We start from the raw sequence: 72,089 nt of genomic DNA, 5'->3' as shown, positions 1-72,089 counted from the left end.
TGCTGAAGGTTAGGAAGAGGATAGGGTAGTACTCTATTTTTGGATTTTATTTTCTACCTCACCTTTTGCACATTCTATGCTTTGTCCTTGCCCTCAGAACAAACAGGTAATTCCCATTGCACRTATTTTTGGTTGCTGGGCTCTTCCCAGCACTGTGTCCCATATGCTTGTCCCTTCCTGATAGTAAAGAAAAAGTCACCATCTCAGGGAAACTCAGGCCCTCACCACTGAGTAGGTCTTGAATCCAAGGATGGAGTTCCCTCAATTTAGTCATAATATTTCATCCTGGAATTCAAAATGATACATATATGGTGGCCAGTGAAACCACTGTGGCTTTTTTATCATTTTGTTAGACAGGGATAAAGGGCCACAACTGCTGCTTATCTTAACTACCCAGCACATGGTTGATCTCTCACAACCACCACATCTAAGACAGATACAGTAGCTGAAGCTGCCATTTTAACTTTTGCTATAGGCAGGCAATTTTGGTTTTGTGAGAAGGTTTTTTTTTTATCAAATCTTGTGTGGGATTTGGCTTTTTAAAAAAATGTGGAAAGAAAAAGAAAGAGAGAAGCTAAAGCTAGTGAGCACTGTTTATCTCTAGAATTTCCTTTGGCTTTGGAAAGGTTTCTGTTCTGAYAGGACACCCACCTCTTATTCCTTCTGCTGCAGAAGCCTCAGGCTTCCTCTGGGCAAATTGAGAGTGTAACTCAATCCTCRATCTGATAGCCCAAGTTGCTATTTTGCAGACAGAGAGCTGAGGCACACTGATTTCCATGGGACCCTCACTCCAAGAAACCCTTTTGAAGCTAGGCCCGAGGAATTTCTCTTCCAAGTCACGCAGTCTGTGACAGAGGTGGCAACTCTATCTCGACCTCCTGAATCCCAGTGTAGCTTTAACGAGGGTGTTCAGCCATCAGCATACTAATAAGATCCTCACCCCTGAGTAATCAAGCACCCCTCTGATCTTGAATGCATTTAAACTCTTACTGCTCCCCCTGGGTGAAGGCAATGCAGTCCTTGTTTGTTTGCTGATGGAGCACTGAGGCTGACTGAGAGCACAAAGTTCAAGGTCACCCAGGAAACTTGGAGGAGAGGAGGGAATTGAATCCAGGCCTACAGAGTGCCAGGTTAGCACCACTGCCACTATAAGTGAAATATTTCCCACCATCTGCTCTGCCTTCCTAGAAACAGGGAAGTAACTCTTGGCCCCTCTCAGTCTGCCAGGCAATRGTATTTTTTCTCTTCTCATTTCTCATGGAGTCAATACAGAAAAAGTCTGCTCTGAGCCCTTCCTGGACTGGGAGACCTCAGAATAATTCTAGAAAGGGTCTSTATTTGTTCATTTCTGCCTCTGTGGAGGCTCTGTGGCTCTGAGGAAAGACCAGAGCCTCTCTCCGCAGGTGGAACTCCTGGTCTGGTCCTGGTCATCATTCCTCTAGGACAAGGCTGCCCCATGCCTCAGTGACGAGACCCAACTCAAGCAATTCTGCTTCTTTCCCTGACATGAGGCTTCCCCTTCAAAAGGCCTTATCATCTGCTGTAGCATCATGCAATGTCAGCACAAACTAACAAATAAAAAAGCTGTGCTGATGYCTGCCCAGGAGACTGGCACACTCCAGACCCCAGAGCCAGTGCTTGTCCTGCCAGGCCCCTACCTGTGTGCTCTGGCCACAGACAGACGGCTGGGCCATCAGGAATCACATCTCTGTAGCTACTACAGACCCACAGCATCTTAGCTGCACACCTCTCAGGAGAGGTTTAGGCCAGGATAGTCTGCATCTGGATGCACTATCTGGATGCATCTAAACTCCAAACCTGAGATYTCTGCCCTAGAGTTCAGTAAAGTTGCTCAAAATGCCTCCTTTTAGGAAATAGGAGAGAGAAAGAACCAGAAAGAAAGAATATCCCCCTTGTTTACTTCATTCTTCTGCAGGTAACCTTGTGATTCTGTGCTATTTTGGTGTTGACATTCTTGGGAGCTTACCGTAATGAGAAGCAAACACCACAAACCAAAATAACAGCATGAACCTAAGTGCAATTCCTGGATTCCCACCTAGAGATTGACTCATCTCTGAGCTGGGTTTGTAATTCAATGCGACCTGTGTGGAATTAGAGAGGTGCTTGCAAAGAAGGACAAGTGGGAAGAATAGTCCAAAAGACTGATTCCTCCACACCATTTCCTCTGGCTTTGTTCCTCTTAGCCTGATGCTAAGTCAGTTACAAAACAAGGCTCAGTGCTCCTTCCAAAATTATGAGCATTCTTCGCAGTTTTTAAATCTTTCATACTCCACTGCCTTGTGCATTGTTTTGTCTTTAATCACACGCTATAGCATTCACTTCAGTTACATGGTCGGTATCATGTAGTGGCAGGGTATGAACATACTGACTGTTTTGCAGATACCAAGCAAGCATGCAGAAGATCAACAGGCAAGTGAGCATGTGATACAGGTATAATCCACTGACAGACCCAGAAGACTTTGTGTTCCACCTGATTTAAAGAACAGTTGTCATTTGGCCACCCCCACCTTCCCCAGGCTCCCCCTGGTGTGTGCTTATACTTTGCTGTGCATTCAGTTCCATAGAGTAAGGCGCCTCAGCAGGCTCGGCGAGTTGGATTGCTAAACTAGCACAAAAKCCTGATGAAAACCTGTTTGCCGTCTCTTAGACTGAATTGCACTAATATCTATACATTGCTTTGGAAGACAGCAGTCACCACACAAGGATCTTCTGTTATAAAAATAGCCCATTTAATTTTTCAAAGCTCTTTCACAGTTTTATGGAAAGGAAGAAGTATTTTCCCCTTRCGAAACTTCGTGACATTGGACTGAGTACAAAACAGAGGCAGACTTTTTCTCTAATGGCCATCCTGGAAAATGCTGTATAGCATTCAGCCTATCTCCCTGAAGACAGTCCTGCGATCCAGTTATATAATGCAACCTGAGCTGCGAAAGGACTCTGTCTGAATTCACCTGATTAAATTATTAGCCTCATGTCCTGGCAAACATTTCACAAGGCTGCCTTGCAGGCTAGATAAATCTAATGCAAGGTTTCAGGTGTCAGAGCAACAGGAAAGAGTATCCCAGTTTGGAGAGTTTGCTTCAAAACCGGAAGTGTTCTAAGCCCATGAGAGTGTTAAAGCTACAAGTTGCTATTGACTGTTGGGCAAAGACACCCCAGCGAACTTGACGTAATGTCACCTGGCACCCTGGCACTGCTAGGCCCTCATTTCCTGAAAAAGGAGCTCTGGCATATTAAAGACATAGGGAGCAAGGCTGAGCTGCTGTGAAGGAGCTGGTGACTGGGAAGCTGTCACAGAGGTGTGCAGAGGGCTCCCAAGCACACAGTGCCTCCTTGCCAAGCAGATCCATGCATACCCTTGGCAGATGTGTGCTGCTGGCTGCAGCCTGCTCCACAGTCCGCTGTGCTCTGGACGGGCTGCTTCCTCACTGGTGCTGCACTCCCAGCAAGGACTATGGTCAACACATATGGTCAAGCACAACAGCCTTTTTCTCTCTCTCAGACACCCTAGTAGGGCCACAGGGGTACAGGGCTGTGTGGCGGGAGGATTGTGCATTCAGATCATGCTTTCTGCTYGGGCTGCATTCCCCAGAGTGCATGGGACTTCAGAAAATCTCTCAAATTAGAAACTGGCCTCGCAGATGTGCAGAGCCTCTGCTAAGCYCTGTCCTATGCCTGCTTACTCTTTGGGAAGAGCAGCTGCTTTTGAYATGCTGTCCTGGCACCCTCTGGCTTTCCTCACGCACCAACACAAAGTTAACCTGGGGAACTTCTTGCCRTGAGATACAGAACCACTTCCCCATTGACCTCAGTCTCCAGCTCCCTGCAGACACAGCCCTAGGTGTCACCACTGTGGCTTTGGATACCTCACAAGTGCTTTGCAGAAGCTCCAATGGGAATGCACAGGAGGGGAGCACTCTTGTTAGCCTTCATGCCAGGGAAAGGATTGGCAGTGACTGGAGTGTCCCAAGGAAATGAGTTCCTCTTCTCAAGGGCTCTCTCTGGAGGGCAGTCCTGGAAACTGGCCAAAAGGAACCAAGCAGGCCCAGTGCTGTTGCTCCTGCTACTCCGCTCCATCACCTGGCAGTGCTGGTGGTCACACTAGAGTCGGAAGTAGCCGTAACCCAGCAAATCAGAATTGCTAGAAATCAGGGGAAAATCAGGACTAGACAAACTTTGCAAGGATCACAGCAATTTTTGTGTACCAATGTGGATGGATCCATGTCTACAAGGTTCATCTAATGCAAAATAACCTGCAGAAAGAAGYAGTATAACCTAATACAATTTACGTTGATCTCCCACTGGTGTGAAAGAGCTGCAGTGTCAATTGATACATCCTAAAGGTAGGAAATACATTTTCTAACTAAGAGATACTTGGAAGTTGGCTTATGTGTTCATTCAGTATTGTATTCATTTCACTTGCTGTAGATATACTCAACTGGGTCAGACTGGCAGTTTTGTAAAAGGTTTTCCAACCCAAAATAACCCAAAGACTGAGTATTCAAGATAATCAATGTTACAAGCACTGCTTATGTTACACCCTGGTGCACTGCCAGGATCCCACACAGATCAAGCTGACCCAGCTGGAGAAATCATTGAGAAATAAGAGAGAGAGAGGGAGAGAAGGGGAGAGCAAGAGAGAGGGAGAGAGAGAGAAAAGAAATCCCCAAATCCCCAGAAACACAATGTTAAACCCTCCCACCTGATCTGTAAAGCAAAAGCAAGCCCAGACCAAATATAAACCAAAGCTGCACAGCCAAAACAATCAGACTGCAGAAGGTCAGACAATCTGCAATGTGCATATCACAGCAGGGCAGACGTGCCTGCAGCCAGCTCACGGCAGGGAGGAGGAGTGATGTCTCCCTGCACAGACACATCGGAGGTCTTCTTGGAAATCACAGAGACTGCTAGCCTGGAAGAAGCCAGTTGTCTATCTAGCCTATGCTGGCATCTCCATGCCTGACTGTAGCCATCCCAGAGGTGCCAGTAGCTTGGTTCCTCCTCTGCCCGCGCTTGGATGTCACTGCCATTTGCAGGACCAGTGACAGCAGTAAGGGAAGGGCTTTCTGGACCACAGAAGCCTTATGTCTGAAGCAGKAGGACTAAAGTGCTAGAGAACTTTAAAGTTTATGTTCGGTTCTTACTCACATAACATGTCTGATCCCTTTTAATCTTACTAAGCTAATAGTAAATCCTGCTGTAGCAAATGCCCCAGCAACACCAAAAGATTTTTTTCTCCTACTCTTGCTAAAGGTATTGTCGTTTACTAGATTTTTCTCACAACCATTAGTGCAAAGGTGACCCTTTACCACATTGGTAGGAGGAAAAGCAAACATACTTGTCATGCATGAAGCAGTTGTTTAGTTCTCTCAGGGTTGCTGGACTTGCAACATGTTGTTACTCTGTTAAAATGGGATCATTTGTTGTGATGTTGGTTGGGCTTGAAGATGTTAACACCTTATGAAGTGGTTACCTGGGGTAGTAGTCTGGAGAGCTCGGCAGTCACTACAAATCTCAGGTTTAGTTCAGTCTCTGGCAGGGATGTCTTCTCAATGGTGTGGCCCCAAACCACTACTCAATAAATAGACACCACCATCACCCTAAGTCTCCCTGGGAATCCCATGATGATACTCATATGGCAAATGCTGTGGGATATAGTTATTTCAGACTACTTGGTGACACTCTCTTTCAAATGTTCTTCAAGGTATAAGGAGTATCCCTTTCCATGGTTCCACTCCAAGACAAAACATCTTGATCTGTGGATGTTAATGGCACCTCAAGGCTATTGCAGAGTGGCCAGGCTACTGATACCACAGAATCACAGAATGGGTAAGGTTGGAAGGGACCTCTGGAGATCATCTAGTTAAACAACCCTGCTCAAACAGGGTCACCTAGAGCATGTTAGACAGGGKTGCATCCAGGCGGGCCTTGAAGATCTCCAGAGAAGGAGACTCCACAACTTCTCTGGGCAACCTGGTCCAGTGCTCCATCACTCTCACAGTGAAGAAATTCCTCCTCATATTCTGGTGGAACTTCCTGTGTTTCATTTTGTGCCCATTGCCTCTTGTCCTGTTGCATGGGGCAACTGAAAAGAGTCTGACTCTATCCCCTTGACAYCCTCCCTTCAAATCCTTATACAGATTGATAAGGTCCCCCCTCAGTCTTCTCTTCCCCAAGCTAAACAGGCCCAGCTCTCGCAGCCRTTCCTCATAGGGCAGGTGCTCCAGCTCTCTGATCATCTTTGTAGCCCTATGCTGGACTCTCTCCAGTAGCTCCATGTCTCTCTTGTAGTGGGGAGCCCAGAACTGGACACAGTACTCGAGATGAGGCCTCYCCAGGGCTGAGTAGAGGGGCAGGATCACCTCCCTGSACCTGCTGGCAACACAGCAGGTGGCAATACAATACTACCACCCTCTCGTGTTCCATCCATGGAGAATGGTCCAGATTACAGACCTGTCACAGTTCTGCCCAAGTCTGTATCGAGGATGGAGCTTCACGAGCATTGTAGCAGTCAGGAATTACTTCCTCTTTAGGCACAATTTTATTTTTTTTTATGTTTTCAGATTCCACTATCATCCTGAAAGACTTCAGCTGTTCGTTCAAAAGGGAGGATTAAAGCTGAAGTTCACAATTTGAACTCCATTCTTTGCCAGCCCAGCTGAATCTCTCTCAGCTGTTCTTTACCTGATAACACACAGCACTTTTAATTCAGAGCAGAGAAGTTTAGCCTATGGTGTTTACAGTAGTATGTTATCCTTACCATGACAACACAGAAGGGAACATTCCTCATATAATGATAACCCTGAAGTTTTCCACCTTGTGTTCCTGGATAAATTCCTGCCTAGCACTTGTGGACTTGCTCTGTACCACAGTAAAAACATGAGTGACCATAGAAGCACAGCCAATTTCAAAAAATCATCCCTCAAGTCCAGGACACATAGTTCATACGCTTCTTGTCTTTGCAGGAATCTGATGGCTGCCCCAAAACAAGCAGGCAATTAGGCAGTTCATTAAGGAGTTTTGTAGCTTCTCAGAGGGSATATTACCCAGTTATAACACAGGATCCTGATACAGAAGCATCTTGCCTCCCACCTTCACAAATCTCTTTCTTTCCTGCATTCACATAGGTCTTGATACAAGATGGATTTTTGCCTTCTCACACCTTGGCTTCAAAATTCCTATTGCAGATGCTTGTGAGGGAGTTTATGATGGGTCTGTACCCACTAGATGCTTGAATCCATCCATCACTGTATAGACCATATAGCTCTTAAACCTAYTGAGAAAGTTTCTGCTGACATGTTGCTATGTGCAGATCCTGACTTTGGATGTGTGACYTTGGAGTCTGTGTTGACATGGGATAGATGATTCAGATATGTCTTGGGATGTCAGTGTGATGAATCCCAGAAARCACACTGAGAAACCTGATGTCTGATGTTTGGATGATCAGCTTATAATTAAGTATTGCTAACTTCCACAAATTTCATATTTTACTAGCTGCTGTGGGAGCTGAAACCAGGCACATGTTCAAGAATCATCTCCCTATTTAAAGGCAGAGGGAGGTGAAATGGAGAAGGCTGTTCTAGCTCAAATGGGAGCCAATGAATTCTGAAATCACAAGACAAATATTCCTTCTGGGTTGGGGGGGGGGAGGTTTATATATTCTTATTTAAAAGACAAGTTTGCTATATATAAAGCAAGCATTCAAAAATCACACCATTGATGTTTCTGAGCAGCTGACAATCAGTGAATCGGAATAGTTTAAGTCAGAGTGGAAATGAAACATGACCTCAGACATAGCCTAGGTGATAATCCAAGGGGAAGTGAACAGAAGTAAAAGTACAAGAGTTGATTAAAAGTGAGTTTAGTCACATTTGTTCAATGTGTAGCAAGTAAGGCCATCTAGTTACCACAGTAAAAATAACAAGAAACAAGAAAAAATAGGTGTGCCATGATGTAGAAAAAGGATGTAAGTAGTTGCACTTGAAGAGCAACAGCACGTACGCCAACAGGAACTTTTCCAGAGGGATGGCTTAAGTCCATGTCGTTATTTTATGCTTTGCAAATATTTGCCTTTAAAAATGACAGAATTTGTAGATACTTGCAATTTGCTGTGACAGCTGCAACCAGTAGCTTTCCATAGCAAAACAAAATGGGGAAATGCAATTTCCTGAGGAAATTTCCATGGAAATATTGCAGGTAAAATCTAAATTGTTTATTATATAGTGTTACCTTTTGCACCATTAAAAATCTTTTGCTTCAGTGAAACTACTTTTCCTCCTAGGCATACTAACTTCCTTTTTTCATGCTAAATTATGGCAAGAAAAAAAAGAAGAAAAAAAAACACAAAMGGTTCTGCCTTATGGAAATCCTGCCTAAAATGCAGGTATCCTCATTCATTCCCCTTGGAGGACAGGAATGAGAATGAGTTGGCTTCCCYGCATCAACCACACAGACTTTGGGAGTTGAAGGGGCAAACCCATTAGGAAAAGAGAATTGTGATATGTATATTTTCCTTTATTTGACAGCATGAACAGGAAACTCRGATGCAGTTAGTTTTTGCCAATTGTAAACTGCCAGGAACTTTTCAGGAGTTTTGCAACTGGCAACTCTGAAATTTCAAAATGACATTTGGAGATCATTAGAGTAACAGCAAGAAGAAAGACTGTAATGAATGATGATCTAAGTAATGGGATTCATGTACTGAATAAATAAAAGAACAAATAGGCCCAGAACAAAACCTTGTGTGTCTCTCACATACTGCAACTGAAAAAGTTGATTCAGTACTAATCCTAGTGATCACGCTAAGGTCAGGAAGAAATCTGAAGCCTTTTGCAAGGTATTAAGCTGACAGATTTGAAGAGGGTCGGTGGGCAGACAGRGCTGGGTTGCAAATCTACGTGCCTCTTGGCCTCACAAAGGCATTGTCCTAGGTTTTCTGGCTTTACCTTATATTTCCTTTCATTAGAGGATGTACTTTCTGAAGGAAACTGTGAGAGATTCACTCCTGAACAGAGGCTGCTTTGCCTTTTCTAAAGCCCTAAATCCCCCCACTCCTAATTCTCTCTATTTGAAAATACATCCAGCATGTGTCTCTGCCCTCCCTCTTAGCATGACACAAAGCCTGTGATGATAGGGAAAATGGAGGTAAAAATGAACTCCTGCTTGCTCYTATTCAGCATTGAGGTCAAACCAGAAGCTGCAGGTTTGGGAYGATCTTGTCAACTCCAACTTCTTTCTTTTTTTATAGCTCTGGTCTAAGGGATGATAGACCAGGGCATAATGATAGGCCATGTCAGTGTTGATAACAATGGTAGTGCTGCCTTTCTGTCAATAGGATTGCTCTRTCTTGTAGCTCTCACCTGATTGCCGTGTTCCCCCCACCATGGAGCTCTGCAAAGTCACAGGATCACAGAGTCACAAAATAGTTGTGGTTGGCAGGGACATCTGGAGATCATCTAGTCGAACCTCACTGTTCAAGCAGRGTCACCTAGAGCAGGTTACCCAGGACCCACCTCCAAGGGTGGAGATTCCACAACCTCTTTTTGACAAATCCAAGCCTTTTCAGCCCCAGACTTTGTAAGCCCAGTTACTGATAATCACTAAACAAAGGCTGCTATGATGCCAAGCAGTGATGCTGCAGCAAAAGAAGACCAAAAACCCACTCAGACACATGTGCTAAGACTCCTGTCTCTGCAAGGTGCAGTAAGAGTGAAATGATTACCACACAGAATGAGAGTCCTGCTCCATGCATGGCCTGACTGGAAGAAAGCCCGGTGCTTCCAACGGGTTAGTCCACTCAAGGTCACAACAGCAGAGGCTGACGTAAGGCTGTAACCTTGGCAGGGTGGGAGAGAGAGAGAGAGCATGGTTTCCATTTTGTGGAATAAATAATTCCCAAGGCTTCCCTGATAAGAGGGGCATCATCAATAGGGAACTTTATTCAGAAGGTTAATGAATTGATCGGATCATTCCTGAGATCATCTATTAGGTCGGTACTTGCTCATGAAAGAGAGTCTTCTGAGCATATGCTGCACATCAGTGAATCAAATGTGCCAAGAAATAAAGATACATGCCTGGAGAGAAAAGAAGCCTCAAGCAAAGCCTGACACTGAACAGCTGGACAGAAGMATATAATAATGAAATGCAAATTGTGAATGCTACATTATCAAAATAAAACAGAAGATTTAGGGAGACAACAGGGTCATGTGACAAGGATGTAAGAACTGCTATCTTATTCCATCCCAAAACAGGCTATAAGTATTCTGTGAGACCTTTCATGAGAGCAATGTGATCTGAGCTTGATTTTTGTCTAGAATGAAGTGTCTTAAACACAGTATGAGAATGGGAGCTCAGTACCAGCCTGGAGGAAAAATGTCTCCTGTTCGTTCTCTGCACTGCACATCCTACTGCAGCAAATTTTCCCCCAGAGCTCCTCTTGTCAGCCTCTGACCTTATGCTATGACTGCTGAGCTTGTGAGTGCTGTGGGAAAGCATCTCCAGATGCAGCACTCTACATCCAGCAGCCACCAGTACTCACAGTCTCAGCTCAGCTCCCAGGTGCCTGTCTTGCAAAACCCCCCATCATGCTTGGCACTAATTGGTACCCTTGTTAGCAGGCTTATCAAAAAACTAGAGATCTGGACAGGGTCATAATGGCTGAATTATCTCCTTGTTCCTGGAAGTGACCCTGCTGAGCCGAGGCTGAGGCAACTTGACAGATCACTGTAGTGGAAGTTGATGCTGCCCCTCCTCATATTGTAGCACTTCTGGAGGTAAAGAGGACTTAAGTCTCCAGGGCTGTCTATTTAGCACAACATACTGCCAGCACAATGTTTACTGTAGCAAAAACAATAACCGTGAAACCTGTCTGTGTCATATATTGCATAACAGCCTAAAYCCACTCTGGCCAGAGAATATGGTTCTCTTCTGTGCGGTAAGTACAAGGTGGGAAGCARCAGGTTGATTTCCTGCTGCTATGATGATTTATAAGGAAGCAAACTGCCTGTGAGTAAGTGAGTGTAGTTTTACTGTAGATATTTACTGTCTTTATTATTATTAGAGTGTATACAAGAGGTTAAAACAGTGGATTTCCTGAACTAGGATCCAAGAAGTTAGCTAGTGTATGTTTACCTCTATCTTTTCTTTGGCTTAGGCATAGTTTCTCCTGCTCTGCCATGGACACAAACACACTCTCAGTGTCGTACACCTGGGAACTTCAGGAGCATTCCTTGAGGCAAAATGCTAGATGGTTGAGTGTGCCCAGTCCTCATTTCTCAGCTTCTCTGACTGTCTGTCCTATGCTTTGGAAGCATTGATGATGGATGTTAGAGCTGCATAAAATACAGCCAAATCTGTGTTCATGAGCACTGCATTTAAACCTGAACAACTGCTGTATTTACTCACGTTTAGACTCCTTATATGTCATTAGAGTAGGCATTTGTTCCTAAGTTGGAAAGTTCAGCTCTCCTTTTGACTACTGAGATCCATGCTCCTGTTCGACACCAAACTTAAACTGGGGTGAGGATTCATTCACATCCTCCTCCTCTGACTCTCAGATTGAAAACCCCATTGCCTGATGTGAAAGTCTCATTGTCTGAGGCATTTATGAAACAGAATGGGCATGGAGAATCCATTTGATGGTATTCTGCTCAACAGCGGCAGATCTGACAAAACCCCTTGGCAGTGTCAGCTGGGGCTAGATAAAAGCACCTGGTAAGCTCATCAGCCATAGGGTTGTAAGGTCAAGGAGGAGATAATCCCTCTGAGCCATGTCAATGGAACAAGCTTATTTCCAAGCTCTCCCATTCAGTGGTGGGTTCAGAGCTCCACCAGCACTGGAGAGGAAGAATATTCCCACTCATCCTCACTCTTGGTGTCTCTTAATGCCAGCTTTGACTCAGCCCCCAGGAGAACCCACCAAAAGAAGCTATATCCCAGTTACCAGGGTTTTACCATCTCCACATAAGATTTCACAAAAAATAAAATAAAATAAAATAAAAGTGTGCCACGTGAAAGTAGGAATATCAACGACTCCCTTTGGAGTAGCACAGAACAGTGTGTCCTACAGCAAGCATCTTCCTGCCTTCAGGGCCAGTCTTCCTCTGGGGGCGGGCCTGAGATTTGCCAGCTTGTGAAATATAATCAGGATATTTCTATGCTGTCCCTGTCATGCAGCCTTGAGTTCAGGGACGCCTTGAATTCCGTGCTCAATTTGTCCTGCTTTGATGTCCCTCATTGAGGGCGTTGATTAGAACAGTGAAAGTAATTGTAGCTGCCCTTTGGTTTAAAGTGTTATCTTCTCAGCCAGTTTAGTGCATCGCTTTTGCAGAGCTTCCTCCTCCTCTGCAAAGTGCAGCCCTGCCCAGAAATGGCTCCTGGTTGCACGGGTTACATCTACTGGCCAAAAGATGAAATAAAAAGGTTGGGCTGGTGTAGTCCAGCAGCTTCACAGATGAATGATGTGTCCTTTGCATGCCTTACCAAAAAAAAAAAAAAAAGAAAGAAAGGAGGGGGACTTAATCAGCAACACTCAGAGGTGGCTTTTGAAGGATCTTATGTCACTGCAGTGAAGAAGATAATGGAGGTGGCACTGGGGTTTCCAGTTGCTGCTCAGCAGAGCAAGAGGAAAGATGTGCTGTGCTTCCTCTAAACCCTCATGTTTCAACCAGTCCCAGATTGTTTCCATCTTTGCAGCTGTGTCAACTGTGAGATCAGTCAGTCTCCTTGGATTCTGCAACAAAACCCTGCTCCAAAAGGCTACATATTTGCTCCAACTTACCTGAAATTCTGCTTTGTGCCTGTTGTGCAGACATAAGCAACAGTCTTTCCTGCTAAGCCTGATTGTGGTGTTTTGGGGGTCTCTTGCCCTCTTTCCTGTTGGGAATCAGGTAGACATGGGAGGAGATGTATTTGTTTCATCTCTGGAGCTGCAAGAAGAAAATTTGTTTTAGCTCAGCAGCCTCACTGGAAATTAATTTAGATTCAGTGAAAAACAATTGTAAGTTTTTGGAACTTTAACTCACAGGGGGAGGGAGGGAATCAATCTTATTGTTTGCAGTTGACACAAAATGTTCTATGTTATCCAAAATAAAGGACTTAGCTATAGRCACATACAAACAGATGCAAAGAAGGTGTGGGTTATGCAACTGCAAGAGGAAGGAACAGTTATTGTCATCACTGCCTTTTACCTTTTATGGAGGGGGCACTGAGGGAAACCCAGCTTCAAAGACTCTGGAGGCTGGTGCAAGGCTTGGTGAGATTCAAGCTCTGCCTGAAATCAGGCAGCTGGCTTGGACATGGGACTTTAACATCCCCTTGCTCAGGAGGGAGTCCCAGTTTCTAAGGGCTTCTGGGATTGGCTGCTCTCCACTTTTTCTGCTGAAGCTATTCTCATTTAAATCATAACTGAGGCAGCAAGCATCCCTCTCTAGCCTGTTGGATTAGGGGACTGTCCTAGCATGGGAGGATGCACACACCTTGCTCCAGCGATGACCTGCTTTGTGTCAGGAATAACCCAAGAAGAGAGATGAGATGGAGAGACACTCTTACACCTTYGGGTGGTCTTCTGTGCCCTGCTGCCTAAAGCCATGCTCCAAACAGCAGAAGAGGCAGATMTGAATCTTCCCATGCTAGGCTGAGAGTTTAACCTGGATATCCTACTCTTGGAGGCTAAGGGTAATGATACAATTAGARCAGCACTATCTCTTCTTGCTGATTTCTGAAACTAACCCCATTTTTTTTTTCTCAGCTAACATCATTCAGAAAATGCAATACTAATGCATGAATAGCTTCAGAACAACTAAAACCATATTTCTAGAGAATGCATTATTCTCTGGAAAAATAATAATTGTTCAGGTCTATTCATGAATACACATTTGCAGAATTAGTTCCATATATCTGAGAAGGAATCATTTCAGTCTCTCTCTTTCAAAATAGAGCAATGGTTGGCTATAAAAATTGACCAGAAAAATAGAACGATATGAAATTGGAAGTTCTTAGAATATAATGAAGAAAAATCAGTCACATTTGTGCTAGTATCAGCAATATTRAGTGAAATGAAACTTGATTCATCAAGCCTCTTCCTGAATCTATTCTATTTGCCAGTGGTTTTGTTTACACAAAGAGGATGTGCTGAGTATTATAGGACTGTCTTTGCTTGAGTTATGTGGTTATGGGAATTGACCCAGTATGTGCTGTGGGATCCATGCTGTGTTCCATGTGGTAAAGTGCAGGACATATATTTGGTAAAGGACAAGCTCCGTCCTCAGAGAGCTCACAAACTGGTTAGAACGAGCTGCAGCAGGTGGATGAGGGACGAACAGGCAGTTCATGATGAGATACAAGGAATCAGCTAAGTGTAGGGACTTCACATGGCCTCTTGTAYGAAAGGCTTGGGTATGTCTAGATGCTATTGCACTCTGTGTGAATGATCTTGCTCCTAAGAGAAATGAGTAGTAGAAACAAAATGTTTATGCAGACAACCACAAAAAATGCAAAAGGCATGAAGGGAAGCACTTTGATATAAGGAAAAACTATTGCCAGAGCAATTAAACTTTGCACAAGAACACGAGGAGAAGAAACAGAAGTACACAGTAWTACCAGGTGACACCAGCTTCCCTTTCCTGTAAAGCCAGATCAAAGGACACGCATTATTAGGAGAAGACAGAGTCTAAAAGTTAAAGAAACAAAAAGAAGTGCAAAATGTACTTGTATAGGGTTCGACATTGCAGGATGTTATTGATGCAAGTAGTTTAGATAGAAATAACCGTTAGACATGGGATTAAATTCATCCTTGGTGTACCTCAAGGAATAGACTGTGTCTTAATAAGGCATGAATAATAGCATATGCAGTTACAATACATAACACTAGCAATGCATGTGTCTTCAAAGCCCAGCCCAGCCAGAATGAAATCACAAGGACTATCAATCCCCAGCTGCATGGCGTGAGATAATCCAGGGTAAGTATCCTTGCTGGTGTGGTATTTACATGAATTAGGAATGGGTTYGCACCTTCCCTGCAAACATTCATTATAGTTAGCTGCAGATGAGCTGTCTGATCATGGGGATAATCACTTTTTCTTAATAAAACAGTTTTTTTTTTTGGCCTCTTACTCCCCGGTAAGTTGACCCCAGGAACTCCATGCAGCCTCTCAGAAGTTGGTTTCTGATGACATTTTCAACAGAAGGGTGATGTGTTTGGCTATKTTCTTTCCACTGAGGCCTGGTGGGCAGGATGGACTTCATTAGAATGCTGCTTTTAAAGGAGAGAATTCCTCAGATCATTGACCTAGGAAGTATTGTTTCTTCTGATTAACAAATTGCTAGCAACCAAGCAAAACATAGCAAAACAAAACAGGACAGAGCATGTGCTGCACTTAGGCAGATCTTGTTTAGACCAGGACCTAAAGCAAGTGCTAGCAGAGGGCAAAGCAGAGAGAACAAAAAGCCGCCTTCTCCTCTGGCCAGGTCAAATAATAAGTTGGCCTGACAGCTCATGAGCCCATCTCTCTGTGCAAGATTCCTCTTGCATCTTAGGATCTTGGGGAGGAGGCATTGCTCTCAAACCTGTTGGCAGATGAATCCCTCTGTTTAATCTAAGTATCGATCCTGTACATTAGAGATACACTTCATTAAATGGAAGGTAGTTCTCTCTCCTCAGATCTGGTTGTCTGCAGTTCGGGGAGTATCTTCTTTTCTTTAGGCTTTTTCCTCTTGCTTGGCATTTCATTTCCACTACCCAGGTCAATCATGGCCTATTGGGCCTTTGTCTCATACTTCTACGAACACAAGGGTGATCCTATCTGCATCAGCCAAGCACTGACTGTGGTATTTCTTTAGGGAGCAGGGAGCTGCTCTGCTTTTGCTGTTGCCCTGAAAGTCCCGAGAAGTATTAACTGCTTGGGATCTGTCTGGGTCTTGCTGAAGATGGCTCTGCAGGAGCATCTCGATCCCAAATTGGCTATTAAAAAGGACATTCAGCAAACTCTCCTCCCTTTTACCCCTGTCATCACTTGGGGGTGGGTAGCATTCCCCCCAACCTGGCTCTCAGCTGGAACTCTCCATTTACTGTGTAGGAGAAGCACAGTATCTGTGCCTGCCCTGCCCCGGGCTCTTCCCCACCTGGGGCACAGCCCAAGGTTAATTGATGGTCTGTCCTGTTGTAAATTGGTTTTCCAGTAACACTGTGGGCCATCCAGGCCTCAGGAGCCCCTTTCACACAACCCCACAGTTTGCTGAGCTATTCACCTGGAAAACTGAGCTATTTAACCTGGAGAAGAGACTTATCAATGTATATAAGTGTTTGAAGGGAGGGTGTCAAGGGGACGGGGACAAACTCTTTTCAGTTGTCCCATGCAGAWGGACAAGAGGCAATGGGCAAAAACTGAACCACAGGAAGTTCTGCCTGAACGTGAGGGGGAATTTCTTCMCTGTGAGAGTGACAGMGCACTGGACCAAGTTGCCCAGAGAGGCTGTGGAGTCTCCTTCTCTGGAGATCTTCAAGGCCCGCCTGGATGCAACCCTGTCTAATATGCTTTAGGTGACCCTGCTGAGCAGGGAGGTTGGACTAGATGATCTCCGGAGGTCCCTTCCAACCTTACCGATTCTGTGATTCTGTGATTCTGTGAAGCTGGCCCTTGAACACCTGCAGTGCAGAGACATGGCGTCAGAAGACAAGAGTCACTGCTTCTAGCGCTGAATGATGTSAACACACTAGCCAGTGAGGCTCAGAGACCAGGAGGCAACCAGAGCCCAGACCCYTCTGTTGGCTTCCTTTTCACTGAGACCTCAAGAAGGAAAAACCAGTGATGGACAAAGCGACACACAGTTTCTTTGCTGATAGTGACTAGCTGGCTAGTTGCTAGTCAGGTTCCATTGCCCCATTTTGCCGTCAGTGTAACTCCAGACTAATGTCTTCAGTCCTGACCCTGGCGTTTGGAAGAGCACTCAGCCTGAGAGTTGGCTCTTCTGAGAGTTGCTCTGAGAGAGTAACAAAAAGCAAGTGTGAGTACAGCTATTATCAGGAATAAATAAAGTAAACAAAGAGTATGGCTTTCTTAATGGATGGGATTTACTGCCTGCCCCACCCCTCGTGACAAAGAGATACTGTCTTCCCTTGGGACACTTCTCATTGAGAGAAAAAAACAAATGGATAGACAGAATTTATTTAGTGTTAAATATTGCATGATGCACTATTTAATTATATGAGTGTGAACTTCAACAAGGAGGACAAGTCTGGAAGGCAGGAGTGTTATTCTTGTGGTATAAAGGTAGGAGGAAGATAAGGGCAGGCCGGAAATAACGTGGAATTAAAGAGAATAGGTTGGGAGGATTTCTGAAGAGATAAAGTATTTTTATTGGTGAGACTAATTTCATTGACCTTTCACTGGAGATAGATTTGGCTTTTTACCTTTTATTTGACCTAAACATACATCAGCTCATTTAGCTGAGATCATTTCAACTCTAGGAAAGCAATTGCAAAGCTAGCCTCAGATGATAGATATTTGAACTCAAAATGATCTTTTTCTTTTTCTTTGACACAAAAATTAGGCTTCACAAAACTAATAATTTCCTAATGCAATACATTACAAGATACTGCACTGTATCTAGAAACTGGCATGCTGGCTCTCTCTCTCTCTTATTGTGCAGCAATTCTCTGTTCTGTTTCCTACTTTCTTTTCACTCTATTGGCTGCTGTTATTATTTCTTTGACAGAATTCATTCATACACCTGCACTTGACTTTATTTTTAGAGCTCTCTCTAGTTACAGCTGTTGTGCTGAGTTTAATTACGATGTCTCAGCTAGCTCATGATAGGAAAAGGACCAGAATGGTTGTCCCTGGTTAACAGTTCTAGTCCCCTGCTATTAAAGGCAAGTGCTTCATGTCACATCCTTCATAGACACAGTGAGATCCATCATCACCTTTCTTGGGTCATCACTAAAAGCTTGTTCTCCACCTCTCCTTCCACCATGGGAGTTCTAATTATTTCTACAGCTCCCACTGTGCATTGCTTTGTTTTCACAAAGATGAATAAAGAGATAGCATCTTAAAAAACCTCCTTTTGTAAGTTTGACATGTGGTTAATTCTTTGTTGTAGGTGATTAGTTTCCTGGCAAAGCATTCAGAGCAGGATAATGTACAGAGTGATATTGAAGCTGATATTGACTTAGCCCTGGTACCAAACCAATGCCAAAGTACGGTACTTCTGATCTGCTTTCTAACATACCGATAAAGGCTACAGGATGAAATGCATCCTATTGTTTCAACAGAGTTTAACAACAACCTCAACACTGTGGTATCTCACTGTACAGAGCTGAATTTCACCCACAGAGAACACACACTGATGTGTGCAATATTCTGCCTTGGGCTTTTAAAGACCATTTCCAAGTACTACCGAGCCATATTTTCTTTGGAGTTACAGAAACATACTCTGCCTGTGCTGATGCAGCATAAATCATTGTTCACTAATACCCCACAGCTTTTCATGTTGGGGAAAGAGTCTAGAAAGCAGATTAAACAGAAGAATTTACTTACAACCATGAAAGGTGTGAGATGCAGGATAGGAAATAATTCCAGAAAGTCAGACCTTCCTTCCTTGTTTGGCCCTTTTGTTTTGTTTTGTTTTTTTAATCTTTTGAAAGTGCCCAGACTGGCTACCATAATCTGAAATTCTCACAACCTTCTAGGGAATGACACTSATGAAAAATCCACACTGGCTCAATATTGCAAACATGCTCAGGTTACCGGACAGTTTCTACTTGACCGACAACAAATTCATCAATAAGAAGCATGTAACCAACTACAAATGCCTATCACCAATATTACATATCTGGGAGGTACAAATCATACACTGTCATTTTCCAGTCTGGTGTTAAGTCTGTAGCTAAACCAGATGCAGTGATGGCATATATTTTTATAACAAGCCACCCAAATAGATTAATGATCTTGGTTTCATAGTAAACAAGACACATGGGAACTCACCATGAAAACACTCCCCCTTGTAAAGGCACATGGACCATAAGCATTTACAATCAGCTATTCATTGCAGAAGCTTTTGAAACTGTGAATGATTTCTACCCACTAGGAGAAATCAGAGGCACAGTATCTGCTTCCACACAGGTGGCTGGAGGAGAAGGGACCCACTCAAGGAAAGTAACGCATTTGGTTCTGCCATTTGCTCCATTGTTGCAGAGTTCAGAACCTTTCCAGGTGAATGTACTTCCACTGCAGAAAGAAGGAATTCAGCCCATGGAAGGAGCATCAAAAAATAGTGAGTAAAGCTAGTTCAGAATTTTAATTAAACAATAGCAAAAACAGAAGATACCAAAACACGCACATTTTTGTGGGCAGAACTAATATTTCCACATGAAATCCACATTAGACTTTGGGGGGGATTATGTCAAACAAAAATATTTTTTTGGCTTCCAGTTGTTGAAAGCCAAATACAATTACATTCTTAAGAGCTGGGAACYGAAAATCGCAACATAAACCTGGAAAACTTTGCTTTGCAATCAAAGTGGTTTGTTGCAAGACCTTTCACTAAAAAAAAAAAAAAGAAAGAAAAAAAAAGAAAAACTTTTAAGTAAAGTTTCAGTATAAACTCTTCCAGGAAAACTTACAGAACAGCAACCAGCTGAGTCATATAACAGGTCTCAAGGTCCAACAGCTCTTCACACAGCTGAAGCTAGTGGTCACTACAGTGAAGTGATGACTGAGTTTATTTGCAGTCAGTGCAGAATCCCTTGCAGAGGATCTCAGAGTTGCACCACAAAAGAGGCATACTTATCTTCCTCTTAGAGGAAGTTTATATAACTAAGTCAACAGAAAAATAGAAGCATGGGATGACTAGAAAGCCTCAAAGGATCAAGGATGAAATGAACAAACAAATCTACCCTACCAGTCCATCACTGTGTGTAGGCAGACTGCAGTGACTTATTGCATCCCCCAAGACAGTGGAAAACCGAAAATACATATATCAATARCATTATCAATGTGGAGCAGCAGATCACTGCACATCCTCCTTTTCTACAGTCTCCAGTATGTCTCTCCACATTGTCCAAGCAACCAAAGTTTCTGTCCAGCAAAGCACTTGTATAAGAGTATTATTAAAGATTTAAGGTAAGTACACCCTTCAGTATCTTTATCAATACCAGWAAGATGTGAGCAGGTCCCTGAAATTAGGGCGGTGCTTTGCAGAACTGAGACTACTGTCAGCAATAAAGTGGGCCACACTTACATGGGGCCCTGGAGTAAGCAGATGGGTACCTGGGACCTACTTCCTGTTGYTTATCCCAAGCAGCTACAGCCAATACTCTCTGCCTACCAGGCAGACAACTAGGATGGAAGAGCCACTTCAGCACTTGCTCAGCCTCAAAAATTCTAGCTGGGGTTTCAAAGACAGAGGATGTTCTTCTACTCCTCACAGAAGCTGCTTGGTTTTGTGCCACAGCTGAGGAATTGCATGTGCTTTTCCTCAAAGCTTAGCACAATATCCGTACCATTTCTGCWTCTCAGGAACAATGCAGAATCTCCAAGAAAGGAGATTTACTTTCCTTCTGATGTCATTATTGTGTTTGTGGGATCTCTCTATGGCTCTAGAGCTTTGCATGTGGAAATAACCTTAAAAATCTGYGCTGCTTGTAATCAAAGTAAATGTTTATCAATGTCATTTTTGAGGGAGTAAAAACAACACTAGCTATTCACAGTCTTAGTCCTCTTCCTCTCTCTTAACCCCCTTTCCTCCCCATTAGACTTTCCTCCCTTATGATACAGAAATAGGATTGTAGATTTCTGATCCATCAAGGACTTATTGTAGGTCTCTCCACCTATTCAACAGCAGTTCTGACTATTTATGTCACTTCCAAAGGATTTTTACTAAAATTTTTAGAATTTCAACCAATTCAAGGCTTTTTTGTGTGAACTGTAAGCTCTTTGAGGCAGGGAATGTCTATGTGTTTATACAGTGTTGAAAACAATGGGGCTATTCTTGGTTTATCATTAGAGACTGCTGTAACAAATCTGATGTCAGCAGTCTGAACTCACTGCTCCAGCCCATGCCCCAACACAAAGATTTGTAAGGTGTCAGAGATCGCTGCTGGCAATCCCTCTACAACACGAAACAACACTCACCTCCAACATCAAAAGTTAGAACATCCTTGTCTGAAAAAAATTCATTCATATGATAATATCCGCACACTATGTTCTGCTCCAAGGGAGAAATGTGTTTATGAATGCAGATGAGGAGCTCACTCACAGATGTGAATATGAACAGTTTGTGCCATGCAGGTGGCTTTATTCTGATGTTGTCAGATCTGGTAACCTTGGGTACTGATGATATCAGTCAAGCCTGTATTACACATGTAATCCTGTGTACCAAGGTCATCCATGTTAATTTAAACAGACAAAAACAGGCATTGGCATCAGCCAATTCTGGGTTCATTGGTTACAGTTTGAGACACCCGGGCAAAGAAAGATAGGAGACTACAGGCCTCTTAGAGSTCTGAGATTACAATGAGAGGAACTGGGGAAATCTGCTACCGAAAAGCGTCATAAATCTGAGGCTATCATTTTGTTATGTTTGACAGTCTTCCTTTAGAACAAAGCTATCAATTACAATGGGCACTCACAGTAGCTAGTGAAGGATCTCAGGTGCTTCTGCTCCCAAGAAGCAGATGACACATCAGTCAATGTTGCCTCATTGTCACTGATATCTCTGATTTACTCCACTAAGCATCAGTCCTGACTTAGTCTTTCCCCAGATGACATAGTGGCTAGATTTAGATGGTGAGTACACATCTTATCTATCATTAGTCCTATAAATAGTTGTTGTATCCATGTACAGTATCTTGCTAGACTATTTACAGCATGATCCAAAGCCCACTGAAGCCAATAGAATGGATGTCGTTTACCTTAAAGGGCTTTGGATCAGGCCATTATAAGCTTCTCACCTCTAGGGTATGTGACCACGTTCTTCCAAGCCCACCACAATGTGCGTGCATGGCAAACTGTGGTCTATAACAGGCTTCCATTTGGACCTACAGCATTTTCTGGCTACGGAGAAATTGCAAAGGCAGAGAGAAAAAAGTGCAGAAAAAAAACRGACAGAAGGGAGCTGGAAGGAGTTTATCATCTGCTTTGGTACATTTTCCTGCCCATGATAAGAGAAAGATTAGAGAGAAAGAAAAATGAACGGGTGCAAGGTGAGAGCAGGTTAGGAGATAGCTGGTGGGAGGCACCATGTTCAGTGACTTGAAGTCTGTTGTCTATTCCAAGATGCACCGGCTGAGTATATTCAAGGCTCCTTTTCTTTGTTTAGTGTTTGTTATCATGTCTTCTACCTCGAAATGGGAACAGTGAGTCCTGAGTGGGGGTATCTACTCTCACTGATTCTGCACAGGACATGTACAAGCAGAATTAAGTTGTGTAAAATTCCTTCAGTGAAATTATTGCAACAAATAACATTAAACTTCCTACAGCAGCAGGGAAGAGGGGACAGAAAAGATGTTCCAGCTACCCAGGACTAGGTGACAGGTTGTTTTCTCTCTCTCTTCCAACTCTGGCTTACTGTGTCACAGTAGTCAGATGTAAACAGCCAGGGAGGGCAGCATCCCCAGTACAGTGCCTAAGGACTCTACTATCTGATTGAAGACTCCTTGTACTTGATGCCATACAAAGAGGATGGAGGGACAGCCTCAAGCAAATTACAGTCCAAATATAAATAAAAGGCATAAGACTTGGGAGGATGTGTCAAAAATCTGACAGTTTTGGCCAGCAGAGTACACTGCTAGTCCCTCTGCATGGGACTGCAGATAGGGAGAAGGGCCCTGCAGGGTCTCCCTTGCTCCCCATATCTTGCCAGTGGGAACAGGGAGTTGGGAGATCCTCAGCCCTCACAAGGTGCAGAAAGAGGACCCTGAGGGGAGTGGGGAGTTGAGACCCCTTGAGACTCCCCCGAGCCCTGTGGGCATTGACTGCCTAGCTGAATGGTTGATACAGTGTAGAGTGGCCTCTGCTCCAGGAGTTTTATCCCCAGCAACATATGCTTACCAGAGTTGGAAACAGGACCTTGGTTCCACCATTAGCCCATCGGCTGGCCTTTAAACCCATTCTTCAGGGAAAGCTGGGAACTGGGAGAAAGAGGGTACAAAAAAAGGAGGTGGTGTGGGGGGAAACTGAGGAAAAGGAAGGGAGAAGGGAAAACAGAAAATAGAGACTGGAGAGACAGAAATTTTCACTGTAAGCAGCTATGCAGTAAGCAAGGGACAACTAACAAAAATCAAGATGAATGTGGAGAACTGGAAGCAGCTGAAGGTGGAGAAAGGGCAAGCACAGGGTAAATGGGTAAAAAAGCAGGGCGAACAGCTTGCCCCTTGAGCCAAGTGTGAAAGCTGGCAGCAGAAAAAATACCCAAAGGCAGCATAAGAGGTCAAGAAAAGAGGTCAGGAAGAGGAAGTGTAGGAAAGGGATGCTGGAGGTGCCAGATGCTGTGTAGAAAGTTGTACGAACTCTCTCCCTCAGGTTTGGCAAACCTGGGCATGTAGAATCTATTTGTGCCCTGAAGCCTCAGGGTTAATTTTCTTTTCTGTTGCAACCTCAGCTAGTGTAACTGAGGAGATTACTATTCATATAAATATCTAATACAGGATACAGTGTGGAGCAGCTGGAGTAAAGCTATGGAAGGTGAATGATGTTAATAATGTTTTTATTGGGGACTTAGCACTGAGTTTAGGCCTTTTCATGCTCATCTGTCCCACAAATGAGACAAGATGGACAACGTAAGAGCAAACGAATAAAAATGCATGATCCTGCTGGAGACTGTTCCTCAGCAATCAGGAGAAGGTGAGTAACTGGACACATCCCTTGCTGTCAGTGTCCCCATTTAGCCCTTTCCACAGAGAGGACATTTCCATTACAAGAACTTTGACTCATTGATCGGCTTTGTTGTGTCAAAAAGTTGCCACAGATGCCTAGCTTTTATGATTGGGATTTTTCACAAGGTGGGAGACAACTCAAGCACCTCAGAGAAATCTAAGCCAGGCCTGAAGCAGTGCACTCAGGTCATTCTGGAGAATACTGGCCTTCATTTCTGCAGGATTATGGAGTAAGAGTCTTTGCTGTGTCAGTCCCTGAACCCTTGGAATACCAAATGAGAGGGGTGTGACTTACTACCACAGATCACATGGTCCTTTAATACTGCAGAAGTTACTAGTTCAGCAGTCAAGCTAAAAGAAGTGTAAAAATCATCAACAAATAATTTTAGGTTGATTAGAAACTTCCTTGTTTTGTTGCTATAACACTTTTTTAAATGTAATCCAGTCACCGGAAGACTTTCAGTCAACTCAAAGCACAGCGTGGCGATGAGTGAATGCTCATCTTAAGCTGACATCCTGGCYACTTCCAAGAGCTGTGCTCACCCCCAGTGCTGGTCATCAGGGCTGAATGATTCTCTGGGACTTTTGCTGACAGAATTCAGCTTTGYAAAAGTAATGAGCTCCTCCCTGGAGCCAAGCTTATATCACAGGTGACCCCMTACCAAGCATGTTCTAGCCCCAAGCTAGAAAAGTATGAGCTACTATCTTGTTGTATTAATAAGTTAGGATTTTAGGAAAAAAAAAGCAAACAAAACCAAAAACCTTAGAACTGCTCCAACAAGAGGTAAGGTAGAAATGACATCTTAGATACTCTTTCGCTCTGTGGCTACCTGACAAGCAGGATACAAAAGTTCACAGTTACCTGCTCCTCTAGAACAGCCCATTTTCTCAGCAAATCATCAATTAAGCTATCCACAGAAAAGATTTCACCCTCCCAGAGTCTGGTGGAGGATAGTTTGTGTTCACCATATTGCTGTCTGGATGTAGACTTTCCCTGTGTTATTTCTGCATGCACAATTCAGGAGTTTTCCTGGTCTTATTTGTGCAGCCCGCAGAGAGTCTCTTTAAAACCCAGGTTGCTAAGGAAGACTTAATAATAAGGCATAGATGACTGTTTTCTTTTGAACTTCAGTTCCTCCTCCACACGCTGCTTTGCTCTTGACCAGTATTAGGGCAGAAAATCCAGCCAGGGAGGTTGCTGAAACGGGCTTAAATGCCATGGCAGCCTTATTCACGAAAGAATGCTCTTCCACTGACATCTATGGGGAATTTGGTTCTTGAATCATCAGATATAATTGCCACCTCAAGGTTTGCTCTAAGTCTCGTGAGTAAGGTGAATCCCATTCCAGCTATGAGCAATTTGCCTATGGTGGCTAAACGTGATTTGGCTACCATCGTAATACACACCTTGAAATACTCCAGATAAAGCTGATCAGGTTCTATGGGTCTATCTCTATTGTGTGAAGTGCTCAAGGTAGCAGAACTGTGTTTAGTGTAGCAACTCAGGGAAGCTGGAAAACAATGATATAGTGCTGTACAGTGTCTTAAAACTTAGTTTTAAGAGTGACCTAATTCTATAAACCTGTCAAAGGAGGTAAGTCACCTGGGAATGACAAAGATGGTTTATTTTTAGTGCCTCAGGTTCTAGATTACTGTATTATTTTTACCAAATATGCTGTGAGCGTTTTGGAACTGAGCACTGGGAATATTAAACTATAATTAATATGTTTTGACCCAGTAAAACACAAGCATACRATCTGGGTCTCTCTCATTTCCCTCTTCCTCTCCATCTTCCTCTCTTTCTCCTCTTTCTTTCATCCTGATGCTTGGAAAATGCATCTTGATTTTCTAAGGATGCCATTTGAGGTATGGCATTTGGGTCAATATTAACCTATTGTTTTCAGAGAATAAAAGATCCTACCTACAGGATGAGCATCCTGTACAGTCCTAAATACAACTCATTTGCCAAGGTTCATGATTAAAAAGAGCAGATTCACATCCTTAGCCTGTCCAAAAGATGTTCTTTATATTAGCTCTGGGAAACCATTCCATTAGCAGCACCTTGACAGATTTCATTTCAGGTGTTCGATGAACTCATTGCTCACCTAAACCACCAAGTAAATTGTACTCTGCTTAATTGTCATTCCCTTCTATAATGAGAGGGAGAAGAAAAGAAAAGCAAGGCAATTACCATTGCTCAGATGACTCAGTTGGTAATGAGATGGAGAATCTCTCAGCACTGGGTTACTAGATCATATGTGAGTTAGGCGTGGTTTCCAGACCAGCTTAAGCCAACTTACATCAGGTTTTTGCCAAACTGTGGAGCTCTGCAGCCCATCAGCTCCCATCCTCTCCCTTGTGACAGCAGTAGGGCTCTTGCACCTAGGAGACTGGCCACATCAAGATAATCCAGTTAACTGTTCACCCAGCAGAAAAAAAGGAGTTCTCTTATGTGTCTGAGCCCCCTAATCTGTCTGACTGCTCAGCCACACAACTGCCAAGGTGTAAAGGCAATGTTGTGGGATGTGTTATATAGGGCTGAGTCACCCTTTTCAGAGTAGTTCAGAATTAGATTGCCTTAAACCAACGATGAAAGCAGAGAGAAAACAAAAATATCTTTTTCATCTAGGAATTAAAAAGCCTTTCCATTTGTCATCATTACCGTGTCTGAAGATTTTACAAAAATTATTATAAAGCTAAAAGATGGGGCTTGTCTCTGCTCATTTATCCAGCTAGTCTAAGCTAGTTTCTGAGATTCCTCTAACCACAGAAAGAGAAGCTTCCAGAGGAGGATACATCCCATCCAAAGATAGGTGTTAAGGGAATGATCCGTCCTCTGAAGGTGTTCTTGACTATGGAGAAAATCCCAGCCCTATCTTCAGCATGTGTGCATTTCACATCCCATTTCATCTTCTTCTGGAGCCTGACTTGAAAATCTTCTCACTCTCAGGACCAAGTTGAACAGTGTAAGCACCCTCTGCACTTATTGTATTCATGCAGAATGCCTGTTTCCTTTCTCCTCTCCTCTCCTCTCCTCCTACTTTGGGACTGCACCTGCACATGACTAACATTTTCTTCAACGATCTTTGGATCAGGCTTGTGAGGCCTCATCAGGTTCACAAAGGTAGAGTTCGTGCTATTGTAGTGATAGCCCCGACAAAAGCTGGCCTCATAAACACTGACTTTGTTCTGCCCTGCTTTCTGTTTGCACAGACAAGTGCTGAGCAGGAGACCTCCCACTTTTGAGCTCTGCCTGGGCAAATCAAGCAGAAGTGTATCCTTCCAKAGAGTAATTGATTTGGGGGGCTAGAGGGAAAAAGCATTATTTATTAATAATTTTGTATATCATTTTTTCCCCTCCGGAAGTTCTTTCCTGCCTTCTTAGGGCAAGGTCTTAGAGTGTATAACTTAAAAGATCTGGTATGGAGATTTTGATCATAATGACTTAATTAAATGAGGTGCCTGGGGAGTTTGATGTTACATCGTTGCTGATGGCTGGCTGATTGTTTTACTTGCCTTTGATCAACTATGTGAGTGGAGGGTCATCCCAATCACCAAGGGTCTATACCATTCATCATTACCCTTTGGTCCTATTTGTCTTGCGTATGTACGCAGAAGGCCTGCTTTTGATGAACTGTGAAAAGAAAGATGAACTGTTGTAATGAAAACATTCCCTCCCCAAGATCCTCTTTAGACAACATTCAATTGGTTTGACCTTGTCCCCTCTTACAACAGACAGTAATGATTCCTGCAGATGGCTGGGTCATTCCATGGACACTTGGGAGTGAGGAAGTCAGATTCTCTGTGTTAGCTCTTCGGCTGTGTAGGCTGCAGCTGAGAAATGCAAGAGCAGCATGAGTAGACATACATGAGATAGTTATATAGCTGGCTGGAGTTCTTGTAGGTGGCCTGTGCATTTAGCCACCTTTTTATACACAAGGGAATTCACCTAGGCTTATTTCGCTCATGGCACATGCACATGCCCGTGCAGCACACTAGCTAGCCAGTGGGAGCTACTTCTCTTGGGGYTGCATTCTCATCTCTAACTGAAGCAAAGGCATGGACTGAGAAAGGCCATCAGAGCAGTCCACACAGCTTCCATTGCCCATCTGCYTTGTAGGCAAATATAAGCTGACAAATAGTATTAAGTGTCTGCTAGCAAAGTTAGAGATCTCCTGCTTTAACTCCCAAAGATGCAGCCTTCTCTGAGGTATTTAGAAAGGTGACATAAGAGCTGGTGATTAACACAATCTGAGTATTCCTTGAGGCTGTTATAGGGAGGAGAAGTCCCTGGAGATATCCTTGTCCCTCTATCAGCTGAGAAGGTGATCATCTTCGAAACGGCTGCCCATGTGTCATSCAGGTGTGGAGAATAGAAAAACTTTTCAGTACTTTAACTACTTGATAACAGAGAGTGGAGAGGAACACCTCTGTATAYGATAAAGATTTTAAACTATTAGTATCTGCCTGGGCTGGACCTGAAGAGAGAAAGGATAAATATGGAAAAGAAGGCACAAAAGATCAAAATGACTTGTCCCAGGTCATATACCCAGACCATAAAACCAGAGCCCAAACAATTCCAGTTGGTTCCCTATTTGCAAGGACACTCAATTTAGTGTGGTGGCCCTGAAATTCTTCTTCTTAACTGACAGCAGTTCCCAACTGCACCTGAATATTTTGAGGACATCACAATGCAGCAAGCTGTTGGAGCCTCATGGGCTAGGCAACAGGTCTCCAACCAGCACTGTGTCAAACCTGTCTTGAAGTAGTTTATCTTTTTCCAAAATGCAGCTATTCAGACCTTCCACAGCTTACCCCAAAAGGGGCTGCAGCTATTTTAGCCACAGAAATCTTGCCTGTGGAAGTATGCATAAATGAAATGCATGGTCTGATCCTTCTGATTTCCTCATATTTATTCCATTTCATCAGCTTCTTGAAAACGTAGTCATTGCATGCACGGCAGTTATAAGACACCCTGACACTTGGGCACAYGCCAAGTACTGACCGTTCTTGCTTTGTCATGCTTCAATGAAGCAAGAATGCCACTGTTTCTCTAGGAAATAGCACAACTACCAGCATCTCAATAACTATAGTAAGAAGTCCTTCACCAGATGCTGCTGTCTGCAGGTCAGAGTGGTAGGGGTGGGCTTTTCTGCCTGTATCTGCAGCACAGAATCATGTAAGCATGTCTCATTTAATCAGTTTAATCAAGTTTCCTTCCATCTTAGGCACCTTAGATATATGTGGCAGCCTGGCTTCACTTTGTCTTGACCTCTGGTGGGAACACAKGACAGTTTAGCCCAGAAGACTGACAGCCCTGTTATTTGTCTTCAGTCGAGAGCTTCCGTACTGGGGTACTCCTGTTTGCCTGGCCTAAATTCAATATGAGAGTAGCCTGAATGCTTCACTCTTGTGTGAACCCTAATACGTGCTAACCCCATGTAGTGCATTAAATCTGCAATCCCCCAGCCTCACTGTCCCAGGAAAAAAGTTGTTCCAGCAGATGTGGCAAACTTAGCAGCATTCATTCAGGCAGAATTCCTCATTCCTAAAAGAATTTTGCCTGAGAAAAAGCTGCAATATTAAGTCTGGAACTGGCAAGAGTGTCATGCAGAGAAAGAGCTCGGGATTCCCCTGTGCGATTTTCTCCACACAAAGAATGTTACCCAGACAGGGTTGTATAAGAGACGAAGAGGTCCCTCTGACCGACATCTGAAGTGGTACAATGAGGCTGAACACCTGAGCTGGATTCTCAAGGTAGCTGTGTGGGTAGCAGTTTATGGTGCGTGTGACAACAGGCATTGAGAGATTACTTGCTTCAGTAACTTGGGTTGGGTGTTTAGAACCCAAAGTAAACACTCAAGTCAGAGTTTTTTTAAAAAGCTTGATATCTTATATTCATAAACCACTTTTCATTTGAGTGGCATTTTAAAGCATTTGTACATTCTGCRTACTCAATACAGAGGGCAAAGCTGAATGTAATAACCTTTGCCCCAGGCAGTATAGGAAGAAGAGAGGAGGAACAACCATGCATTCATAAAATGCCTGAACCAGAGTGCACCAGATGTAAACTGCAGCAGCCCAGGCCCTGCTCCAGAAGCAGATCTAGCCTTTTGGGATCCAGGTGATCAGTGCTCCCAGAGACAAGATGGGCACATAATGCGTTGTCCACAGGTGGACTTGTATTCACAACAGCTCTGTTTGTAAGAGAAAAGAACAGAGTCAGGTGTCTGGGTCTCACTGGAAGGAAAGCTCCCATATATCCAAATAAGTAAATGCTATGGCCAAAAATAATCCCAACATGAAAGAAAACCCAAAGAAAACTAAAGTCTGAATSTTATTTGGCATAAGATATTTTATTGGGCAATACATAAAGGTCACAATCCTGACACCCACTATATGCACCTCTCTGTCTTGCTAAGTGTTTTAAAAACACGCAATTGCATCCTACCACTGATTTAGTGCCAGAACTATACTGTTTGGTCAGAAGGAAAAGTTTATCCTCTCTCAGTGCATGTCAACAGATATGTTCAGAAGTTCCATACATATCTGAAGTGTAGGGCTACTGACTGATAGCACCAAGTATAGGTTTTCCTTCACCCAGAAAGCTCTCCAGCTGCTTGGGGTGGGAAAATGGAAGGAATTCCCTAGGAGCTACCATCCTGGGAACATTGTTCTAGTAGGCCTGTATCTTTGCAGATGTGCAAAATGATGGACAAAAGGATTGATGAGTATTGTTTGAAAATGATGTGCATCTGATTAGCTAATTTTCAATTTAAAAATGAGTCTATCACAGAAGAAGTGGAAGGGTGAACAAGCTCATTGCCCCTTGGCTGGCACACTTTTTCAAATTTAAATTCCTGAGGAGTCACAAAAGARGACAAAAGGATGCAGAAGAGTGACAGTAAGGAACTGAATTTGGAAACAGGGAAGAACTGCTTTCTGTGAGGATCCTTGAGCTGCCTTTTAATTCTAAACTAGCCTGTAGTGCTTGTGCTGGCTTAGCTGCCCTGGGGATTTCCATCCTCTGACCTCCAGCTCATCACAGTGAACTCGAGCTCTGACCTTTCCCGGGGAGCTGCATCACGTGTGGCCACAGCCCAGCAAGCCCAAGCCTTGTGCTTCCCACAGCCTCCACTCAAATCTCAGCTTCCCCTTTCCTTCTGGGCTCACCGATGATGGGGCATTCCTCCAGGCAAATGCCAGTTGCATAATGCTGCCTCATTAAAAATGGCTAGGATTACATAAAAGGAAGGGCTAAAAATACAGCCGCGATGAACCTCCCGAGAAGACAGCTTCTTTGCCGGGTCTTAACCCCCTGCTTGCCTCACAGTGTTTATATCTGTGAGGGTGTGCACACCGCTTTGTTACTCAGGTTTAATATATGCATGGCAGTGTGCCCTTGGCTTTTTCTTTTTGTTTAATCTTTGACTTTACAGTGTTGGAACTTGCTTCCCCATGAAACTGAAGAAGGAGGGATTGTTGTGTGGGTCAGGTTTTGCTTTTGTTTTGTTTCTCTACCTTTTGGTGAGTTATATAAAGAAACTCACCAAATTCTGCCTGTTCTGTCTGCTGTTGCTGTTCCTATCTGCTTAAGTGTCCATTTAATTCTGTCTTCTAGTATTAAATTTGACCTCAGTGCAGAGACCACTGCACAAGCCACCTCTGAAAGGATGATATTTTTTTTACATCAGGTGTGGAACCTACCCCTCACGTTTATTTGTTTGGATTGGAAAATCCTTTAAAGGAGAGTCTATGCCTCTTGTTCTGGATTTTCTTCCAGATGATTTCAGGATGGACATCTCCCCTAAATCGCTTCTCCCATCAGACAACAATTCACAAAACCAAGTAGCGGCTCAGTAGCAAGACTCCCAAAGGAGAATTAAAAATCAGCTCTGTGACTTTCTGCTTTGATAACAGAAATCATACAGAACTGGACTGGAAGAAACTTTTAAAGGTCATCTTGTCCTTCCACCAGCTACCAGATAGGATCAGCCATAGGTACTAGAGTTTAGACAGTTTTCTCAGCTGCTGCCAAAACCTTCCCTCAGCTAGCTGTCTGAGTAGTTCACTAGTCTCACAAATGGAAAACATCCCTTAACATCTCACCTGGATTTCCTCTGTTGCACTTTAAGTCACTACTTCCTTTTCTGTCCTCAGCAGACATGAAGAACAGCTTATTCTCTTCCTCAGTGCACTAGCCTTTCACATAATTGAAGGGTGTTATCACATCTACCCGTCTTCAATTCCCTAGACTAAACAAACCCAACTCTTTCAGTCTTTCCTCATAGCTCATGTTTTCTAGCCCTCTGATCAGTCCTGTTCCTGCTTGTTAGATTCTGYCCAGTTGGTCAACATCCTTCTTGAAGCTTAGTACTTGCAAGTGGACACAGATTGATTCAGCCACTTATTTTGGGCCAAAGAACGGAGAGGAGTAACTTTCAAACCTGGGGGATCCTCACCATGAATGACCTAGTCAAGCCAGCTGTGGCACCTCTGTAGCTCTTTGCTCCAGGTCAAATTGCCAGACTGGAAGTCTCCCTGAGAAGTAGTAGGTTTGTAAATGTATACCAGTGCCTCAAATTCATTTAATAGGCTGCTGTAGCCAAAAAAAAAAAAAAAAAAAAAAAAAAAAGGAGGGAGGAAACGAAGCACTGTCACAGTGGACTCACAGCATAAGATAAAAGTACTGTTAAATTTGCTTCAGTTTCTGTTTAGATTTGAATGAGATGCTCTGGAGGGAATATGAAGAAGAAGATATCCTCTTGATTAGTGAAATAAAGCTGTGATGTAATTGTTTGTCACAGAACAGGGGAATATGCTGGTGTGTCTATACTGCATTTGCAAAAAGCCCAGAGCAAGCAGAGTACCAAGCCTGGAGGGAAGAGAGCTCCCTTTTGAAATCACAGCATATTGCCCTCTCAGAAAGGAGGACTTGCCTGGTCAAGCACCACACTGACATAGCTCTACTGCTTCTGGACCTGCAGTTATTTCTGTGGCTGGCACTGGGATCTTTGCAATGTGCCTCATTACATGGTGCAGACATACCCCGGGGAGCTTGCTGGGTTTGTGGGAAAGGTTCAAGCTCCTGGAGTTAGTTTTCAAGGCAGCAGCATTTTTACTCTGGTTTCACTGTCATATTGCAGAATTTATTCCCTGGAAATCACTCTTTCCAAAGTCTAACCTTAACATCGCTCAGATAACTTGCACTTCATGACCCAAAATCCTTCTCTGGTGTCAAGTGAAGTCAATGGACCAACATGTTAAAGCAGCTACACTGATACACCTCAGGCAAGGCTTTGCTCCACTCTCTTCTGGGGAACAGCTCCAGTATACATTGGCTGRGACCTGAGCCAAGATTTTTCAGTTAGTTTTTGCAAAATGTAATCACAACAGCCCAGATTCTGCACAGCCTTAATCCCATTGAATTGTTGCTTAGTCTGCAGTGAGTGCCTCCGGTTTTGATTAGACCATTTATGGTTATTGGCACTTTTGAATAAGAAGGGATCAAAATCTGATTCTGAAAATCTGGTTGCAGAATGTGTTCATCTGAACCAAGGCAACTTTCATCCTCCCAGTCCACAGCATATTATAAAAAAGACATATTTAAGTGCATAATGTACTGGATCATTGTAGTAAAAGACTGCTAGGAATAAATGCACTTCAAAGAGGGGAAGAGGGTAGACTAGCTCCTTGCAAAGGATCTCCCCGAAAAGCTCCCTCTTTGAACAAGACAGAGATCAAACCAGGAAAATAAGCAGTACCTACTCCAGGAGGCAGGCTTGCCTCCTGAGTGCCAGATAATAATAAACGATGTGCTCATAATCCACAACAGAGATACAATGACATTTTCTTTGACATCAGCAGCTAAAGAGGGAGTGAATAGTTCTTTAAAATGTTTTTTCCAAAGCAAAGAAAAAGATCTTTTACTAGAGCTAGGATGATCCCTAGGGAAGATGGTTCCTATCTTTTCATTTCACATCAGCGTGAAGAATTTGTACAAGCAAAAAGAAGTGTGTATATATCTAAAACTGCACAGTTTCAGGGAGAAAAAATGATTAAAATATTGCTAAACTCAAGTCAATTTAGAAAGACTTACCAAGACCATGAAGGGGAGAAACTGAACAGGAAAAAATTGGAATCAAAGGGTAACTATACCTCTTTGCACTAAGTGCTTTTATTTTAGCCTGAAAGTACCTTCCAGATGTAACTATAAAGAGGAGTAATCCTACCTCCTGCTAGAGGGCAGCTATTTCTGAAGGCAAACTCTGTGGGAATCCAAGGGCACTCACTGCAGCAACAGCACGGARTAGGCCAGGATACGGATGATCATGTCCAAGTGGAGAAAATTAATTCCAGAAGAATAGAATTAACTCAGTTATAATTTGATGAGATCACTCTATATCTCTCCCCAACTAATGCCAAATGCTCCACGCAATGATCTTGAACGCAGATAAATAGTCTGGGCTCAATCCTCTGCCTCATCAAAAGATTAGAGAGCAAGCTTAAACTTACTGGACAATATTTTCCTTCTCTATATTATTGCTACTTTAAAAAAGATGCAATGGGTTTTATTCTCCATTTGTTTCCTAAGGACACATATTGGCAAAGCAATCTCGGGTTTTGCTGAAACACCTGCTCTTTACAGGCTCTGTTGACTGAAGGACAAGGTAATTAGGTAACTTACCCAAAGGTCACATGATGAGTAAAGTAGGATTAGCACTCAAGTTCCTCCTGGCAACTAGTCCTGTGCTGCGACAATTAGAAAAGGTTAACCATCCTCTTTTAGCTTTTTTTTTTTTTTTTTTTTTTTTTTTAGAATGTGGCAGCACGTATACAGGGCTGGGCTATGTTACATTGTCTCAGCAATATTTTGGAAAAAAAATCAAAAGTAAACAAAGAACATTTTGCCACCTGAGAAAGAGCTTTGAAAATTCATCATACTTGGTGGGATGTGGTGTTTAGGAGAGAACAAAGCAAAACAATGGATTAAGCTAAGCACACTGAATATGGATTCTGGAAAATGCCCCACTCCCTCTTTGATCTCCAGCAAAGCCCTTGCCTACCCAGCCATTGTGTGACACTTTCCCATGTTATTTCTCATGTTCTGCTCAGAGTACAGCTCAGTCCTAACCTGTTTTCCGGCTCTCATTTTAGGCCTCCATTTCAACACACTCCCTCCATGCTCCTCCCTCTCTTGGCTGAGACCTCTCATGTCTATAAACCAGTCTCAGTGAAGCTATGACACATTTGCTGTTAATATATTTAAATGACTCATTAAAAATGAAAGTGTTCTGCACAATTCACCAAAGCTGTGTACACTTCCTCCAAGCCAGATTGCTTGCCACAAAACTGGAGGTGTACCCCTTCATTCCCCGTTTTGACATAAGTAGCTGTAAACCATAAATTAGGACTCTCCAAGAGCCCCATAGGATGATGGAAAACAGAGGAATGCAGGAACTGACRCATCTCCCATTTCCTGTAGCTTTATTTCCCAGTCAGCACTGTCCCCTCACAGAGCTGCCTTGACTTCAGGGGAGCCTCTTGGCACAGCAGATGCTATGGGTAGTCTTGCTTCCTTCCCTCTGATCAAGCTGTTTTCTCCACTAGCAATTTTGTCCTCTAGGTTATATTCAGGCAAAACAACTTACGCGCAAGACTACCTCTGTTTGGAGCAGCCTCAGTCCCCCAAACCTAGTTCAAGAAGCAGTACTACAAACCATGGCCCTCGCCAGTGTTTCCATCCAGCCCTGGCCATTTGTCTGGCACAGACAGCAAGGCCCCCAGTGCCTCAGTCCCCTCCACTAACATTRCCAGACCAGGACTGCCAAGTGGCATAAACCTATGTAGAAACCAGCTGCACTGGCCCCACATTGCACAATGTTGTGCACATGTGTGTACCTGGTGCTGTTTCAGTCCTCAGCAGGACAGGTCTCATTGAGTCATTTTTGAGCAGGCATGCCCRGGACCACATGAAAGCTGCCTTTCTGTGAACGCCATTCTGTGTGAGCCCCTCACCTGCAGCCCACTTGTCTCTTCTCCAGCCTCTCCTTACCCTTGCTCTCCCTGCAGCGCCACATCCCAGTGCTAACAGGCTGCAAAGGAGAAAAGGTCCTGCAAAAGATGAGGGAGCTTTTCCTAGCCTGTCTGAGAGCATACCATACAAACAGCTTGAAGTCGTCTGAGTCAATGTGGGCTTCTTTCTGTTTTCACCCAACCCCCCTAAAATGACTCCTGAATCGGTTTCTGCATGTGTCTCCAGACCTACAAAGTCCATTTCACAGGACAGTCAGGCAGCCAGACTGTCCTAGCAGGCAGGTAAGCCCTGTCGCTGAGGGAGGTCACCTCTCAGGGCTTAGGAGCAGTGCTCCACTCCCTGTTCAAGGCTGAACATCCAGCATGGCTCCCTCTGGATGGACCGCTCAAGTKCCTGGGCAGATAGCGCTCTATCTTGATTTGGGGGCAAACCTGAAGTGACACCTGCTGGTTTTAGTTCTTTGGAGGAGTTTTGCACTGCTTTTGGCAGGAGGGTATAACTACCTAAAGAAGATCTGGGTATGCCAGAGCATGCTGTCCCTTCACCTATGAACTCAGTCTCCAGATAACAACAGCACCACAATGATGTTCTTGGAGTGCTATTTTGGGAGCAGTGACTGTGGCYTATTCTCCATGAAGAGGAGTAAAAGGAACAAAGGGCAAGTAAAGGGAACAAGAGCAAGTGCAGAATCYTGCACCTAGGGAGAAATAACCTTAGGCACCAGTACAAGCTGAACRCTGACCTTCTGGAGAGCAACTCTGCAGAGAAAGACCTGGGAGTGCTGGTGGATGACAAGTTGACCAAGAGCCAGCAATGTGCCCTTGTGGCCAAGAAGGCCAATGGCATCCTGGGCTGCATTGGGAAGACTGTTGCCAGCAGGTCCAGGGAGGTGATCCTGCCCCTCTACTCAGCCCTGGAGAGGCCTCATCTCGAGTACTGTGTCCAGTTCTGGACTCTCCACTACAAGAGAGACATGGAGCTACTGGAGAGAGTCCAGCGTAGGGCTACGAAGATGATCAGAGGGCTGGAGCATCTGCCCTATGAGGAACGGCTGCGAGAGCTGAGCCTGTTTAGCCTGGGGAAGAGAAGACTGAGGGGGGAATCTTATCAATGTGTATAAAAGTACCTGAAGGGAGGGTGTCAAGGGGACAGGGACAAACTCTTTTCAGTTGTCCCATGTGACAAGACAAGAGGCAATGGGCAGAAATTGAAGCACAGGAAGTACTGCCTGCATGTGAGGGGGAATTTCTTCCCTGTGAGAGTGACGGAGCACTGGCACAGGTTGCCCAGAGAGGTTGTGGAGTCTSCTTCTCTGGAGATCTTCAAGGCCCGCCTGGATGCAACTCTGTCTAACTTGCTCTAGGTGACCCTGCTTGAGCAGGGAGGTTGGACTAGATGATCTCCAGAGGTCTCTTCCAACCTTACTGATTCTATGATTCTATGATTCTGTGAAAGATGTTTTRTCTGAGATTTTTTTTTATCTTGGGCACTGACTCTTTGCAGTGACAGATTTGGACCCTGGCCTGGGATGAAGTATACATCACCCGATGACACATATCTTGTTCCTGTGCTCTGTGCCCTTAGCTCCCAAAGTCATCTTTCATGGTCTCTGTGCTCCTCTCCAGGCCTCTTCCTATTGGCCTATGCAATGTCCTTGGGGGCCAGGGAGCTCAGGGGTTTCCCAGCAAGGCCAGTAGGCTCCCTCCAAGGAAGAAGGATCTTCTAAGCCCTCGTCAGTGCCTAAATAGCCTCCTTTCTTGATGGCAAGTAGACATTAAGATCAAATGCTCATCATATTATTGGAATTCATTGAATGTATTTCACCCATAACTTTGGGACAGACGTTCATTGTCGCAGTCCCAGAAGGCACACACCACACTGTGCTGTGTAATAGGGTGTTATGTTCCTCTCTCCCCACTATAAATATAGTATTGAGGTAAAGGGTTGGAATCAAAAAYATCTTCCCTGATTGCACTGTGCAATGGCAGTGCAGCCATTTCTCTGCTTGTCACTTCTTTAAATTCAGGTAGCTTTATCAGCTGAGAATTTCTTGGACCATTCATCAGAAGCAGCTGTTTCARAGTCAGCCAGGGACCACCTCCCAAATATTAGTTGTCTAGATTTGCATAACTTAAATTCACAGCCATTGAGAGTATTTGCAAAGGCGAGACCTGATTCTAAGCTGTGAGCAGGACAGCTTGACTTTAGAAAGTTGGCTCGTATTTCTCGTGTTAGAAAGAGCACCTGTTTAAACTATGTAGATCTGACTAACAGTGGGCATGTTTTGGGCACTGACCYGTTAATAGAAAGGGTGGGGTTTTTCAGTCATTAACAGCAATCAGCAACTGAAACAAACAGTGCAAAATAAATCAGCATTTTCTTTAATCTAAGAATGGGCAGGAGAGTGAAGATCCTGACTGAAATAAATCTCTAACACATCATGTCTCATCCCCAGCTGCTGGTCTTCTGACATGCCCTCAGCCAAGAGACTAGAACCTCAAAAGCACATTAACCGTTTCTATTCCTAGAGAAATTCTTAGTACTAAATGGTAGTTAATGACTTTGAACTAACTCCTGCCAGACAAATGTAGAGCCTGACATTATAATCAGAGTATAACGCTCTCATAGTAAAATACTGTCCTATCTCCTCTATAACCTCATCATGAAAATTTTGATTAAAAGATCACAAAGAAAGAACAAACTTTCTCCACATATTTTCAGTAGCAATCAGTATTGAGGAGCTTGCATGGTTTGTTGCCTCCTTCTCAGGTCCTGCAGAAAGGACTGTTAGACAGAACGTCACAGCCCATCACTCCTTCMGCCCACTGCCCTGGAAGCAGTGCTCCCTCGCTGGTGTTTTCAACATGACCCTTTTGTTCTTCCATTCATAAACTGGTATGCAAGCAGGGCTGATCCTTGATCAACAGCTGCCTATCTGCCTTTCTGTGAAAGCAACTGTCTGTGTGCCACCTAAAATAAGCAATGGGGGCTACCCACTTACCTACAGCTCTGAGGACATCACTAAGTCTGTGAAACCTTGGGTGGCTGCCCGCTCCCAGGGTCAGCCCTGGCAAATGCAATTCTCATCTGCTCCGTATTAGCATTGTCCGTTTCAGCAGCCCGAAGAGTTTGAATGCTGAGTTATGTATTCCTTCTGAAATAGATACCACTATCTTCCACAATCATTTAGCTCATAAAATACGCCTGCTACCTGTGACAATACTGATCAACTGCCAAAAAGCTAAGCAGAGAGAAAATGCTTGAAAATGAAACATGCATAAGATTTACACGGTGTGTTAACTTTGTGCTGGACACACAATGCTTCTGGAGAGCTCTGGTATCACAGGACTCCACTAGCCACATACAGCCCTTTCTGTATCACAGCCGTGCATGGCCACTTGTGACTGTCATTAAAGGTCACCAGCACCATAAACAATACTTTGATATACAATATTTTGTGAAAAATCAAGCCTATCAGAAACAACAAAATTTTCACTACATCAAAGGCAATTTACTGGTATTTAGTGAAGCACTTTTCCTTAGATCCTGAAGGAAGGAACAAACCTCATAAAATAATAAATATCTTAGCATTTTATCTCTCGACGCCTCTATCTATGGAGGTATTTATACAGCCTCCATAACTAGTCTCTGGGCACTTACTTGACATGATTAGAGAACAGATCTACTAAACAAAGACACAAATTGTGTGGAAGACCAAACTCATCTTCTTAGAACAGCTTTCTGAAGGAAAGACAAAACCTGTCAGGGAAATGGAGTTAGTCAAAGAGCATTTTGCTGCAATAAGTTTTGTTTGTTTGTTTGTTTGTTTGTTTGTTTATTAGGACTCTGCTTGGTTGGTGCCAAGTAATTGGAAGGATTTATCTCTTAAGAAATAGCAGTAAAATGACTGACACTCCACTGTTTTTCATATCTTTTGCATCATTTGAGAAGAGCTCAGGAGTTCATAAGCCTGAGTCTTTGGCCACCAGTGAGTTCCTCATGGGGCAAGGATATAAAAAAATAGTTGTATATTGCTACTCTTATAATACCCTTGGCAGAAAGCTTGGACAAATGTGCATGACCAGGCCTTTGCTGTACTCCAGCTATTCCTGGCTGCCAGAGCAGTCTTTTGCAGCTATGTGCATGGCTGAGCAAACCCTGAAGCTGCTGCCATCAGTGCAGTAGTGTGCATGGCTGTGTTTGCTCTGACTGGTGCAGTACATTTGTACCAGCCCCAAGGGTCACGTAAAGGGCAAAGGTAACTTCACGGATTGCTATGGGGGAGAACAGGCCCTCTTCTGCTCACTAAGCCTTGGAGCAAGAAGTGTTGCTCATATTTCAGGCCATTGTAGCCCCTTGGAGAGGAGCCTTGCAGTCACCAGGGTGCCCATTTTCACTTTACACACTGGCTGGCACAGCAAAGGGGGGTGAGAGGCTGTCTGGTGATCCCAGAGCCACCAGGGTCTGGGTAGATGGGCTGGGGTCCCCCTCCATGGTCCATGAGGAGCGGTATGACCCCTATCCCCCTATCAGCCTGTCTCGAGGCAGAAGCTGGCAGGCTAGGGTGGGCAGACCCTGCTCTGCCACTGTCCTCACTTGGAGACCACCTCCTGGAGAGAAGAGCAGCACTGGCTGCCTGTGGGGCTGAGGGGTGCTCCAAGGAGAGCCTGCTGGCTAGGAAGGCTGGTTGTGGTGGGGGGGAAAGAGGCCTTTTATCCTCTCTTATCAGCTCAAGAGAGGGTACTGCTACCAGGGCTTTGGCAGCAAGGCAGCCATGGGCCTGGCTAATTGAGGGGGAGGGAGGAGAAGGGATTAGCATGTGAAATCTCATTAGGAAAGACACCCCGTGGAACTGCAAGCATGTCATCACGTCATCGACAGCGTGAGCTGCAGGGGTCTGATTACTCTCCCAACCCTGGAGCACAGCCCTTTTGCGAGCTCTGGGAGGAGAATTCCCCCATTGTTGCTGGCAAGCCAGCATTTCCCCCTTTCCGAGGGGCTAATTTCCCAGGAGTCATGCAGGGGGCTCCTGGGCACTCCTGGCTCCGAGATTCCTCAGCCCTCCCAAGCACACGAAGCTGGGCACACATTCCAGCTGGCTTCCCTGCTTGCCAGGTGCTGGCCAATGCCACAGACCCCCCTTCTGTCCCCCCTCCCCCCTATCCAGCCCCACCACGAGGTCGCTGGTTGCCACCTGGCCCCCTCCCGCAGTCTCTCAGCTTCTCCTTCGAACCTCTCCCCCCTTTATGGCGCCATGGCGTGGGAAGAGGGAAAGGAAGACGGATGCTGAGCCCTGTTACTCCTTGAAGGGGGCTGTCTGAACTCTTCTGTATGCCATGAAGGGTGGAAAATGAGCTCATTTTGGTGTACCTTCCTGAGCATGAGAGGCCACTGCCCTCAAAAGAAAGCCTGCATGATAAATCATTTGTGTGAATTCCCAGGGAAATCTTGAATACCAGGACTTGGAAACAAGAGACACTGTGAAATTCCCCCTTCCCCAGTGTTTGAAGTAACATGATATTCTCCAGCATTTTCCAAAGTGCTCACCTGTGCTGAGTGTAGCTTTTCTATCTTTAGATAGAAAAATACCATCTGGATTACCTCAGTCATTGACTGGGAGATGCCACTCAGGCAAAGAGAGACTCAAGCTTCCTCTTTTTCAGTGCTTTTGTCCTGCAGAAAGCTGGAACACCCAAACCAGGCAAAAAGCCTCTCAAAATCCTTTCAGGCTCCAGCTCAGAGTGCCACCTGCCATCATCATTTCCCCCAACTGTTCTCAGGAGATTCTTACAACAGATGCACCTGGGCTGGAGCCAAGTTGGCATGAAGTTTGCATGCATCTCAAGACATTTTATGACCTTAATAATGTTTAGCTGGAATAACTGGGGCTGTTTACAGCCCAGGCCCAGCCTAGTTAAAAGCATTTCTTGGTYGGGTGGTGGATACATAAATCAGTTTCTATCCCCTCGTGTCTCTGTCATTGACCTTTCTGTGAGAGGAGAAGTGGTGTAGAGACATGCAGACAGCAGTGTATGCTCATGTGCCGTTGTACTGGGACCATATCCATTACTAGCTTCTGCCCTTATTCTTAGAGGACATGTTCCAGTAATAATATACCCCAGTGAACTTTTCCATTATGAGATCATGATTTCTTCCATGGGAGGTTCAGTAGCATGCTACAACTTACTGGCCTTTAGCTGAGCAGTAACAATTTTCTCACTGTAGCAACACAGTGTGGCAAAGCTTTTTAAAGGGAAAAAGCAGTGGCCACTCTCTTAAACAAGGACCCACTTCCACTTTTACACTTGCAGAACAGAAATTTTTCTTGCACACGAGTGAATCTGCATATTTATATAGCAGAATTTATACACCTGATTTACGTTTCCCAACAGACAGCTCTGAAGGCCAAATAGTTGGACTGACAACCATGAAAAAAWTGTGAGCACAGGAACAAAAAGCAAATGCTAATTTTGCTACATAGGTCCCTGAAAAGGAGATTTATACTTTTGAAAATGCCTAAAGAGAAACTCACGATGTTGTGAATAACGCGTCAATATATTGTAACCAGGACAGGACATCAGTGTTGATTTATACTGATGTAATATAATTATGCTTGTTATAATCATTTCAAAGGAAATATTCACAGAAAAGTGCAATGGCCAACTCAAGTTTTTGCCACTGCAAAACAATAAAACTGAAGAACTTATGGCTGTATAATCAAGTTTTTATTAACAACAAATGTAATCAGATAACAAAGTTCATCTCCTAAGCCTTTTCTCAAGACACAGTCTGGCCAAAGTTCTCTTGCTTTGTTTAACTCAGATCCCAGATTGCATGAAAATGATTCTTGGTGTGAAAATTGCACCCTACAGAGAGATTTAAGAAACTCTCTTTTTAGCTGATCAAAGAGACAGCTAAGAGACAACTTGATTGGAGTTAAAAAGTATCTGCACAGGAGTATGTAGAATGAGATACTTCTTTACTCTGTGGCATAAAATCCAATAGCTAGAAACTTCAGTGTGAAAAAAATTAGAGCAGAAATGAGCCTTAATAGTGAAGGCAAGTTATCACTATAGTAGATTCTCATGAGACTGACAGATTTTCCTTTTTCTGAAGTCTTTAGTCAGTGCTGAATTTTTCTAAAAAGCATGGTTCATTTAGACATTAATTATTTGTGGGGGAAAATAAAGAACRATTGTGTGAAGTGCTACTACCTGTGACTCAGCTCCAGTACTTTTTAGGTAATTACCTAACTATTCCTAGGGCCCCAGCTTTTTGTGTTAATCTGCATCAGTAGACCGCAGCTGCCTTTTCTCCAYGGCCTATCTCAAAACCTGTCTAATGGCATGGGCTTTGGTTGYTATTCTGTGTAAAGGTGGAGCCTCAAGCACAACTGCTTTATTTTCCCAGGATGAGCCATCACTTTTAGAGCATTCCTATAAATTAGATGACCCTTTCTTCAGACCACAGGTATTTGGCGCCCCCTCTATATATTTAGGGCATGTAGCTCATGGTTTGGAAATATAATGTGCCTAGTGATTGWGATGATTGATAGGAATCAGAAACAATTTTGCTTTTACATAGTACTAGAAGTGCACAAGAGACAAAACATAAGTAACAAAGCTTTGCACACATTTCTTTCTCTAAATTTCATCTCTATCCTAGGATAATTTTGAGTTTGGGGCAGTCCCTGAGCTAGCTCGGGTGATAAACCAGTCTTGCTCCCAGTAAGAAATGCATGTTGGGATTTTCCCTTTCCTCCCTAGAACTCATCCTAGGTCCTTGGAAAAATCCCACGAGAGAATCTTCTTCAAACTGTTTTTTTTAATCCCCTCTGYTCTTCGCCCTGTCCTATTTCCATTCTCTAGTCTCCCTCTTTGTAGATATGAGCTACGTTCCCACCGACGTCATTAGCATATCAATTGTTTGCTCGAAGGACAGTCATTATGACTCTGTTAGTCTCTGTTATTACTCCGTTGYCCTTAGACTGGTGCTAGAGGCCTTGTCAGCAAAGGCAGAAACAGAAAACACTGCGTGATAGTGCAACGACCATAGCAACAACATCACATTAATCAGGGTCTGCAGTCTGTGCAAAGACAAACTTCCCAAACCATCACAACAGCGCAACGCAAGAGCTCTTTACACCCCCTTTCAGCTGAGAAACTACAAATCCCCCCCAGAAGTTCCCTTCCAGCTCTCCCTTCTCAGGCAATCGAATCACCCAGGAAAAAACAAACTCACATAASCGTTTAATAGGACAATCAACACTTACTCTCAGGGTGGATGTTAGAGCAGAAGACTTCTGGACTATTGAAGCATTTTGTTTACCTGCTGACGATTTAGATTCCCCATTCTAGGGAATATCCATCAAACAGATCCGTTCAAGCAGCAAAACTGGCAGATCCCAGAGATCATCTATAAAATAGGCTGATTGAACTGTTAGGAAAAGAATAAGAGCAATTTGCTTATATCAAGCAAATATATATCTACCTACCTACCTACATATATATATATATATATATATACATATATATACACGTATCTACATATATGTGGGGCTCACCATCTGTTCCAAGACCAGTGACATTACCCTGGTCTTGTGAAGTCAAAGTGCACAAGATACATTTTTACCATGGTTGATTTGTCAAGGTATTAATGTCCCCAGGGAGTAGAACACATCTTCAAAGTAATCAGCTCAAGCTCAATCATTTGCCATTGCTGCTACTACAACATAACTGGTAGTCGGGGGATGCACGTAGGTTTCAATATACAGCATCAACAATTCATGCACAATGGTAGGTAYTGCAGACTGAGAGATACTAACAAGTTCATATTACCCCATATCATTGKTTGAGAGGGTGAAAGTCATTGCTGGCTTATTAAGCTGTGGAAAATGAGACAAAAAYGGCTTCCAAGGCAGAAATTTCTTAYAGAAAGATAGATCAATTCAGGAGTTGGGACAGTCTGAAACTGCTGGTTCCTGGTCTTCCTGTCTTATCCTCTCAGACTCCTATGCCTCTGGAAAGTAAAAGCCTTAAAGCAGATCCCAGTCAGCCAGGGGCATGGACTGTGATACRGAGGAAACTCTCAACAGTAACTTCATGACACTGTAGTTCACCYAGGAAGGTCCATAGCCCTTTCTGGGCAGGGGGACCAACCTCAGAGGTCACCATGAGAGCAGCACAACAGAGAACATCTCAGAGAGCATCTCAGAAAGAAGATGCAYTTCTTCCCTCAGACCAGCCTTTTGCCTCCATAGCCTGCTGATTTAAAAAATATGCGTAATTTCTTTTCTTTGGAAAGGTGGGCAAGATAAAGTCTGGAGACAGGTCTTCTGTAGATGGAGGCTCCAAGCTTTGAAAATGTTATCGTCTAGACTCAAGTGTCAAATAGCTAAAATCCAGCTACAGAAAGGGTGCAGGGAACTGAACACAACAGAAAGGCAACAAGCTATCCCACTCACCACTGAGCAGGAGCCAGGGCCCTGAGTTGGATGCTGAATGCACTGTCTGACTGGCACAGATAAAAACTGAGTCCTCTCTGTGAGGCAGGAGGGACAGAGATAGGAGGCACCCACTGRAAAAGACAGAACCAACAAATACTGGAGGAAGAGACTGGGAGACCATGTACCTTCTGTTATACTGAATTATTAATGAGAAGAAGCCTGACAAGAATGATCAGGACTTTTGGGGGACATACTAGGAATGCCACTGGTTCCCAGAGGAGACAACCAAAACAGAGTAGCAGATTTCTCCCYGTATTTTGTGTTTGCTCCTTCCATGGAGGAGGAGGAGGACAGAGGACGATATTCGTGCTGCAGTGATGATGTTGCAGCTGCAACAGGCTAGCAGTTAGCAGGCAGCTGTGGTGTTAGCTCAAAAGTTAGCTTGGCTCTCCAGAAGAGGCTTTTGGATAGCAGCGTGTAGATGTGGACTCCATGAGGAAAGCCACTCAATCTGCAAGGACAGCAAGAGGAGATTTCCCTGGGACTGAGGGCCACTGTTTCCTTTATGTGGTCATGCCACATTTCTGTTTGCAAAGCAGTATTCAGTCAGTCACAAGTCACAAGTCTCAATCCTTTTGGATTATATTTCAGGAACCTAAAACAAACAAACACAAAATCATGAGATAAGGAAAAAAAAATCCTGGGGAAKTAATCCCAAGCATTAAAGCCAAAAATGGCCAAGTTTTCATAAATCAACGGCAAGCCAAGTTCTATTTCTGGGTCTTCTCTGAATCCTCACATGGYATCTCTGCCTATGGTTTATGGCTGAGAAAGAGTGGCCTCCTGTTCATGCACAGTGTGGCTCAGTCTCATGGAACTCACACTGCCTACCGGGGCAGGATCCAAGACCTCGCCCTTTCTCACCTTTTACCTGAATGTTCCTGGTCTGCAGACCACTGGGCTCAGTGAAGATATGAGCAAAAAAAGGCATTAAGAAGATTGGAGCTGGAGAGTAGTCTTGAGGCTGGAGATAACATGATCCTGTAGATATGCCTTTAGCAGTCAAGTTCATTAACTTATTTRTGTAAAGTAGAGTAGATAGAAATCACCTCTTTCTTGAGAGATAAATGGCAAGYTGCCAAAGGGGAGAAGCATCTGGTCTGGCTTGCACAGAAGAGGATAGGAAGTTGTAGACCCTTTTCCCAGCTCAGTTGTTGATACACAGACATGTTGAATAGGGCATTTCTCCATGGGCCAGCTCTGTATTTGAACAATGTGAAATATTAATTCTCTCACATTTGCAAAGCACTTTAAGAAGTGAAGTGCTCATATATGTCTGAGGGATGTTCTGTTCCACCCAAGGATACTGAAGTTCCCAAATTATGTGTAGCCTTCTACTAGTAAAGGGATGCCTCTGACCTTTAGAGCCTCCTTGTGAGAGTGCATCATATAAGTTCACAGCTTGGYGGCCTCCATCTTTTTTGAGGTAGAGCCCTGACAGCTCTGCTATTCCCAAACTGGGTCTCCTGCTTTAGCAGCACTGGTTCACAGAAGTCATTCAGGGGCCTCAAAGGCATTAGAAGGCTGATTAGAAACATAGCCCTCTTGGGAACAATAAAATGGAGGATATTTCTCTCTGACTCAGGACAGACTTTTCAGAGCATGATAGCATTTTATTTAACTTGCTAAAACAATAATTTTGTGGTCTGAATCTGAAATAGAGAGACTAAGGTCGTATGTCAGCCCCTGTTATCAGAAGTACCTGCTTCCAGGTAATATCTTTATATCATTGAATATAACAAGTATTTCCTAATATCAATATTTATTATCTATATAATAGAATATGCATTATTTATTTTAAATAAATACTTACTAATTATCCAGACACTTACCATTGACTTCCATCACAAAAGCTAGCTGCTACTCCTACTAAAATATTTCTCCACAAATCCATCTCGGTTCATCTGAGAGCCAGATGTTCCCTGGGTAGATCYAGATTTCTCCTATCAGTGCTGGTGAGGTTTGGCTGTCAGCGTTGACCTCTCCATCTTCTGTTTCCCAGGTCTATCCTATCTTGGTCAGGAGCTACCACTAGTGAATGTGCAGCAACTGGTTGTTGATCATGACCTCCTCCAAACTTTGGTAGCCCTTCACAGCTCATTTCTATCAACCTAGATTTTCCCACACAACAAATGTCCAGCCATATCTCCCTTAACCTGGAAAAARAATTACTGTTGGTAGATTGTAGTGCCACACTGAGTGGAAAAACAAAATTCATAGGAATTAGAAAATTACAGAATTTTACCACATTTTCTACAGAATTATTTAAATAGAGGACAGGCTTTGGATTGTCTCTTGGCACAAAACTGACTTCCCAAACAAAAGCTAATTATTACTTGAAACTGTAGCGTCCCAGAAGGATCCTGTGCTGACCTATGCTGATGCAACAGCAACAGCAATGACCCATTAAGGCTGTGTACACAGCTAGCAGTTGTAATGCTCCATATTATTAGAGACTACAATAGTGGCATCTGCTATGTGTTACTGCAGTATGTTATTCCACAAATCCACCTCTGAAAGGGAGCAGTTCGTTGGATAAAGCTACATTTCTGTTGTCAGTTTAGGCCATGCATTTCTTGTAGGTCAAAATAATTCCAAAATCTTTCTTGAATTTCTTGGTAAGTTTCTAATTCCTTTCTGTCYTCCCTTAGCAGTGCAGTAACAACTGATGTTACCATGGCAAGAACAAGCTTTCCCTGTTTGTGCAGGGCTGAAAAATGGTATCCTCTCTCAGAGCAGTGTAGACAGCAACCCAACAGAGTAACTATCACAGAAATCAAGATAGAGCTGAAGCCCTTAGGAGAGTTCTCCTAGCTCTCATCATAGCCTGCAGTTTAACAATGGGCTTCACTTTCCATCCTAACCAGACACCTTCCTGAGTACTGATACTAGGATGATATTACCAGAAATAAGAGATCAAGCACATGAACATGACTTGCAAATAATTCAAAGTAGGAAAATAACTTCCTTAGAGAAGGCAGCAGCTCAAAATGCATTCATTGAGACATGACATTCAGCAGCACCTAAATGAATTACTTTCCAAAATCATGAGACACGGCATAGCTTTATTTGCAGAGGATGCCACCAGGCCAAACTAAAGAACTTGGAGCAATACGACCACTTGCCTTATAGGCAAACATATTGGAAGGTTTTGATACTCTTTAGAAGGTAAGCAACTGATTGTTTTCCTGATTCACGAGAGGCATTGCAGACAGCAAGTATTTCTTCCAAACATTTTAATCTGCAGAAATGAAGGGTTGCCTCCTCTGGAACCAGGCAAGAGGAGGTCTGAAACACAGACTGCTGTTCCCTTCTCTTTGCTGTCATCTTTGATGCCCTTAACTCGGAGCTCAAGCTCAGGTGAGCAGCTGTGTCACATGCAGGGTGCACAGTATTTACAGTAGCTACTGTTGTGGCATCTAATAACATCCATCCAGGATGCTACAGTTTCAAGTATAGCTTTATGTATTAAAGATGCCAGTCACTGTCATATATAGTACACTGCATTGATAACATTTAAGCCTAGGGCCTGCCGGAGTTACTTTTTGTTTGCAGAGCTCTGGGCAGCTCTTTGCAAACTGTTGGGAGAATTGTGATTACTAGCAGTGGGGAGGCAGAGGAACAAGCCCACAGAGGGAACAGAACAGGGACTGCACCAATGGATGGACRAGAAAAACACTTGTTATAAAATGCAGGCTTTGCTCACCCAGGAAATAAGCCAAGACGAATATGAATGCAAAGATGGGGCCACTGCAGGGATATGGATCTGGGGGGATGCCCAGCACCCTGGTCCCTCTGGGAAGGATGCAGTTGATTGCCCAGTCTGGAAGAAACTGCTGCCTTTTGCTTCTGTTACGTTGTGGGTTTTAGATATGATGAAGAGTCTGTCCTGCTGAACAGTTCTCACAGGCAGCAGTCTGCTGCCTCTACCTCACTCTGCTTGCTTTCCTTTGCATCTGCAAGCCCCATACCTCCAAATCTTGTCTATGGTAAGGTGATGAGTCTCATTTCTGGGATTCTGTTGAGCTCAGAGCAGCTGAAGGCAGGTATTTCACTCACATCCCTACCATTTTTTTTTTWAAAAAGGAGTTAATGTTTCTTTGTGTTTGTGCGGAACAGTGGGGATATGCAGGATCTGTTTCATGAGAGGTCACACTTTCCCTCCTGATTCATCTCCAGCCCTGTAAAAGAGAATCAATCTAACATAAGATGGGTATCTATAAATGATACTCTTGAACTACGTTTATAGGAGGAGTCTTGCCTGCCACTTGAGTCTTTATGAGGCAGGAGAAAGCTAAAGTCACAGATATATGTATAACCAAGGATTTGGTTGAACTGTATGTCCCTTTTTTCAGCATTAGGACCCAGGGTCATAACTGAATTTGCATTGTATTTTGCTCTCAAACAACAACTTTGAAATTTAAATGGCCTTTATCGTGTACATCTCTAGCAGCTGTGGCAACTGTACATACAAGTTAGGAAAACTAGACTGCTTATAAAACTACTTTGTTTCACTTGCTCAGATGTTTTCTATATTCAGCAAAGCTTTAGTTGGTTTGTGCTTTCTGCAGAGCTGGCACAGCACTTGGTGAGGAATTGCCCATGCTAAATGGAAGCACTGCTGAAAGCAGAAAGGGATAACAGAAAGATCCTCTTATTTTCACTTCAGAGAGAAAATGCACAGTTTTATCACAGTAGATCAAACATGCTGTCTTGCAGGCAGCCGCTACATGCGGCAGAGACTTTTCTCCTCTCTCCTCAGCACAACTGGGCTCAGTCCTGCTGGTGCTTCCCAAGGACTTTCCCAGGCATCCCTGGACATGTGAGGACCAGTGAACTGCTCTCATTCCTGAGCACTTCATATACACTGAGCACCCAGCACTCAAGCCAGAACACCCCTGCAGGGCTTCCTGGGGCATTTCAGGCCATTTCTTATGGACTTTCTCATAGAGTCTGTGGACCCATTTGGAAAGCAACAGTCTACAGTAGGGCAAGGGGTTAAAATGGTAGCAGAGCCTTTCTGGAGAGATAACATCAAAAAGAAGTGGGGCTATGAAAACAGCCTTTGCAAAGTATCTGAGAAAGTCTGTCAGTAGCATAAAGCATCAGTCATAGATTGCCCTTGCAATGAGCCAAACTCCCACAAAAGCAATTGTTCTAGTTCCATTGTCCAACACTGTAAAAAAAGAAAAAGAAAAGCACCATTAAAAGAATACATTTCACACAAAAGGCGGGGCATGTTGAATTCATTTTTAAGGTATTGACCATATGGTCATTTCCATTTCAGAAAGCTTGCATTCGGCAGGGTCCCAAGCGCATGCAGACAAAACGAATGATAAATGAGCATCTGCTTGCTTAAAACCCAGTGTTTGACATAGTTTGTTTTCTTAAGCAATTAAAATACATCTTGGCAGTCTCCAGCCCATTCCAGAAGGGGACCAGTATCTCTTCCTTTCACTTTGATTAAATGTTTGCTTTGATAAAATACTTAGTAATATGCTTTATTTAAAGTTAACTCATTCACAGGAGAGACCTGACTAATGTAGGAGGATTTATACTTTTGTGGATCTCTGTCATTTCTTGGCTCCTTGTTCTGACATTCAAGGAGGCTTCACAAGTTTCCCAACAAACTGAAGTTACTTTAAGGAGAAGAGCTTATCCTTCAATTAAAGCTGATCAAAAAAATTCTTCTGTAGTCTTATATCATCCTAATGGACAACTGAAACGGCCTCAAGTATTGCCAAGAATTGCCCATTAATCTCTGAAACGATGCAGGTGTGTTTCTTAACACAAAGGGCATCCTGTTTAAAAGGGGCAGAAATGCCACAAATATACAAAATGGCTACCATGTATTTCAAGCTTCCTCCCTGTAGTTGCTCTGTAAATGTCTCTGCATGTATGTTTGACTACTTGTTTGCCATCCAGAGTTTTCCACAGGTATGCTCCAATCAGCAATAATTAAAAACAAAATAGGCTAATCACATTGCACTCCCATGGGTTTCTAACTTACATGAAAAGCCTATTGGAATGCACAAATGCTTCTTCTATTTTAAAAGGAAACTGAATATTTGGCCCAGCCCAGCAATATGAAAATTCACTGGGTGAAAGAATTTTATGAATAAACAGTGAGAAATATTTCATTTGGCATTGACAAGCAGGGCTCTGGAGAAGTAGCCATTTTGCTGAAATATGGTATTTATGTTACTTTGACATTGCACTTTGTTTAAATACATTAACTGGCCAAAATGCTTGCTATTCAGCATTTCCCCATCTGCAGAATGTGTAACCTCATCTGTAACCTCAGAATTTGAGGGAAGAGTCAACTGTTTTGGTGCCTGGTTGGATAACATTCATTTGGATGACTGAAGGATGGAGAGATGGAGCAAAGACTTTCAGCAGTATTGGTCTGGGCCTTTGATCCAACAGTTTGGTATGAGGCTTCTCATTTGGAACTTGATGAAATTCAACAGTATTTGTATTGAATGTGCTTCTGGTTTAGTCTCACCGTGAATCTGGGTAAGTACTGATATTTTCTCAGGAGATCCACTCTTTGAAGATATTACTTTCTATCAAGCCTACTCCATCTAGTCATGATACTGTTTTAAAGAGCAGGATGGATTTTAACAGGAGGAAGGTCTGCATACTCGAGTATTATTTATATTATCAAATAATAGCACTGACATGCCAGGATGTGTTACAAAAATTGTGGAAATAGGGTAAATTCTGCTTATGCAAAACATTCTAATCATTTCTTTCTACTCAGAAAGGTAAAAAAAAAAAAAAAAAAAAAAAAAAAAAAAAAAAAAAGTCTGAACTCTGTAACTTTAACTTGCCCTATAAATAACATTATGGTGCTACCAGCAGGGTTACGTTCCCCTTGTTCAGAGAAGGCCAAGTCAACATGAGCCCATTTCTGCACTATTAAAAAGAAACAGAAAAGGTTGCCAAATATGAAACTCCCCTCAACTCTGGCCTGTTTTGGGGCCCCCATCCTTCAAGAAATGCTAAATAGATGACAAAAAGCAGAAAAGTGATACAACTTCCCTCTACAGTGTGATGCAGTTGGACTGTGAGGTGGTTTAAGAGAACTCATTTGACCGTGTACTGTAACAACCTCAGAAACGCACAGGTGGGTGGGATGACCCATCTCAGCTGAGGAGCAGCACCTTGGTAAGATGGCCAGATGGAATGGAAAGGATCTGCTTCCATCTCCTGCTTTGGCAGATTGCAAGGGGTGAGCAGGACTTGTGGTCACCTCTGCAACTGGAGAAATTTAATCCTTATGGGATCAAGCAGTGTCACCCAAACTCAACACTATGTGAAATGCTGGAAATAGAGTATATGTCCTGTGGGATGCTCCCGGTATCCACTGAGGAATATGCCTCCGGCAGAAAGCACAGCACAAGAATGCGGATGCTGGCTGAATTAGGTATTTAGCAGTATGGGAGACCTCCTGTGCACTGCCTGTTTCACAGCTTTTTCTAACTTTCTCACCAATTTCCTTTTCTAGCTGGAAACTTCTCAAGCTTAGCTACCAGCTGAAGCCACATAGCAAAACATATGCGTAATTCATTCGTGCATATAGAGCTAATTACATGCTCCACTGGTTGGCTAAAGGAATTCACACATCCCACCAGCCAAATAGTTTTGGACCAAGGAGTTTACAAGCTAAGAAGTTGATATTACATTACCTAAAATTTTTAGTGAAACCATGACTGTGAGAGGAAAAAATATACATATATCTAGGGAAAGTTTGAATGCCCCTTAGAAATGAACCATCTGAGCAAGTTCATTACAGATGATGTCCATATGGTATTCTGCAGGCAGGTGTGAACTTGCTCTGTCTGCATTCAGAGCTGGCTGAGCACAAGGAAGTCTTGGACAAGTGAGGTCATTAACTCCAGTTCTGCATGCTATTAACACAGCTCTCCAACTGGGGCATGGGGAGACCTTCTTTATGTCTGCCTGTGTAGCAGATATTCATATAGGAGCATCTGCCTTTAACATTGACACATCTTTGCAAAGAATGAGGCTTTGTTTAAGAGCTACCAACTACTCACCACCAGAGAGACCAAAAAGGAATTCAGACATGATCCCACTGTGTGAAGCCCTCTAATTGTCATTTGTCCAAATGGCCAAAAATTACAGTTGCAGCTAAATGACCAAGTTAAGGCTTTTTGATAATCCCAAAGGTCTAAAAGCTGGCTACAAAATCCATGTCCAGGCAGTTCAATAAAAACAGTTTGATTCCAGAATATCCAAGCCTCCCAGTTCTGCTGGGGACAATTAGAAGTGGGCAGCATTTGTGAAACTCACCCTTTCAGATGTGCAGCCATGAACGTTGGGCAGTCCACTTTAGGCACCAGAGTCTGCAAATGCCAGTGCTGATGCTGGTCAGCAGCGAGCAGTACCTATAAGATGTCAGCCAGCAGAAGCCACATGAAGGAATTGAAATTCTAACCTTGTCGCTCCGTGTCTGGCTGCCAGATTCTGACTTGGTTTTTGTTTCTTGCTTCCTCCCCCACCCTCCATTTTAATTCCTTTCCATTCCTTTCACCCTGCTGTGGTCTTTGACCTGCTCTCGTCCCTCCTGGTTTCTTCCTTGAGAACATGCTCTTGCAGGCAAAAGAAGACAGAGTGAAACATTAGACTGCATGTTACAATGATTAAAAGGCATGTAAGAAAACGAAGGCTGTCATTTTAATCTCTCACTAATGTTCATTGGCATGTCTTTGAGATAGGGTACCGTGCTGACAATAGTGATGGACAGGGTGTGAGATTGGCCCCCTGAACCCAGGGGCCTCCCAGGAATAGATCATGTCTAGACCTGGTTTGCATCAAGGGCCAAACCGGATAAGCTGATTAGCCAATTAGAAATAGTTCAGCTAGTGGAGTAGAGGGACCAAACAGGGCTGAAACTGTAGGTCATGTGGATATCACAACCGATTAATAACCCCGCAGTGATGAGGAACTTGGGAGGGGCTGGAGCTGAATGGGGAGGAGAAGCCCAAATACAAAATCAGAAGATGAAGAGAAGACTATTTGTGGTTTTCTTTTGTTTTTTTCCCCCAGAACCTGAATGAGAAGATCAAACATCAAATCTAAATGTGAAGAATACTAATACTTGATCCCCCACCAAAATATTTCTAGTACGTCCTTTAAATGTCATAGAAAAAAAGTCTCACTCTAGAAGCTTCATTTCCAGTCTTTACTAGTGTATTACTTTTCATTGTTTTATTCCCATCAGTCCTTACTATATACGGATCATACTAGCACTAAACATGTTTTTCATCATGAAACTCCCAGAATTTTCCATTGTGGGCACCATAGAATCACAGAATCAGTAAGGTTGGAAGGGACCTCTGGAGATCATCTAGTCCAACCTCCCTGCTCAGCAGGGTCACCTAGAGCATGTTAGACAGAGTTGCATCCAGGTGGGCCTTGAAGATCTCCAGAGAAGCAGACTCCACAACCTCTCTGGGCAACCTGTGCCAGTGCTCCGTCACTCTCACAGGGAAGAAATTCCCCCTCACATGCAGGCAGAACTTCCTGTGCTTCAATTTCTGCCCATTGCCTCTTGTCTTGTCACATGGGACAACTGAAAAGAGTTTGTCCCTGTCCCCTTGACACCCTCCCTTCAGGTWCTTTTATACACATTGATAAGATCCCCCCTCAGTCTTCTCTTCCCCAGGCTAAACAGGCCCAGCTCTCGCAGCCGTTCCTCCTAGGGCAGATGCTCCAGCCCTCTGATCATCTTCGTAGCCCTATGCTGGACTCTCTCCAGTAGCTCCATGTCTCTCTTGTAGTGGGGAGCCCAGAACTGGACACAGTACTCAAGATGAGGCCTCCCCAGGGCTGAGTAGAGGGGCAGGATCACCTCCCTGGACCTGCTGGCAACAGTCTTCCCAATGCAGCCCAGGATGCCATTGGCCTTCTTGGCCACAAGGGCACATTGCTGGCTCTTGGTCAACTTGTCATCCACCAGCACTCCCAGGTCTTTCTCTGCAGAGTTGCTCTCCAGAAGGTCAGCGTTCAGCTTGTACTGGTGCCTAAGGTTATTTCTCCCTAGGTGCAGCACTCTACACTTGCCCTTGTTTAACCTCAGGAGGTTCCTCCCCGTCCAACTCTCCAGCCTGTCCAGGTCTCTCTGAATGGCAGCACAGCCCTCAGGTGTGTCAGCCACTCCTTCCGGCTTGGTATCATCAGCAAACTTGCTGAGGAGGCACTCTGTCCCCTCATCCAGGTCATTGATGAAGAGGTTGAACAGGATGGGACCCAGTACTGAGCCCTGGGGGATGCCACTAGCCACAGGCCTCCAGCTAGACTCCATGCCACTGATGACGACACTCTGAGCTCTGCCTTACAGCCAGGTCTCAATCCACCTCACTGTCCACTCATCCAACACACACTTCCTGAGCTTATCTAGGCGGATGTTATGGGAGACAGTGTCAAAAGGCTTGCTGAAGTCAAGGTAAGCATTAGTCGGGGATCATGTGAATCATAGGAGTTTAAAATTACTTACTTGGAACACCATTGAAATTAAAACAGAATGAATGCAAAGGTGATAACTTTGAAGAAATGGAAAAAACACAGATCTGAACTCCCTTTGGGAAGGCACTATCTCTGCAACGCCAGTTCCCTAAATCCAGGTCTTACCTTATTAAAAGTAATTAGGCTATTGCTTTCTTCCTCACTTTCCAAGAACATAAAAGACCATGATCTTTCCTGTGATGTGCCTGGCTGACAGTAGAGCATTATGCACCATCATTACATTCTTGGCTGGTTAAGACTTAAAAAAAAGACATTCCCTTGCACTGAGGAACATGCTCCACTGCATCCTGTGCCAGCTCACTGTTTGTTCCGTCCACCTGGAGACAGTAAGGCTGCAAGAGGGCAAAATGAGGGGCCCGTGTGTGTGCACACAGGTGGAAGCAGGTGCTGATATGCTGGCCTGTATCTCACACCTGCCATGCTCCCTTTTCCAATTAGCATTTCAGGGAGAGGGAGGAAATCTGCTGTCTGCCCAGGTCATCTGCAGCCCAGGGGGTGTCTCCCACCCAGGCATACCTGAGGCATTTAAGAGCTGTCAAGCGAGACATCATCAAACATCCCTAAATGGCAGAGAGCAACAATCCCTGATGCTGGGGAAATACCTATTTTGAGCATGTAGAAACCATGTCTATTTTTTTTTAAGAAGGGGCATGCCCAAGAGTTACTTAGACTCAAGACAGGATGAGGGTGGATAACACCTGTAGTATTCTTTGTTTTAAATATTGGCTTTATCTCTGTGGTTCAAATGCCAGAGTTGTGCATTCAGCTAGCCAGGCCTTTCAGAGAAGCTGCCCAAGCTGTTTGCACCTGCCAGCGTTCTGCCTTGGTGTCCCAACTCCCAACATTTCCATCACCTTTCTTGTTTCATCCCTGCATCCTTAGCCTTTCTCGTAGCCTCTCACAGTTTTACATTAAAAATTTGCTCCATCTTGTATCTGCACTACATGCTTAGCAAATATACACGGCATTCTTGGTGATAAAGTGCCGCTGATGACAYGTGTGCTAGTAACAAGGGCCTGAGAAAGAGCTCGGTACAAGCAAGCAGCTAATAAAATAAGAGTAAAGAGTTTTGTTTAAGGGTTGCTCTCTGATATTTTGTACAATAATAGAAATGCCATCGAGAGCCATGAGTGTACAGTATAATTTATCATAAATGAAGGTGCACATCTAAATAGTTCCTAAAAGTTTTCCAGAGGGGAGATCTCCTTCTCAAACAGTGCCTTCCAGTGTGCCATACTCCTTAACATCAGGAAGGTTTCCCTAGTGATGTCTGATCTGCATCTTTCCTGCTGCATTTATGTCTATTAGTTTGCAGGCTGTGAGAATAGGTAATTTCTTTTTTCTCTGCAAAATTTTATTTACCTGTAGGTTATCTCATGCCCCCTTTCATTGTTTTTGTTAAATAGTCCCCATACAAAATTCCTTTGCAGTTCATATCTTTCCAGCCCTCTCTGCAATTCTATTGTTCCTCTCCTACTTTCTCCAAATGCCCTACATCTTTTCACAAGTGCAGTGCCCCAAACTGGACCAAATGTTCCCTCTAAGCCCTGTGCTCAGTGCTGAGTAGACGGCATCCTCCAAGATCTATTCGTGTTCAAATATCCCTGGGTAATACTTGACATTTTCACAATAATACAACATGTTTGACAACTCTTTTTGCAATTCACAGAATTCTCCCCTGTCCTTTTCTGCAAATTTTCTACTTAACAAATTGTTCCTCATTATGAATTTATGCTGCTGATTATTCCTGCCTAAGTGTATGCCTTGTGTGTGTCCCTGTTGAATTGCATTGCTTCTTTCCAGAGCATTCATCCAGTTTGACAAGATCATTTTGAATTCTAATCCTATCATCTATCAGACTCACAAGTCATCTCTGCCTGGTGTCATCTGTAAATTTAATAAACATTCTCAAWATTCTATCATGAGGTTATTAGCAAAAATATTCAACACTAATTCCAGATGGTCTCTTACATTTCTGGGCAATGCAAAATGTGTTGAAGCATCTCCTTGACTGACAATTACCTCCACTCCTGTTACTGCTCAGAACTTTGGGTCTGGGCTGTGTGGTCACCAAGGTTAGGAAAAACTCTTGCATATAGATGAAGTGAGCATTCAAGCTGGCATGGAATGCTACATCCTTTTCCCACATAAAGACTTGAAAAAAATAAGTGTGATCCTAGCCCGAAGGAAATAAATAAAATTCTGCTTAGTAAGACAGGTACTTCATTCCAACACCTTCACTTACTCCTAGTAGTCCTCCATTTCTCAACTCAGTCCTATTATTAAAACCTCATTCTTGAGCTGACAGAAACATTTTTTTTAAGCAACTACTTTTACTTGAGAGAAAGGGTCAGTACTCCCCATTCCTGTGAGAAAATGCAGGACTGAGAGATTTCAGAAGTGTCCCATTTACCTGTACCTTTAGAAAAAAAAATACAAAAAAATATTTGAGCTGCACAAAAAAGCTTTATTATTCATGAGATGGTGTTTCAAGATCAGCATAGTGTGCAAGGACTTCATGCTCACTACCTGCTCACATCTACAATATGGCAACCTAGATGAAGACTTACAATGCCACAGAAGAAACAAGAAGCATCAGTCTTATGTGTTGGCATGCTAATGAAAGAAGCATGGCAAAATCAGTAAGAGGAACTGGGAGTCTTAGCATAGGATTAAGATTACAGCCTCACTGAAATGATAGAGATGTGGCTGAATCATTCATATGACTGGAATGCTAACAGAAAAAGATACTGCTTTTTGAGGAAGAAAGGGCAGCAGAAAGAAAAAAGAAATATCGCTCTGTGTGCCTAGGATGCATAGATTTCATCTGAAATCCGGAAGACAGATGGAGTTAGCCTTGCTGAAAATCCACAAAAGTGGAAAGAGCATGCCATTGTCAGAGTTTATCGTAGTATATTAAAGGTCGTCCAGCTGTGAAGATAAGATGTATGAGGTTCTCTAGGAATAGTTAACAGAGACATTTGAAGTCTTGTTGAAGACCTCATTTGAGGTCTTGTTGGGAATGGAAGATTTTAGCTACTGAGACATTTGTTGAAAAAAAATTCAGCAGCATACAAATTGTCCAGCTCCTTCTCRGTATTGGCTTGTCAATTTTGAGAGGATTCTGAAGATGCAGAAGCAACTAAAGAAAAGGGTCCTCTGGGTTTCAGTCTAAGCACAAGGGAGGAGCACTCTTAAGAATGGGAAGGTGGAAGGCAACATAGATGGGAGTTACCATGAAAAGGTAGATTTCATGAATCTTGGAGAGGCAAGGCAGGAGAACAGAAGAAAAACAGCCCCAGTGGGCTTCAGAAAGGCARATTTCTATAAACTTGGATAGGTAATACCTTGTCGAAAACATCCAAGAAGAAAAGATTTATGRAGACTTAATAATTGCTGAAAGAAATACTACCATAGGCAAAGGTGCAGGCGTAGAAGAAGGATCAGAAATGGAAAAGTGACTGACTTYTCTTCGTTGACCTCAAAGAGAAGAAGCAAGTGGGAACAAAATCAGRTGTTGAAGGATGAGTAGGGAGGAATAACACAACCATGTAAAACAAGGTCAGGACGTCCAGGGCACAAGGTGAAACAGAATTAGAAAGARACACTGAAGGTAACAGAAAGCAATCATTTACTAAAAGAAATATGGAGGAAAATATTAGCTCACTGCTTTGTGAAGAGAAAAGGCAACAGGAAGATCACACTGAGAAGATCAATTTGTTCAATGTCTTTTTTTACATCTGAAAAGGTCATATGCGAGCATGCAATTAGCCCAATTAATACCAATGAGAAAGAGGTAAGATTTAAGGCTAGAGTAGGGAGAGAACAGGCTTGGGAATGCTTAGGAAAACTAGATTTCAGGCACAGAGGAAAAGCTGTTGTATTCTCATATATTTTATCAAAACTTTTGGTTCCAGAATGACCTTAACAATAGTCTGAAAAAATGGATGGGATGAAAGAGCAAGAGTAAGGTATTATGTTCAAGTAGTAAATATAAGACTCTATAGGTTGTGATAGTAAATTGTATGATTCTAAAAGCACAGAAACACGTTTTGATTAGAAAAGAGTCTCTGGGGAAAGGATTTGTGGAATAGCTGAATCTGAAACTGCAATGCTGTGCTGATGTGGAAAATGCGAGTACAACATGGAAATGTATAAACAGGAATTCAAGAGTGTACATTCTGGAAAGTGATCTTTGCTCCGAKTACTGGGAAGGCCTTCACTGAAATACCTACCATTCCTTAAGCTTAAGACACACACTTCCAGAAAGGTGAAGGAAAAATGAAGAACAAGAACTGCAGGAGATACAGACAATATGGCCTATGAAGAACGACTAAAAGAATAAGGACTGCTTAAAGGCGGGGTGGGGGGAGGAGAAACAATAACATACTTCCAACATGTTGCCAGCTGTTGCAGAGTAACCGGGGATGAATCTACTCTTTTAATCCCATAGATACGGCAAAGTAATCATTTTCCACCATATAAGAAAGGCAGGTTAGGCCTGAATTACTTGAGAAGGATATGGAATATCCATCCCAGAAAGGTCTTAGGATCAATTAACACATACATTGTTCAGGAATGGTACAGCTGATCTTGCTTTATGATAGGAGAAAGCATTCCATCACATTTTGAACCCCCCACTGTTCAACCCCCCCCCCTTCATACATACATTTGGCTTCATACATACATTTGCACCTACGCCGACTGGAACTCCTTACCCAGGCACACCCTTGAATAAAGTGGATCTGAGACATCACAAAATAATATGACTGGGAAGGACCCTTGAAAATCACTTAGTCTACCTCTCTGTCCCATTATCTCCAACTGAGAGGCTACATGGCAACAAGAATAGAAGAAGAAAAATATGTGGCTTTTCCACAGCCAGGAGCTGCTGAGCACCTTGGCAGTTTGAGTGCTCAGCCTTCCCTGTGGCTTCTTTGAAACCAGTCCTAATCCTTTGCCACACGCAAATACCTATTTCATCATCCTTGCRGGCACAAGACCTCCACTTTCAGCTAATCTACCCTCTTGTCACCTTGAGGGGGCAAGGCAATCCCTCACCTCAGGTCCATCTCTTCCACTGCACTAGCTAGGCCATATGATGCTATAAAGTCAGAAGGGAGCAGAATAAACGGAGCAGGCAGCTGTTAGACAGCTGCATCAAGTTTTCTGGCCCCTGTTATATTTCGATTTGGTTTGTTTGTATATAGTTCTGTATGAAAAGGTTAACTGGTGGCACTTTGAAGAAGAATCTTTCTATTATTCATTTTGTTCCTTAACATAATTTTCCCTCTGTTTATTTAGCTTTCCACTCTCACTTGAGTTTTCAGTAATTTAGTGCAGATGTTCTATCTTTCTGCGATTTATTAATACTGACTTGCTTTTCCCTTGATTTTCTATAAATGTTTTTCAAATGTTCACACTCTGACTGCGTGACTTCCTTTGCTTTTCTCCAAAAGCAGGGGAGCTGCAGCCTTGCAAAGAAAAAATGTGCTGGAGACATCCTACCAGCTACAGCTCTATGAACAGCTAGAAGCAAAATGCCTCCCTTGCTCACAGAAGAGAAGTGGGTAGTGAGCTCACCCCAGCCACTCTGTACATACAGGCAAGAGCTACACAGAAAAGGTGAAGAGGGGAGGGAGAGGAACTGTGAGTAGAGAGAGGTGTTGGGTAGCTTCCCCTTGGGATCCTCAGCTGTCTCATTTAGTTGGCTGGGCAGTGTCCTGTAAGGGGAAAGTGACTTCTGATTTTTGCACACAGCATGGAAGTGGCTCTCTTCACAGGATCGCTGAGGAGGCATCCAGCCACTAATTCACCCAGACCGAGAGGCAGCAAGATGTAGAAGTGGCACTGCCCTGTGTGGCTGGTTTCATAAGGAAAGGTAGAAGGACAGCAGTTAGGAATCAGCAGGTTTTGGCCTAACTTGCGTGTTTATTCACCTGCTGAGGAAGAACTCCCATCAGTGGCATTGTGTCCACCTAGGAGACAGCCCCAAGTACTTGCCATTCACTCCTGCACAAACACAAACGCTGCAGCCAATTCATTCAAAGCAACAGCATGGAGGCGAGRGTGCCCATATAATCTGGTGTTTGTAATACTGGTATGTGCAAAGGAGAGTCCTGGATTTGATAATCTGCCTGGGATGGGAACGTTCAACCCAAGCTGCCAAACCACAGGCTAGTCTGCAGTATACTGGGTTTGGAGGGAGAGGAGTAATGGACTACATCACTGGGAATGTGTTCTGCATTAAATAGGTATTTTGAAGAAGACAGAGATGGCAAAAGGAGAACAGAACTGAATCCAGGACACTATTCAAGAGCTTCATCACTAGGCTGCTCACAGACAACCCCCTGTTGGCAAAGGTGGCAAGCGCAGTGGGAGTACAAGCTACTGAGCATCAGCTCTTCCAACAAGGTAAGTGCAATTCTCCCAGTGTCTCTGAAATGCAAGAGATAGGAAGATGTCTTCTTGAAAGAAGTTTCCTTGGAATAACATGACGGGCACCAAAAGAGGATTTCTGCCCTGAGTTTCTGTAAGAGACCCCTAAGACACCCGTAGACTAGCAAAAATGATTGGAGACAAGCAGTCGCTGGACTTCARGTTCCCTTGCTGTGGTGTTGGCGATCACTGGCCCTTCATGGAGAACAATGGCATATCCAACACCACCTGTGTTTGCTGTCTGCACAGCCCATGCCCACAATACCCAATACAACCAAAAGCCTATGGCGAGAATGTTATTTCTGTGACTCCAGAACACTACAAATTCACTCTGAAACTATTGAGCACATCAGAGAGACTCAGAATAGCTTTTTCCATATAGATCAGGCTGGGTAAAACAGTCCTGCATCTCTTCTATTGGGTTTCCAGAGGAGATCTCCAAAACCTCAATGGCTACCAAGGAAGCTTTATGCCTGGGCCAAGAGAGCAATAATAGAATTTGACTAAGAGCTGAGGGAGACAACATCTTTGATTCCATTGTGCTTACCTGCTCTGCCTATGCTGTGTTAGCACTTGCAGGAGTAGTCCAGCATGCTGAATCAACTCCAAGACAGGAAAGTATTTCCAAATGTGCATGATTAAACCATTAGGGAAGTAGAAACAGGAAAACAAAGGAATTTTTTCTTCTTCATGATTTTTCACAGTTCAGAACAACTGGAATGGGTAGTGCTGGCAAATGAAGATGCTAATTCTGTGCTCCTGTTCCAGACTTACACCTCATGGCTAGCCAGGCTGAGCACCAAAGCCAAGAGCTCTGTTCTGCATCAGCCTGCCTCATTCTTCTGAGCAGAGGAGCCCTTCCACATGCTGCTGGGAGGTCATAAACTTCTGAATGTGCATGATCCCACTTGGACCATGGTGATGAAAATGCTGAAAAAGTCATGAAGAAAAAAAGGGGTGGGTAAAACCAGAGGAGTGAGAAGTATGAAGTATATATCAGAAGAATGCAAAGTGCCTCATAACAAAGGCACACCACAGTCTTCTGCAGAGGAAGATAATATCCTCTGACTGCAAAATCAGAGATTCAAAACTGAATAGACTAGCAGCAATAATAGGCCTTTTTCAAGACATAGCTCCATATTCTCTTTCTCTTCCTTGTCCTTCCAGCTATTCCATTTAKACCCTGGAGAATACAGCTACCACCCTTACTTATCAGATTCCCTACAGCTTTCACACCGTGTCTTTCCCTTCAGCACATACTACACTTCTCCACTTTTTGGCTCTGACCACCGCCTGCTCTGTTGGGTGATCGCATGCTGCCAGATATGGGCTCCTAATAGCATGAAGTGCCTTTAGCTGATTAATCCTACAGCGAAAATTTCACTTGGTGGGCATAACACAATGTTTGAGAGCAAAAAAAAAATGTTTTTTTTTTTTATGTCCCCATGCTGTCCTCTGTGATGTATTCACATGGAGCATTTCATGCATGTACAAGGAGCAAGCCTTCATTTCTGCTATCCAGAAAGAGCAGCCACTCCCCTTCAGACATCATGCGTGGACATGGTATCTGCTATGCTGCCAATAGGTACTGCCTACTTGTGGGGCACTGCTACATGTTCCCACACAGCTCCAGGAGGTCTAACAGCTTTCCAGTAACTCCAGTTGGCTTTATGAACTGTCTCCTCTCCACTGAATGAAATCAGTAACATTGGGCCAAATTCTTAGCCACAGAGAGYGACACATGCCGATGGAAAGCAGAGGGCCCCAGCCCTGCTTGGTACATATTAGCATATCTCTGCTGAGGTCAGCTGGGTGGCATGCTTCATGCTCACTGTGAGCATGGTCTTGTGTTGCAGGGAYGATAAAGTAAACGACAGGAGGAGAATTTGAGTGACAGCGATATTCATTTTGGCCCTTCCACAGAAGCACTATCAGAGAATTAAATACATATTTTGTAGCATTTTGCTCTTCTCTGTCCCAGCTCATTTCTTATCCTTACAAAGGCAGTTAGTAAGCCCAGATTGGACTAACAGTCCATTAGGATCCAATCTGCTCAAAGCCGCCCACAATGCAAGGAAGATTTGAAAGCTAAGATAAAACTTTGCTGCGGGGAGTTCTTGCTCTGTTTTCCAGTTCTGTGGGGTGTGGGGTGTGCGGTGTATGATGCAACACTCTGGATTGGCAGAACATGATATGTGATGGCAAAAAACCCAGACAAACAGGGAAGTGGTGCTGATCCCATCCTGCCAACCAACGTCTGTTCTTTTGAGTTTATCATGGAAAAAAAAAAACACACACACACACAAAAAAACCCACTATGACTTGCTTATGGAACTGATTGTTCAAAAATACTGGTTTGAAACTTGGGTGGCTCAGGGGAAAACGTGCTGAAGAAAAGCAAAGGTGGTTTCTGTGCAGAGGAAGTCAGAGGATGAAGAAATAATACAAGTGATTTCACAAAAGAAGAGCAGAAGATGTTTTGTAAATTGCTAGGATAAATCTGTCTCCACACTCAGGAGAGAAAACAGATAACAGGAAACAGAGGACAAGACAAAATGCAAATGAAGGATCTGGGTAACATCACTAAGTTGTTCAATGCCCCTTCTGGACCTGCTTCAAACCCCTATGGAACCGATGGTGACTTTCCACTGACCTCAGTAGACCAGGTCCTGTTTCCTCAAAGCATATGTCCCCCTAGAGCAGTACACTGACTTTACAGGGACAGCAATGGATATTCCACAGAAAAGAGCAAGCCAGTATGTCCATCTAGGGGAGTGTCAGATGCCAGTAAAAAGAAAGCTAGTGTCACATTTCTGGTGAAACTGCCCTCATGAAGCAGAGGTCAGTGTTCAGTTTTTCAAGCCTCTCTTCACCACAAAAGTTTCTGTAAGACTTTGATCTCACTTATGTTCACCTTAGCTGCCTCACTGTACAACTGTGTCAATGAATTTCTTCAACCATCTGAAATGCTGCTCCACAGATCACACTGATAATTCAAGAGAGGGACTTGGCCTTCAGCTTTCATACGCTGCATGGCTGCACTGACAGATAACACGTAGGGTTAGCATCTTAGGAGGGGACTGAATTCTTTAGGACTGTATCCCTCTTCTCTTCTGAGATGTGAGTGTTCAGGAGAATATCTGCATAGATGATCTAATCTAAGAATTAATCTCCTTGGAATATATGATCAAGTTGTAGCATTAGTCAGTCCTGCAGGACACTGAAAGCATTAAGCTTACTGGGAGGTAGGAAATTAGAAAGGCTTTAGAAACCAGGCTCCAGTCCACACCATGCGGCCTTGGTGGATTAGACACGGATTTTCTTACAAGTATGACTCCATCCTGGTTGTGCTTGGTGAAATATTTGCCACTACGAGAATCATCTTGTATCCAGGAAACAGTTGCACTTCAGTGAGGTATAATTCCTGTAGCTATACAATCCACTGTAATCACTCAGGTATATAGCACTGTAAATTTATATGGCTACCTACAATAGCAGGTCCTTCACTAGGGGTTTTTGGTGTCACAAGGTAAGAAAAAAGTAACAACAAGAGGAAACATGTACAGTGAGGTGTGGCCTTGAAGTGCTTATTACATTATAAAATGGGTAAACTTTATTTATGATGTGAGCAGGATGCAATTTATATAGTTAGAGTCAGATCCTCAAAAGTACTTGATTTACTTTTGAAGATGTGGGTCTTAATGATCATTCAGAATGAAACAAATCCAGTACAGCAAGCTGTTGTTTCTATGGTCTTTTCAGTACCCTTTCGGGTTATGAGAAAGAACTCCAAAGACCTGGCCTTCTCAGAGTTACCATCTGAACTGGCAGAAGCAGGAAGAGGAGACTGAGGCTGCCTGGATGATGAAGCTTAATTAGGGGCAAATAAATCAGCCTTACCTGAAAAGTCAAGAAAATACCATATTCAGTGGTGCTTGGGAACTTCTTTTGCTTTTGTTCTTGCTGAATGAGAACCAATAATAGGGCAAGTAAGGAAGAAACAAAGGCCATTAAAACAATGCAGCAGAAGTTATAACAGAACAAACAATAGCAAATACGCAACTTTGTTTTCTTTTGCAGAAATCTCTGAGAGTCTTCACATAACAAATCCACACATCTATTTCATCTACACAGGTAATGCTCTGACACCACTGTCTATGTCTGGCTGTCACTGTGATGGATGGTCATCAAGTCCTACTGTATCGTTGATCCCCCAAAGCCCTTAAGCAATCTGATATCGATAATGTTGCAAGGCTAATCACTTAATAATAGGACTCCGTACAAACCAGACACCTCTACCACATGCTGTGGGAGGAGAAGATGCTTTGCATACATCATTCTGTCAGCTGAGTTTATTATTCCTGCATTCAAGATAAACTGCAGCAGCCAAATGCTGGCCTGTATAAATTCCAGCCTCAGGAGTCCAGCAGGCACTGGGGTCCTTGTTAAATACACACACACATGCATAAATCCAGCCGGGTAAATAATACGACATCTTCCTACTCCCAGCAGATCTTTCAAGAGCTGATGTTTTCTTTGTTACCTGGGGTGGTCTTCAGACCAGCTGCATAAACCAAGGATAAGGAGTGAGTACATGGACTACACAGAGACAACAGGCAGGAAAGACTTCTGGTCACATGCAGACCTTACTGCTTTGTGCTAATAAAGCTTTGTTGTGTGGTATTTAAACAGATACCAGACAAATAAGTTTCAGGCTTCAGAATCTTCATCTCTTCTGTTTACCTCTCCCCAGGATTCACTGCTGTATCTGTTAGACAAAGAACATCGGCATCTAAGAGGCACAGAAAAGATATAAAACCTTCAGAGCTCAAGTCAACATCTTCCTAGTGGGATTTCTGGAGAAAATCATTCTTTCTTGTAAAGCAACTATATTGGCCTCCATTGGGATGATGAACCAGCAGGACCATGGGACTGGCTAGTAGAGCCATGCCTACATTTCTTTGAGTGTTCTAGAAGTAAATCAAAGTAAACCCACTCAGTCTCTTCTTTAAATGAGTTTATCCTCTCAGTGATTCTGGTTAGACTTTGCAAATATACTTCCTGACTTGGTAGTTTGACTTGTTACCAAACTACACTTCCAAGAGTGGAAAAGAAATAAATCTTTCCTCAGAAGTTTTCTGTTATTGTATAAAACAATTAAAAACAAACAAAAAGAAATCTAGCAGGATAGCTACGGCTTCATCAATATCCCTGTAGGCTTGAGCCAGAGCTGACATCCTTGGGCACTGTTTGAGATGAATTTTGAGGCTGCCTTAGTAGCAGGTCTTACTTCATGGTCTAGGAAGGGACTGGCTGCCTTGTTCACCCCCAAGGGTTTAGGACTGAGATTCCAGTCATCTGCCAGAATCAAAGACTAGAAAATCCACAGCCTAGATAAAGAAACAGGCATAAGAACAAGAGAGAGTGAAAAAACGGGAGGTCACTGATGAAACAGATCTCACATGGAAGGGACTTTATGATTTTGCTTATACCTCTGAATTGCTCACCAAGTTCCCTTACTGGGAACAATCTCAGCAACAGGGGCCAGCACACAGTTAGTGTATGGAGCCACTACTGTTGGTCTCTGGGTACTATTTTAAAGAAGGAAATTATTCTCAGCTTTCCTTTCTCTTCTTTCAAATCTCCTTTCACATCCCAAGAAAAAGCAGATTAAGGAACCTCCATCTTCATACTTCTCCATAGCAGTCCCAGGGCAGTGCCTTTGTACAACATTCCAGCATCATGGGATGACCAACACAGCACTGCCACATGCTCTTCCATGTCTTATCTGCTTTCTTTCTTCCTCCCAGATAGAAGAAGGTACAAATGAACCAATCCTACCAGTTTAGCCTATGAGATTAACAGCCTTCACCTGTGTTAGAAAATGAAAACCAAACTAACTGCAAGGATACTGAGCTATGGAAACAGAAGGGTGAGGTAGTGTCTCCTCTCCCCAAAGCCCTAAGCAACACCAGCTGATTCCAGAGCTCAGCTCTAGAGAAGCAGACTTTTGTTAATGCAGCATCCCTCAAGTTTCCAGACTTAGAGTAGTTATTGAAATAGATTTATATTTTCTGTCTCTTTGACAGGGTGATGGTAAATCAAAGATCTTAGTGAAAGGAACTGACTGACACAAAGAGAAATCAAGTGAAACTGAAACTTCTTTATAGAGCAGTCACAAAGTCCTTCTCTATTAAACTGAGAGCAGTATGGACTCCAGAGCACTTGAAACTGGCCAAGAGCTGTACTCCATTAGTAGAAAAATAAGAGCCTCAAAGCAAGATGAGGTAACAAAAGCTTTAAAAACTTCTAACTTTCCCTTAGCTCAGGCCTTCCTTTACCCTCCTCTTCCACCCCAGCTCTGCTCTGTCCTATGTAAGAGGCCATCTTTTGTTTCTGGAAAGCTGAGGTTTGATCCACTGAATCAAAAGAAAATAAAATGCAGAGGTTTATGTACTGCCTACTTCTTTACTTGAGCCCCTTTTTGCAGACCTAGAAAGGAAATTAGACTCCTTCCACAGTCCAGCAGTGGGAGGGAAGTGAAGCATTATCTCTGCTAAGAGCTGACAGCAGGATGCTGTGTTCAGAGGATACCTTGGAAGCCACTCCACAGCTTTGCACATCTGTCATTCTGCTCCTGGCCAGAGAACAGAGACACGGAAAATGCTTCCTTAACCAAACCCTAGATGGGCTGGAAAATCAAACTAATGCTGGTTTGATTTTCCACGAGAACCTAGAAAATCTGATGCCAAGGCCCATAACATGTTCTAGTCTACATTATTTTTTATACCATTTTTGGCAGCACATCAGGTGAATGGCAGATTCTATGCAGCATCTCATTCTGCTTATAACTTCCATGCCTAGGATGTTATGGGCATGCTTTCTGTCTCAGTTTTTTAGCTAAATGTTGATCCCATCATTTTTACTGCTGAAGAAATTTGCACCTGCATTTTTGCCAGCATATGTCAGCAGCTGGGTGAGCAGATCTCTCGGTGCTTCCAGCTAACCTCCCCCCATACATACACACAAATTTCCATACTGCCAAGAAAAGACAAGGGCACTTTTCACAGCCTGGTCCTCAGCATCTCACCCTCACATAAAAACAGATGGTCCCATATCAAAAAGACTGCACAGACAGACATGAGATACTCTCCAAAACCAAGCAGCACTCCACTACTCTTTACAATACCAGATGTAAGCAGCTGGTTGTCTTTCTTCAATTCCTGATTCATAAGTAGATAAATCATTTCTTGTACTACTGTGGAAGGACTGTGGTGGAAGAGAAACCTATGTTTGTGAGGCCATGCCAGATCATCTCAATTAGAGTGCCCTGATGGGATCTTTTATGAGCAAAGATGCAGTTCCCCTTCCCCTGAACTGTGCATACATGCTGCAGCAGTATGAACTGGATCCCATTACTCTGCTGAAATCTTATATCAAGCATCATGAAGTGAATGAGTAATTACATGACTGGCATTTTAAATATCCCCTACTGAGCTTTTATGACTGAGAAAAGCAGCAAAAGGGAGGAGAAATTACAGTAAGTTTTACTTTTTGGCCTTCATCTTGCTCAGTTCTTCTCCACCGTCAGCTCCCCTGTTTCAACAGCCTCCTTTGGGGGCTCTAACTTACTTGGGCCAGATGGATCTCATGTATAGCTCCACAATGCCAAGAATGAATTCAGGGCTGTCTTCTCTCCCATCTTTTCTTTTTTTCTTTTTTTCTTTTTTTTTTTTTGTTTTTGTTTTGTTTTGTTTTATGGGCAACTTGCTTCTCCCATGACAGTCCCATTGCTAGAACATTAGCATTTTATCTGGCACAGGAGAGGCACGTAGTAATCCCAAAGGCTCAGACAAAGCAGGCTATAGTCACATAGTCACAGAGTGAATGATCTGCAATCTCTGATTTCTAGTAACATGGTTTCTGTCTGGTTTCTTCCACTGCTGTCACTCAGAGTCTTCCCAGCCTGCAGATGAGGACAAGCACTTCTGACTTCACAGTTATGACTTTTTCTGTCCCTGAACTCTGTATCCATCCTTGGAAGCACTCCTACCTCTGCACCAGCCAAGCTTCTAGGAGCAAGGGAAAAAACCAACGGATGTGACTTCAGGCCAATTCTATCATTCTCTACCCTCTTGCCCAGAGGCTGGAGGCAGAATAAAACTTGAGGCTAGAAGAGGAGGAGCTTTGCAGTGACACATTGCTCAGCAACCTCCTCACCTGCAGTGCACGCCCTGAAACACCTTCATAGAAGAGTAATGAAATTTTCCTGTCCAGGCATTGGTATTTGGCAAAAGGCAAGTCCTGACCTTGAAGTAAGATGTTTTACCCATCTCTGTAGAGCCCCTGGTTATGGTACCCACACGATTGTACTTGCAGTGTTCAAAGTACTGCAGTTGCCTCTCTCCATCGCAGCAGAAGGTTAACTGCCCCCCTCTTGCCTCCAGAGGGAGATGGCCTGCTTGTTATCTGTCACTGATCACACATCCTTACGCCTTTCCCAGGGTGACATTTGTTGGCTTTATCTGTCATCATGTAATTTCTTGCAGTGAGTCACCACTCCTGGGAGGCTGTGGTTGGTGCTGTTAACCTCAGGAACTCGAGGCTCTGCCCACCAGCAGAGCAATGGGAAAGGATGGGAGGAGGCCAGCAAGTGGGGAAAGACCCTGTCACCTACTGCTGTGCATAGGGAGCTTGCTTTGAGGCAGTAAATCGCAGTATTGTGTTAACAAACGTGCCTGGCTGAGGCGAACTCGCACAGTACCATCAGGTGGGCAGCGTGGATAGGCCGGGAAACCATTTACAACAGACCATACATCAGCCCACCAGTGAGAGCCTTGAAGTCTCCATGTCAGACTCTCTAAAGGAGCCAGCAGCGTCAGTAACTTTTAAAGGGCTTTCCAAYCTATTTGGTTGATGCCCACTTTCCTTTCATGCCACAGGCTACATGTAGGCAGAAAAATTTGGGCCAGCATACTTCAGGGAAAATTTTGTTTTGCTTCTCTGATATTGTTCTGGACATGATGAGAATCATGTCTGGTAAATGTGTGGGCTGTGTTTGTTTATTTGAAAGGGTGCTTTTTTTATTTGACCACAGTTCTTTCTTAAAACCATTAAAAAAGAGAGAGCTTATCCTTATGAATAATAAATACATGATAACAATTTCAAAAGACTTCAAACTGGGATCTGTGCCCTTTTTGATAGGTGCTTTATATAACCTCTTATGTATGCAGCCTAATATGTATAATCTAATATAATCTAATATGTATTCTCTATGTGTATTCAAAATGACATTCGTTTTTCCTCATGTCCTAATATGAAACTCTATTTTCTCTTATATCTTTTTTGTAAAGTGAGTCAGTCAATAATGGAGGGAAGAGAGCATTAAATATTATTTTGGGGGAATGTTTAATTATGATTATTATTCACAATAATGATCTATTATGCATGGAGAAAAGCATCCACCACTGCAATATTTCTTACTGCTTTCCAGTCAAAAATTCCTAAGACATAAATGCTGGGGAAGACACAGACAGACAGTTACCAAAGCTTCACCTGACCTGCAAACTCTGCTCAAAGAGTGAAGCGTGGTTGTAATGATAGAACTTACTTCATGCTGAACCTGACTTCTCCCAGTCAGTTCCTTCTCTTGTTTACTGTTTGTTTGC

The sequence above is a fragment of the Rhea americana genome, unplaced genomic scaffold (genome assembly GCF_003343005.1).
Source record: "Rhea americana isolate MKP2758 unplaced genomic scaffold, rheAme1 scaffold_119, whole genome shotgun sequence".
NCBI classification, from domain to species: Eukaryota; Metazoa; Chordata; class Aves; order Rheiformes; family Rheidae; genus Rhea; species Rhea americana.
This window is presented reverse-complemented; position numbering follows the sequence as displayed.